This window comes from Adiantum capillus-veneris, chromosome 4, assembly GCF_014529385.1.
Source record: "Adiantum capillus-veneris isolate H3 chromosome 4, ASM1452938v2, whole genome shotgun sequence".
Taxonomy (NCBI): Eukaryota; Viridiplantae; Streptophyta; class Polypodiopsida; order Polypodiales; family Pteridaceae; genus Adiantum; species Adiantum capillus-veneris.
The window spans coordinates 89,815,172-89,887,260 of NC_140934.1; the positions used below are offsets into that span (position 1 = coordinate 89,815,172).

Genomic DNA, 72,089 nt, shown 5'->3' on the forward strand with positions numbered 1-72,089 from the left:
AGAGGAACAACTTTTGATAGATACTCTAAAACAGTATAGAGATGTGTTTGCATGATCATACAAAGATCTTAAGGAGGTGGATCCAAGTATCTGTCAACACACAATACCCCTTAAGAATGGCGCCAAAGCGAGCAGACAACGTCCTTATACTTACAATGAGACGTTTGCAAGGAAGATCAAGGAGGAGATAGATAAGCTAAAAGAGGTAGAGTTTATTTACGAAATTGAGCACACTGGCTGGGTTTCACCGATTGTGGTGGTCCCAAAGAAAAATGGAAAGTTGAGAGTGTGCGTCAATCTCAAGAAAGTAAACGCTGCTACAATTCGGGACAACTATCCACTCCCCATTATTGCTCATGTAATAGAAAGAGTGGCTCGAAAAGAAGCTTACAGTTTCTTAGATGGCTTTTCAGGCTACAACCAACTCGCAATAAAGCCAGAGGATCAGCACAAGACGACTTTTGCAACTGAATGGGGCATTTTTGCATTCAGGGTAATGGATTTTGGCTTAACGAATGCACCAGCCACATTGCAGAGGCTGATGGGTCATGATTTTAAAGAATATCTAAGACAATTCTTAGAAATTTACATGGATGACTTGTGCGTTCACTCTCTCGTAAGATTGGAGCACATAGAGCACTTGACCAAAGTGTTCAACAAGTGCAGACTGTATCGGATTTTCCTGAATCCGGAGAAATGTGTCTTCATGGTAAGACAAGGAAAAATATTGGACATATAGTGTCCAAAAATGGTATTTTGACGAACATAGAGAAGATCAGCATAATTTTTGATCTACCACGACCAGTAAAGGTAAAGGAGGTACGAGCATTTATGGGACATTGTGGATATTATCGCAGATTTATCTACTCATACGCTATAATTGCAAACCACTTTACGTGTTGATAACCAAATTTGAGTGGACAGATGAGTGCGAGAACGCTTTTCAAACTCTGAAGCAAAGATTGATATCCACTCCAATTTTGAAGGCTCCAGATTGGGAAAAGATATTCCACGTCCACGTAGATGCATCAGCCTATGCTATAGGATGCATACTTGCACAACCTGGAGAAAACAACATAGACTTTCCAATCAATTACTCTAGTAGACAACTAAACAATGCAGAGAAGAATTACACGACAACTGAAAGGGAGGGCTTGGGTATGATCTATGATGTGAAAAAGTTTAGAGATTACCTACTTTCCAATAAATTTGTATTCTTCGTTGATCACCAAGCACTGCTGTACTTGGTAAAAAAACCTTGCAGTACGGGGCGGATTGTACGATGGTTCATCATACTGCTTGAGTTTGACTTCACGGTTGTAGTCAAAAAAGGAACTACACACCAAAGAGCGGATCATTTATCTAGAATGATGCATGGAGAAAACCTTGTAGGAGTTGATGATGATTTGCCAGATGCATATCTCTTCAACATAGAAATGGTTCCAAGATGGAGCGAGGACGTAATTCCTTTGTTGACTATTGGGTCATTGAATTTGACAAGACAACCATCTACCATTGCGGCATCGAGGTCATTGGTAATGCTAGCTAGAAGGCTTTACAAACAGGGATCGAATCAAATCCTTAGGCTGTGTGTTGATTCAAGTGAACAGGACTTGTATCTCAACCAGGCTCATGTACAAACAACGGGGATTCACAATGGGCATGCACAGACGTATCAAAGATTAATGAGAATGGGTGTATATTGGCCGAAAATGAAACAAAGTGTTCATATGCATATCAAATCATGTGTTATCTGCACTTTTCAAAAGCCGATAGAACACCCGACTCTATTCAAATTATCTGTAGCACCCAGATGGAGTAACTACATTGTAGAATACCTCACCACCGGGATACTGCCTGAAAGGATGAGTAGATCACGTATCAAAATGATCGCGAAAGAGGCAGAAAACTATGTATTGATTGAGGACATCTTTACAAGAGAGGAAAAGACAATCAATTGAGAATGTGCGCGACGGGAGAGGAATACATTCCTATCTTAGAGCAAGCACATGGCGGACAAGCTGGGGGACACTTCTCAGCTGACAAAACGGCCAAAACAATTCTTCTTGCTGGCATATGGTGGCCCACACTATTCATGGACGTTGAAGAGTTTGTGAAACGATGTGACGATTGCTAGAGGACAAAGATTCCTAAAGCACGAGATGACATGCCCTTGAGGCCAATGATGGGGGAAAGAGCGTTTGCAAAATGGGGAATAGATTTTGTAGGACCAATTGCGCCTCCTGGATATAAAACGCATGCTCAATACATTATTGTAGCAACAGATTACCTAACAAAGTGGGTTGAAGCAAAAGAAACAACCAAAAATGATGCGAAAACGACAGCACAGTTTTTGTATGAGAACATATTCACCAGGTATGTCTTACCAATAGAGATAGTTAGCGATAGAGGGACTCATTTCGTCAATTAAGTGATTGAATTCCTATTGGATGAATTCATGGTAATTCACAGGAAGTCAGGTCCCTATCATCCACAAGCTAACAGCCAAGCAAAAAGTACAAAAAAGATTTTGGTGACAATTCTCACAAAAAATGTTAGTGAATCGGGAGCCTACTGGGATCAAAGGCTGCATTCAGCTTTATGGGCATATAGAGTAGCGTACAAAACATCAATCGGAACGACTCCGTTGAACATGGTTTATGGAATTCAAGCAATTTTTCAACTTGAATTTTTTATCCCCACACTTCGAGTAGCTAAAGAATTAGAATGGACGGGCCATGAATTATCCAATCAAATAGATAACCTAGAAAAATTGGATGAAACTAGATTGAGAGCGGTTGCATCAATCTACGTGCAAAAACGAAACATGAAATCATTCTTTGACCAACATGTTATCAGCAAGGAATTAGCTACGGGGGATTACGTCTTAATGTATACCCTAAAACAACATTCCTGGAAACTCAAAAAGCGAGGCAATGGACCCTATGTGATTCATGACATATCATCTAGCGGTGCCATTAAGCTTGTGACATTAGAGGGAGAGGAGATGCCTAATTGGATTAGTGGCTGCAGCTTAAAGAAGTACAACCTACCACTAACCTCAGAGATGCTTGCCAAAATCCACGTTGCGAAGGAGCGCAAGAACAAAACAATTGAGACAAAAGCTCAAGCATAGGAGGAGACCAAAATCAGGATTTAAAAGCGGAAATAGAAATTACAGAAACAAACACTCCCTCAACCAGTAGATACGACTCAAATTCCTCTTTCTATAATTCACACTGACTAGCAATGGGAAATAGGAATCGATGTTCACATCAATGTCAGACTTTCGAATGGCAGATATCAACAAGCATTGATAGACACAGGGGCAAGAGTCAATGTGGTCAACTTCTCCACTTACAAGATGATTACCGACAAACCCCTAGTGCAATCCACACGAGATTTACAAGCTGCAAATGGGGCAAAAATGCCAACATTGGGGATAGTAAACTTACCAATCAATATTGATGGAAATAGTTGTCCTCATCAATCTTTTGTAATGAAAGACGGAGAAATCAGAGAATCACTATGTTTGGGAGTTCCATGGATGAGAACGTACAATACAGTTACTAAATGGTCAGAACATGCGCTGATGTACAAACACAACTCCCACACGTATATGACTCGATTCGCCAAAACAGATCACTCGTGGCCGATTATCCCCATCGACAAAAAGTAATCAGCTCATCAGCCAGGAACACATAAAAAAACGGTTGTTTGGAAAGTATGGATAAAGAAAACCGGCGTGCAGAACAAACCAAGACAGATATGGTTGCCCAAGGCACAACTCAAGATGATAGCAACACCATATCAAAGACCTTCAGGAGCTAATCCCGAGTGGAAATGACAACCAAAGATGGAGACAACCAACAATTCGGCAACCAAGATCGAAGGGAGACAAAAAATTCAACATGGGAAGCCTAAACTAACAAAAGGGCAATGGAAACCTAAGAAAATTCAGGAACCTACATTGAAATCTACAACTATCAAAACCATTGAATACAAATGGGTTCCAAAAATAGTTTCCATCAAAAAGCCAACAATCAAGGAGAGAGTAATTGACCTACAAGCTCTTTTGTTCCATAAACAGCTAGCCTCGCCATCGAAAGCCACTGAAAATTACATTCAGTCCTCGCATATTGCACAACACTTTGTTTTGCAATGCATGGTCTCAAACATGAGGATAGGACCACATTACACGGCCGTGCATAGACATAGACTTCACAACCCATGCACATGCACACAACCTTCGTCCGGGACGACTCAGTTTAGGAAGGGGGGAGTAACTGCTGAATCTAGTAGCAGTCAGGACCATTGAGGGTTCCAATGTGTATATATGTACATAATGCGTGTGTTTGTTGTTTTTTTCATTTTTTAGAGTTCAAGTTCGAACAAATTTGATCAAAATCTGGTATTTTTTAGCGTTTTTATCATCCAACCAGCATAATAATGAGCTGTAATGACAAAATCCAGAGCATTGGGATGCTTCTAGTGAAAATATATGCTTAGGGGTGAGTATAATAATTTTTGGCTAATTTTTGCCAGTTAATAAGTATTTTGAATTTATTATGTTTGATTTTTGTTAATAATCTTCCAAAAATTAAAAAATATCGCCCACAGTGTCGGAATCAAGTTCTGGAAGCAAACACCGAAGTATCATGATAACGTTATCAAGCATGGAAGATATGAAGCTAATCTGAAGATGTCAAATTTCAGCCTTAATGATCATGACCACATTTCGCCAGAATCGCAACAAATGGTCATATGACGCCAGAATGAACAGATGGTATGCAGATTATCTCGAGATCAAAGGTAAGGAAAATCAGCCCTATGTCACGAAAACCTCGGGGAGATATAGGTCAGGTAGGCCAAAATTCTAGCTCATTGGACATTTTCACATTTTGAGAGAGAAGAAGAGAGCTTCTTGACATAAAGCGAGCTGCCACATTTCTACCCTGTACGGACGGTCCGAGCTAGCATTTCATACCAGATTTCACATGTATGTTCCTTATCAAGTAAAGATCAAGTCTATTACGCATGCAAGCGCGAATCATTGCACAAACGGGCGAATGGATCAAATCAAAGTCAGATTGAGTCAAATAGGTCAAGGGCCCTTAGAGGCATCAAAACAAAAAAAAATTCAAGCACAGAACACATCAATGTGCTCTCCACATTGTCAGGAACAAAGCCATGTGGTCAAATCTCAGTTTAGTGGTGGTACAACGATCGCGATCGGTGTACCCCACTGACCAAACTTGGCACAGAAATTGCAAGAGGCATCCTCTCAGCTTTGCCAACAAACTGCAGGTGTCAGAATTCATTTTGAGATCCAGGGTACAATCGCGATCGGTGCCCCCAAATACAGGTTTTGTAAATTTTGGCTTGGCCCAGGCTTAGAACTGAGTGAGGGATACACTCTCTTGAATTTTCATGGAAAATGCACAAATTTTTCTCATAGAATGGGCCAAATTTGTCAAGCACATCCGAATCGGGAAAATATGACCTACAACTACCAAAATTTGACTGAAAGCTATGACGGGCGGTTTGAAAGGCATACCTGTCCGACTAAGAGTCAACACGGCAGTAGAAAACCCCGAATGGATCTCAGAGCCCCCTACAACAACAGGGAGACCATTTCAGTCTTGAGTGATCACACAAGGGAAGAATTTGGCCGAACTAATTTCAAAGACCAAAAGGCGACTTAGAGATGCCCAATTATCACATTGGTATCCAAAGAATGCTTGAAAAATGCACAAGTCTGGAAAATCTCCCAAGACAGGGTAAAAAGTGTCGGATCAAGTCAGAATCACATAGCGGAGTAGACTGATGATAGCAACACATCATGGAAGCAGTAAAAACTCAAAAACTAACATCACCTAACTCCAGGCTCCAACCAGATATCATCAAGAAAACCAAATATGGTTAGACTTAGTAAAATAAGGTCAAAAATTGAAAAATTGCTCTAATTTGTTCATTTTAAGTCCAAACTTGAAAATAAATCATCAGTGGGTTAGGTAGGCATAGGGGACCAAGGCCATCCAGTTTTCATCCAAAAAAGCCCAGGTACTACGATCGCGATCGATGTACCTCAGCATCAAATTTTGACCAAAATTTAACAGATCTCTTGTACACATCCTGTGCAAGTCACACATCAAGTTTGAAGCCAATTGGACATAAAAAACCCATGAAAAATCAGAGTCTAGTCCAAAACTTCTTTGTAACCCAAAATTGGAACTTATAAACTCAAAAGTGCTTCAAATAAAACACAGAGTGGACCAAAATGACCCTCTAGCTTATCAGCAAACCACTCATGTGATCAGATCTCATTTTGGCCTTTGTACTACGATCCCGATCGATGTACCTCAGGCCAGATTTGGCTCAGATTTCAATCAGTCATAGCTCTAGTCTTCCTAGTCCCACTGGTGAAATATGGACAAGAATGGATGAGATTTGTTCAAGTTATGATCAATTTTAACTTTTGAAATGCATTTAACTAAAAGTCTAAATGCTACTAGTTGCAAAAGGAAAATCCTGACAGCTTGTGATTCTTATGACACAGAATGCCTCGCCAAAAGCAAGCAAGGCAGTGGACAGCAGCACCATATGAAGTGGATGAGCTCTCTACAAATGAAAAAGCTCACATCTCGGATGAAATACTAGATCAGATCTCGGCTCACATTTTCATTGCAAATGGTGATGAAAATGTTTAGGGATGCTGATGGTGACATGGTAAAGGCGGCTATCATGCCACGAGAAATATGGAATCTCCACCGAAGGCCAAAGTTCACAGAAGCCATGCGGGCTGTGCATTTGGAGCAGTTTTTCAAATTGGATCCATGGGGAACAGACTACATGAGGGCCCACGAGCTCATGAGCTCGATACAGTATGATGGGCAAGCAATGCTCACTGACAAGGATGGATCAAAGGTAAAAGTAAAGATCACAAAAGAAATCATCAACGAAGCTTTACATTTCCTTCTAGGAAAACAAGACTTGCTGGCAAAGACCAAGTCACTGGATAACGAGAAGACATTTATCAAAGAAAAGGAAACAAGTACAAATACAGTGACATGATATACAGTGAGCTGGAATTACCGATGAGATTGATCTCTCAGGATTTCAGAGTACAAAAGCCTCCTCGTTACACCGAGCCAATCCTGCATATCGCAATGGTCATGGCTCTAGCAACAGCTAAAAATAGAACCATCCGCTGCGCTATGGTTCTTACATCTTGGAGAACCTGGTCGAAGAAAATTTGAAAGGCTCGGCAAAGAACAAAAGCTACATGAGTGCAGGGCCAATGCTAACAAGAATAGCATACCAAGCTTTGGGAATGATTGAATATCTGGCGGCGGCCAGTTCTCACGGCCCTAATTCAGAAAACAAAGCTGGTTGCTCATTCAATTAGGACGACCACTAGCACAACATCATTGCGCTCAGACAAGGCATCCAACAAGAGCTCAAGCGATGAAGAAAAGAAGGAGATTGAAGACGAGGGAAACTCTCAAGGGTCAAAAGACAAAGGACCGTCTAAGTTTGAAGAAAGCGAGGAGGAAGACACCAGCACACCACTTGAAAAGAAAGAGGGAAAGAAGTACAGTGCCAGAGTCTGCTGACCTTCAAAAAGAATTTTGAGATGCCCAACAAAGAGTTGAGGAAAGAAGGACCAAGTTGCGGGCTGACAAAAAAGCGAGAGCTGCTGCAACACAACAAACAGAGAAACAAAGGTTTGAGAAGGAAAGACAAGAAATAATAGAAAATGCAGCTCACATATGGGCTGAGAAGCAAAGGTTAGAAGCGGAACAAAAGGTTGTAGAAGTGGAGATTTCTTCGTAGTCCACTGAAGGAAAAAAGAAGAAAGATGCGGCTGATGATACAAACCAAGTAGAGCAATTAAAGAAAACTCAAAGAGAGAGGAATGTGGAAGCACGAAGGGTGGTGGATTTGACTCGCCAAAGGATCATAGAGATTTTAAAGAAAAGAAAAGCGGAAGATTCTGCTTCACAGCCAAGGGAAGACGCATTGAAGAAGAGGTGTGTACAAGAAGCGGAGAAATAACCACCTCCTCCATCGCCTAAATCACCACCTCCTACCTCGCCAAAATCTCCTCCTCCTCCTCCTCCTCCTTCTCCATCAACCCAAAAACCACCACCTCCTCCTCCTTCATCCTCACAAAAAAAGTTTATGCCTACAGAAGCAGTAGGATACCAAGAAGCCTGTCAGGCTATTGTTGATTTTGACTATAGGAAAACCTTACAGGAATTAGAAAGACAATTCCAATGCCAGCATGTGGTACTGAGAGAAAAGGAAAAGCAGATACAGAAGGCTCAACAAAAGCAAGCATCTGAGCAAGAGGAGTTAGAGAGCTTGCGGGCACAACTGGAGCTCACAACGCAAGAAAGAGACACTGAGCGACAGTAGGCTCAGTCTCTGATCAAAGATCTAGTGGATGTCAGAACGAAGTTGACCACCAAGGAAAAAGAATGCCAAGAATTGACAGCAAAGGTATAGAAAGCAGCGGAGCAGCTTTCTTTTACGAAAGCGCAAGGTTTTAGCGAATTAATAGTTCATACATCAATGTGAAAAGTACTCTGACAACCTTGATGGCAAACCAGGAACCTGCTGGAGCATTGGTCTCCACATCGGACAATGCCACAACAGTGAACACCCTAGTGGCACTGAAAGGGGAGCTAGAGCAAGAAAGACTTTAGAAGCAGCTGCTCTTATCGGGAATGATGGCCCAGACGGCCGCCAACGAGCAAAGGGTAAAAGAGCTGGAGCGTCAACTCTCACAAGCAAGGGCCGGGTTAGAGACTCAGAAACAGATCAGCGAGACACTGTTGAAAGAAAAAGAAGACCTGATTTCTCAACAACAAATCAGAACAGATGCAGCCCAAGTGCAACCGCAAGTGCTTTCAAGAGAAGAAATGCCTGACTTGCCTGAAACATCACACCACGGAGAACAAGAGCAAGGATCAGTATAGGCAGATCTGGATATTAAAGATGAGCTAACTCAGACCATCAAGGACATTCCAGAGGGACCAGCAAAAGATTACATGATATATGAAAAGAAGATAATGGAGTCAGCGGCCCTAGCGTTCTTACAACCTAAAGAGCAGGTGGAGGGGTTTGGCCATGAGTACCTACCATTTCCCTTGATATGCCACAAAGCAATCCTATGGAAGGAGAAGATGCGGCCGACCCTACCACGAAACAAAGACAAGGGTTAGGAAGGTGTAGCAGTGACGGCGACTGAAGAAGCACAGGTACTCGTCGACGAGCACCCAAAGTGGAGGCAGAAGTGGTTGGACAAGCGGTTACAGGATCTAACCAACTACCACAACGCTCCTCAGCACATTCAGATAGATCCTACTTTCTGCCCAGTCCCTAGAAGAAGCACATGGAAGGACTTTTCCACATGGAAAGGCTCAAGGCAGCAAAAGTTGAACTACCCAGTCCTGACGGCACAGCATCCTCCTACAGTAGCCTATGTAGTCAACACCCTGAATTCGACAATCACCTTATTGCGGGATGTCCCCGATGTTTCCTGTCAGATGCTGGTAAAGATAGCCTGGATGATCGTCACCTGCATCCAGGTGTTCAAAGAAACTGAAGGCGACGATCATCCGTGGAATCTGTGAGTCTTGGAAGGGCATAAAAGGATCTGCTGGAATCTCCAAGATTCTCCACCACGACGTATTCTGATGGCAATGTACTCAAGGCTAATGTACCTACCTTCACATTACTTTGCAGACGTTTGAAGAGGCCTTCGTCACAGGTTTCTTCGAAATCAACTCAAGGATCTTCCATCCTATGGCGAAGGACCTCAAGGCACAGTATGTAGCATACCAGCACACTTTAAGTGAAAATCCTTTCAGACAGCATCAAGAAGCCCTGGAAGCTGTCCTTCGAGCACGGAGTTTCTCAGCAACACTTGCTTCCTTGGAGCCCCATCAACGACCAATGCTCTAAACATACACGAGGGCGTGCAAGGATAAGGAAGGGGGGAGTGTTTGGCGGACGAAGCGATGAAGCTGCAGTTTCCAAAGATAGAATCTACATTTTTTGGAAATCTTGACCTTTTGTAAAAGAGCTTCTCTGAGCCGAGAACTTGTAAAAGAATTTATGATTATTTTTCTGGGAGCAAATAAGACCATATTAGTGAATTTGGGAATTTCTCAATTCCCACTTTCAAAATGAGCTTAAAATTTGACCACATGCCCAAATCTTAGCCAAAGTTTTGAGAGCATGACTCGGAAGACCTTTTCAAGTACTACCTTGTGGAAGAAGTCTTTCGTTTTCAAAAATAATTTGAAATGTTTCCATGTGGCCAAATCTTTAAGACATTGGTGATTCCCAAATTGTCTCCCAAGGCCCAAACTCTCTAATATGGTGTTAAATGTATATAAGAGAGCGAATTAGAAGTTTAGGAGCTTTTGGCCGGACAAGCCATTTGTAAAGACCTAAACTATAAAGGTCAATTTTGTAAGTTTGAAAATTACCTTTTTTATGAGAAACTGAGAAGACGGCGTACGTTTGAGAGCTTCTTCTTGCTCCAGCTTGTAATCTTCGCTATTGTGGCTACGGTAATCCGAATTCAATTTTGTTTATTGCATTGTGTTCCTCTTACTTTGCTCTTCCATTCAAATGTAATCATTCAAGATTTGGTGTAGGTTTTCAAATACGAGTTTGAGACCTTAAATCGCTGTTTTGAATGCTTATATGTGTATTTTATGTTGTTTTGACCCTAGGAGAGGCTTTAGGGACCCTAAAACGACCCTTTAGGATCACCTATTCACTAATTTTGCAGACTTTGGGATGAACGATCGCGGTCTTTGTACCTATCCAGAATGCTGTGACATTGATAGGATATGTTCCTGATAGTCCCCTATAGCTTCCCTTCAAATTTCGTGCGATTCCGACATGATTTGTTTGGTAAACGGGCGTGATGATTGTAGAGCTGTGTAGAAGGACATAGGCAGATTGATTGGATTTTGTGCGTATGATTTGCTTTTAGAGTCAGTAGTTGCATCTCATCGAGTTCACTTCATTAGGATCGACACCCTAGTGAGTTTCCATGCCTCATTCTAGTCGCTTCCCCTGTATTGATATTTTATGTTGATGCATGAGAGCTATGCTATGCACGTCCGTTGTGGCGACCTGCAAACATTCTTTTTTTGGGTCTCTTAGACACCCCTATAAAAGGATGTAAACATTAATTTTTTGGGGCTTTTTTTTGCCAATGTTGCTTCTGGCTCTTCGAGCCTTTTGTCATTAGACTTTTGAGCCATTGTTTTTTTTCCGAGGGTTGTGTCATTATGGTGTTGATTGTACATGGTTGTATATGCAAGAAGACGATTCATTGTTGTCTCCTTGGTTTCATTCCCCCTTCTCTTCTCTGCTTGTGTGCGTGTGTTTGGGAAAGAAAGAGGAACCATTCACCTGCAGGATGGTTATCTTGTCCACGGAAATACGCTATGTGTTACCCATTCCCTTTGTGAGAAAGTTATGTATGAATCCCATGCTTCTCCCTATGCTGGGCATAGAGGCATTCAACCTACTCTCCGAGAAGTAGAGATGTATTTCTATCGGCCTACCATGAAAGTGGACATAGAAGAGTATGTTTCAAAATGTGTAGTATGCCAAAAGTCCAAATATGATAGAGGAAAGCAACCTGGATTACTCTAGCCATTGCCTATCCCAAATTCACCATGGGAGAGTATACCTATGGATTTCATCTTTGGATTACCCAAGTCTATCCATGGGAATATGGGAATATGGACAATAATCGACAGGTTTAGCAAGCAGGCACACTTTTTTATTGTCAGAAAGACTATTAAGGAACACCAAATGGAAACTCTCTTCATATCACAAATTTTCAAACACCATGGATTACCAACATCCATCATCTCTTTGAAAATGTAGGAACAAGATTGAATTTCTCTTTGGCCTATCACCCACAAACGGATGGCCAAAGTGAGATAACCAATCTTACAATACTCGATCTACTAAATATTTATGTTACAGAAGTAGATCAACGCTCACAATGGGAAAAGTACTTACCTCTTGTAGAGTATGCCTACAATAGTACTATACATACTTCTACTGGAAAAGCACCTTTTGAGATCATAGAGGGAAGACCTAAAAGTCCCTTTCTACTTAAAGTACATGGGAAGATCTTCGCTATATAGCCATAACCTACAAGAATCTTTTCAAAAGAGTAAGGGGGCCATATCCATCTCTCAACAAAGGCAAAAAGATGTTGCTGACAAGCACACAAAGGGCCTTACCATTCAAAGAAAATGATTGGGTCTTACTTAAGGTTCCTAAGGCTCGATTAAGGCAAACGACGGGCAAAAATCCTATGGGCCATCAAAAGTATTATGCTAAGCTAGCAAAAATATACTATGGTCCTTTCCAAATCTTGAAGCCTATTAACAATGAGACTGTTTATCAACTCAAGTTGCCCAACCATTGGCTCATACACAATGATTTTTATGTGAGTCTACTAAAGCTCTACAAAGGAGAGCCACCAAGTGAATCAATTATTGAAGACCCTCTCGAAGTTGAAGACCAAGAAGAGGTGCCACAACCCAAAGCTATCCTTTGGCAGCATGAAGACAAGGTACTATGACATGGTAAGATTATCCGACGATATCTTATTAAGTTCCAAAATTATCCTTTTAAAGATGCTAGATGGATGCAAGGAATACAACTTAAGGATAGTATGAACATTGTCAATGCTTACAATGCTATATTAGAGTAAGCAAATGTACAAATTTCTTTTAAATGACCCATGTTTTTGTCTTACAAGACTAGTTCTCTTTTTAATTGTGCACAAATTTAAATAGTATGCATGCTTAGAATCATGTTTGTGATGACGAAGTCTCTCAAACACCAAGTAGAATTTGTCACTCTACTTTGGGAGAATTAAATGGACTAAAGAGAAAACATGCTTGCGGCAGCTATGTCTCCCAAGCACCAAATGGATTGGTAATCCATCTTCGAAAGATGTTGTAGGGTAAAAAAGGGATCATCTACCCACTAAGTAAGATTGACTAAGGCTTTATCTCTTCTACCTCATAGTCGAGGACGACTATGATTTCAAGAGAGAGGTAATGCCATAAAATCTAATATCTAATCAGACCAAATGATTTTCTCATATTAAAATTATTATTTAATGTGGGAGAATAAATGGGAACAATGGTTAGGATATAAACATGTGCTTATAGATCTATCTCAACACGGGGCCAATGGTAATGGTGCCCAAATGAGAGATGGTCTATCAAAGAGCAAGGCTAACCAATGGAGCATAAAGACCTTAGGGTTAGCTTCATTGAAGACCTCCAATAATTATTGTAAAAGTCCTTTGACCTTAGGTAAGCTAGGATTGAGCTTGAGGTGAGAACCCGGCCCAAGCTTAAGGTGCTTGATGTGCTTGACATGCTTGATGACTAAGGTGCTTGAGGTGCTTGATGACTGAGATGCTTGAGGTGCTTGAGGTGCTTGAGGTGCTTGATGACTAAGATGCTTGAGATGCTTGTCATGCTTGAGATGCTAGGATTGTACTTGAGGTAGGAACCCAACCAAGCTTGAGGGGCTTAAGTGCCAAGCTTGTGTTGGCAATCGGGTCCATAGTTGAGTGGCTTGACATGTGCAAAAGTCAACACTAATACCTACAAGGAGGGGGTGAGCCCTACAAGAGAGGGGATGAGAGAGAACACCCACACACTAACTCAAGGCAATCTTGGTACAAAGAAAGCAAAAGGGACACTTGTCAAGTTCCTCCTCATGTTTCTCTCATGGTGTGTTTGAAGCCTATTGGTTGGCCACCCAAGGGGTCCAATGATAATTTAGAAGATTTAATTGATTGCTCTTACATTTATCAAGTCCTCTCTCTCAAAGGGAAAGGGGGACACTTGTCCCAAGGCTACCCTTGTTACTTGATTTACCTCCTGCTTGTGATTGGCTTGGCATGGAGGGGTCCAATGAGCTTCAAGCATGAGCTACAAGGGGGGGTCGACCAAGGAAGCTAGGGGGATGCTTGGGGGTATACTGTCCCACACACACACACACACACACACACACACACACACACACACACACACACACACACACATACACACACACTTGTTTTGTGAAGTGAAAAGTGCAAGAGCTCTCTCTCCTTCTCCGAGTGTTACCATGCACCGAGCGATTTTTTTCCGAGCAAGGACAAACCCAAGCAAGTGTTTGTACATGATATAGTAAATTTTATTGTCAAAAAATATTTATCATTTGTTATATATTCATGCACCACAACAAAAAGGGTTATCAATGGATGGACTACCTCTTAAAATCCAAAAGATCAAAGTTTACTGCTAAGAAAATAAACACAATATTTGAAAATATTATCTTCTCTCTTAGGCTCGCGTGGGCTTCACATGTTTGAGCATAAAGTAAGATTGATAGACTAATAAGATCTCTAGCCCTGTACTCGATGCTTAAGTCATCGTAAGTTTCTTTCGATAAGGTCATTTGTAGTGATCCTGTGTCTGGTACCTTGAATCTTGATTTTCATTTATACTCGAGAGCATGTGCATCCTTTCTTATCCTAGACTCATCAATTTGGTAGCAATTTATTGCACCTCATTAGTTCATTTATACACCAATCGTCTTTTCCATGTAGTCTTGCCAGTAAGTCCCAACAATTTTTGGGGGAAAAAAAGTACGGCATGAATCCCAAGAGATGCATGTTGCAAAGACAAAGGATGGGATTGACAAAAGTAATAGCTTGGATTCATCTACTATAGCACGTTGGCACGAGCAATAGCGTGGGGTCAATGACACACAGTCATTGACGACAGCGTGGCCAGGTAGGTTTTGGGGAGGCTTGGTTAATTTTTTTTTTTAATGTGTTGCACTATGTCGTGCAGCATATGAAGCCTCCTACGTGGTTAGCTCAGTTGACTTGAAGATGCATGTGTGGAGCAATGAGAGTTTGAGTCTAGCTTGCTAAGTTTTTGGCTGGACAACTTGCAAAGGGCTAATGCTACACCTGTTGGAATCTTGGAAAGATTGCAATAAATATAATAATGAACCTATCAGTATGTTGAACCGAATAGTAGGCCAGTTGAGGGTAAGGGAAAAAGGAGAAATTCCGCCCCAATATAGAGAAAAATAGTGTAAAGCCCCAAAAAATAAGCTTAATTTTCTTAAATTGTCTCCTCGCAAATTCAAGGAAAGGAATATGTATGTTTGGAAAAATGGTTTTTCTTGAAAAGTGGTCCCTACAAACGTTCTTGGTGAACACTGCCTCGCAAAATGTATTTTTTTGTCCAAAAAAGAACGATGGAGATTGTCTTAGATCTCTCCCTCTCTCTCTCTCTCTCTCTCTCTCTCTCTCTCTCTCTCTCTCTTCTCTCTCTCTCTCTCTCTCTCTCTCTCTCTCTCTCTCTCTCTCTCTCTCTCTCTCTCTCGTTAAAAAAAAGAAAAAAGTAGTCCATCACTCTAATTCAAGACAAACGTCACTGTTGGAATTAGGGTTGCAAAGAAACGCACACAGCTTGGAGAAGACGAAGGAAGCTCAAGGCACACAATAGAGAGAGTGTTACTTAGTATGCAATGGAAAGATAGATAGCCCTGGAGTGATGGGTGTATATCCAATGCTCGGGGGGAAAAAACCTCCTAAAGAGGGGAAAAAATGCCCCAGCGGTCCTAGTGTGTTCACACACATCAGTACCACATGTATATGGTAACAAATCCCCCATGGAGTGATGCGGTGAACGAGAGTTGGCACATGAGTAAAGGGAAGTGCCATGCCATGAGGACATGACCAGTCCACAAAGGGGAGTAAGCCCAAATCTTTGTGGAAAGCTACAAGCTTCTCATGAGACAATGCCTTTGTGAAAAGATCTGCACGGTTGTCCTGTGTTGGCACATAAGCCAAGCTGATCTCTCATGTTGAGAGCCTCTCCCTGACATAGTGGTAATGCACCTCAATGTGCTTTGTGCAAGCATGAAAAACTGGGTTCCTTGCAAAAACTGACAATGCACTCTGACTGTCAGTGTAGATAGTGTTGGCAGTGTCCTGTCCAACACCAATCAGCCATAAGGCGTCTGAGCCCTACACACTCAACCGTAGCTGTGAAGACTGCCTTGTACTCAGCCTCATAGCTCGAAGTGGCCACAGTAGGTTGCTTCTTACTCAACCATGATATACATGAACTGCTAAGCATGAAACAAAAACCACTTGTTTTGACACTCGCGTGTCAAAACAACCAGCCCAATCTAAGTCCAAAAAAACATGTTAGTCTGACGGCAATGATCCCCCTTGGGATAAAACAAACCAATATTTAAAGTGCCACTAAGGTAGTGGAAAATCCTCTTGACAGCTTGTCAATGCTTAGACCCTGGGCTATGCATAAATCTGCTGACCTGTGAGACTGCAAACTGAATATCTGGCCTCATGTTGCATACATAAATGAGGCAGCCAATAGTAGTTTGGTAAAGAGTCACATCAACAGGGTCGCCAACATCATGTAGATTGAACTTCAAACCTAATTCCATGGGAGTGGCAATAGGTTTGCAATCCTCAAGTCCAAACTTACAAAGAAATGTCTCTATGTAACTTTTCCGACACAAGGCAATACCACCATCACACTGCTTAAATTGTATACCCAAGTAATGATGCAACAGCCTCAAATCTTTCATCTTGAAAGTAGCATTCAAATCAGCCTTAAATTCAGAAATATGTCTCTCAGTTGGTCTAGTGATCAGCAAATCATCGACATAAAGAACCACAATGAGAAGTACATCACCCTCACGCTTTACATACAATGTGCTTTCTGTTGGACTGTTACGAAAGCCTCGTTTGACCAAATGAGTGTCAGCTTTCTCATACCAAGCATGAGGAGATTGCTTCAACCCATACAAAGCCTTCTTAAATCTGTACACTTTGTCCTCTTGTCCTTCTATGACAAAACCGCGAGGCTGCGTTACATAAACTTCCTCAAATATGTCACCATTCAAGAAAGAAGTAACAATGTCTGATTGATGTACATCCCAACCAAAATGATCTGCCAATGCACATAGAAAATGCACAGTAGTCATACGGAAAGTGGGAGCAAAAGTCTCTTCATAATCTATGCCTTTTTGTTGTGCCTAACCCTTTGCAACAAGTCGAGCCTTATGGCGATCGATCTCACCATCAGGCTTGCGTTTCAACTTGTAAACCCACTTCGTACCAATCACCTTTTTGCCAGGAGGAAAATCACATAAAGTCCATGTGTTATTTTCTATAAGTGCATTGTATTCTGATTGCATGGCAGCCATCCAATTTTTTGAATTCTGTGCTTCATCAAAAGACAGAGGCTCCTCAACATCATGTAAGCTAGACACAGCCAAATCATAACAATCTAATGCATAAGATGCATGGCGAGAGCCTGAACGAGTACGACTAGACAAAGGTGCATCCAATTTACTGTCACGCAAAGTGTGCACCAACCATTTTGGCATACCTCTAGCGTGCTCATTTTCAGCCCTTTCCTCATCAAGTACATCATGTACATCCGCATCAGTAATAGGCTGATCTGTAACATTTTCAAAAACCCCTATAGGCTATACATTTGCCTCATTGGAACGTACATTCGTATTTCCACCACTGAAAAGAGGCACAAAGTGTCATAAATGTCATGTGAGCTTACATTACTATCTCTAGTACATGACAGCAAGGGCTGTACAGAATATTCCACAAACACTACATCCCGTGAAACCAGAATACGCTTTGTTTGTGGATGATATAACCTGTAACCTTTGCTTTTAGCACTATAACCAACAAAAATACATTTGACAGTCTTATCATCCAATTTTCTGCGTTGTGTTTGTGGCACCAAAGCATATGCCAAACAACCAAAAACACGTATGTGCTCAATAGAAGGCTTTCTATCATGCCATGCTTCATATGGAGTAATAGACTGCAAAGCTTTTGTAGGACACCTGCTAAGTACATAAGTGGCACACATGATGGCCTCAAGCCAAAAGAAATGCGTCAAAGCTTGACTTTTTCCCATACATCGTGCCATTTCCGTCAGTGACCTGTTTTTCCTCTCAGCAACACCATTTTGTTGAGGTGTATAAGGCAGTGTACATTGGTGTTTTATCCCACGACTAGCCAGAAATGCATTAAATTCATGAGACATATACTCCCCCCCTCGATCGGAACGTAGGGTGTCCATAGTACATTTCGATACATTTTCAGCCATAGCCAAAAATTGCGGACTTCGCTTTAAGCGGAAATACCCATGCATTCCTGGATTAATCATCAATGAAAGTCACGAAGTAAAGGTAATTGCCCAAGGACGGAGTTTTCATGGGCCCACAAACATCAGTATGCACAAGCTACAACCTGCATGTGGCCCGAACTGAACCATCCTTTGGAAACTTAGAACGCTGCATCTTACCCAAAATATAGCCTTCACAAACATGTTTGACAGGTGCTTCAAGAGGCGGCAAAGAAGCAACCATATCAGATTTCTGCAAACGCAGCAAACTGGCAAAATTCAGATGACCAAAACGTGCATGCCAAAGTTTTGCATCTGAAATAGCGCTTGAATCTGCAACAAAATTTGCAAAATTTTGTCCACACTTGTCATACAAAGTGAGCTTATACAGCCCACGGCACAAACGGCCAGATGCAACCATTTCATCACCAAAACTGATATCATGAACTGTATATCTGTCATCCACAAATTTGACTACAAGTCCAAGTCTAGCAAGTGCGGATACATACAAGAGATTCTTCTTGATCCCAGGTACATAAAGTGCATCAACAAGTGTGAAGGAACTGCCATTTGCAGCAATAAGCACAATCTTTTCAACTCCCTAAACTGGATAAGAGGCATTGTTGGCACAAGTGACAGAATTCCCATGAGGGACAGACTCAAGAGAGGTGAACAATTCACAATGTGAGGTAATGTGCTTTGTAGCACCACTGTCAAAATACCACACATGTGAATCTATGGCAACTAACAAGCATGCATCATGGACAACAGGATTGTAAGTGCACTTTGCACTAAAAGCCCATTCTACATCAACATCAGCAACACAGTCTCCTTTCACAGAAGACTCAACAATGGCTGCATTTGTAGTGGAACCAGCCTCTTTCTTCTTAGCCTCTTTGGCCTTCAACTTAGGACACGACTTGATCAAGTGATCATTATCTTTACAATAATGGCAACACATCTTCTTTTTTCCCTTATCACCAAAATTTCCAAAAAAAATGCTCCCAGCAAAAGCATTAGGAATAGAAGTTTTGCCACTCGCAATAGAACCATAAGAAGTGGCGGCATTGCTGTTACCACCCTTTCTTTGAGAAGAAATAAAAGCCTGTTCAACTGCACGCTGCCTAGTCCTGTTTTTTTTGGAAAGTGACTCTTGCAACAGCAATGTGCATAATGCATCAAACTTGACAACTTCTGGATTTCCTTCGGTCATCAGTCTCCAAGTACTAGCAAAAGTCTGGTAGGAATCTGGTAAGGCATCAAGAACAGTCTGCACAAGGGAACTGTCTGAAATGACTTCACCTGCAGAAATAAGTTGCTCATTGATATACTTGACACTAGCAAGGAGAGTGTCCATATCATCTTCCTCATGCATAATCTTCCACTCCAGCTCTTTACGCAGCAAAGCAATTTTAGCCTCATTGCGACTTGCATAAAGACCAGCGAATATATCCCAAGCCTGTTTTGCAGATTTTGTTGAATGGATGTGAGGAACAATGGTGCGCTTCATAGACAATGCAATCAATGCATGAGCCTGCGCATCCTTAACATCCCAACGAGCTTGTTCTGCCGTAGGCAAAACAACTCTAACAGCAGCAATCCTTGCAACAAGCCCTGCAACATCCTCAACATCGCCTACATCCTCAGAACCAGGACGTACATCAATGCCCTGCACAATATTCCAAACACCCTTTGACACAAGAACGTGTTGCATCATATAAGCCCACATAGGGTAATTGTCCCCATCCAACCTGCCCTCAGCATCAAACATCTTGAACAATCTGTGTTGTTGTTGTCAGCCATGGTAAATGCTGCACCTGATGTGAAAACTGCCCAAAAATAGGAGAAACGCAACAGGAACAACATGTGCTATATAGCAGAAACCGTAGAATACTATAAGGCACCCGTTATGCAAAAAACGGCACTGACAAAACTTTTGCACAAAATGACAAAATAGCTTGTGCAGTACTGCCTGTACTGGAAACGGAGGCCGAAATGAACCCAAATCAAAAATCTGAGCAGACTAAGCTCTACAAGCTAACCCAAAATATATGTCGGCTTGCGAACGCTCTCCAAAGCTCACTGAAATCAAAGAAACTGAGCAGGCATGTGTTGGAGCAGCTGGGGACTGAGCCCGGGAGAAGGCAACCTACTCTGATACCAATTGTTGGAATTAGAGTTGCAGAGAAATGCACATAGCTTGGAGAAGATGAAGGAAGATCAAGGCACACAATAGAGAGTGTGATACTTAGTATGCAATGGAAAGATAGATAGCCCTAGAGTGATGGGCGTATATCCATGGGCGTATATCCAATGCTCGGGGGAAAAAAACCTCCTAAAGAGGGAAAAAATTCCCCGCCTGTCCTAGTGTGTTCACACACATCACTACCACATGTATATGGTAACAGTCACAGAATAAGATGTTCATGTCTTGATGGGTATTAAGTATTAATAGACTAGATACCAATCTTTGCTTACACAAAAGGCAAAAAGTAGTTCAACCTTGATAAATGGTGGTCCTCCAATCAAGAAACCCATAGCATACACACATGCTATCTTACATCTTCCTCTCAAATCACCGACCATGGTCGATGTTGCGGCGGCTTTGATAGAATCATGTTACGTGATGATTACATGCATTACATATTTGTTAAACCGGAAAAAAAATTTGTCAGCAAACAATCAATTTAGAAGTCAGCAGCAGCTTGTCAGTTCCAAAGGGCCATATACTGAAACCTCACCATTGCTCGCACAAAGACACCTCACAAAGTACCCGATCAACGCAATTATGACGAGGGCTAGCATACCTCAGAGATACGTTTCAGTAACAAGCCAACTACAAGCACAATGTTTGATAAAATACTGCGCAAAAGTATCCAAAAGCTACAAAACTAAACTCTGTATCCTCTGTTGTTACGTCGACCGACCACGAGCTCTCTCAAACTTGCGACCCTTGGACCGAACATAAGGCTTTGTGTGACTATGTGGCACACCTCGAGCTCTCCCAAAGTGCTTCACAGCTTCACGAGCGTTCTTTGGACCTCTCAGAAGTACAGTATTTGAGCCAGTTGGGACCTTCAAAGCAAGTTGGTCAAATGTGAAACATTCTCCACCACCTTTCAAGATCCGGGTTGGGGCAGTCTCTGTAAAGCGTAGCGTGGCAGCTTTCAATGCTGGAACTCCATACACCCTAACATCGTTCATCACAGTTTCCACAATTACACCTCTTCCTCCTTCCCCTTCATGTAACATATGAGACGAGATAAAGATAGAGGCGGCCTATTATAAGTTCTGCTCATAAACAATCGATTCAAAAACACAACATTAAACGGGCTACCTGTCCTTCAAACGAGAAACCTATAGATCTTGACAATAAGCTTCAAATAGACATTGTCACTCTTAGGAGCAGTGCACTTTGTCTTCTTATTGCGTCCCCCAGCAGGCAAGTCGATACCCATGGCTTCTTACTGCTACTGCTACCGTTGTCGAGGACCAGGTGCTCCGCCTGCCGCAACCCCTCTCAAAATCCTTCCTCCAACGGTATTCTCTCTCTCTCTCTCTCTCTCTCTCTCTCTCTCTCTCTCTCTCTCTCTCTCTCTCTCTCTCTCTCTCTCTCTCTCTCTCTCTCTCTCTCTCTCTCTCTCTCTCTCTCTCTCTCTCTCTCTCTCTCTCTCTCTCTCTCTCTCTCTCTCTCTCTCTCTCGTAAAAAAAAAAAACTCTCTGAAAGAGCGCGCCTCTCTCTCTCTCAGTTTTAAAAAAAAAACTATGTGAAAGAGCGCGCACTGGCGCCTCTTTCAAAAAGTTTTTTTTTTTTTAACTGAGAGAGAGAGAGAGAGAGAGAGAGAGAGAGAGAGAGAGAGAGAGAGAGAGAGAGAGAGAGAGAGAGAGAGAGAGAGAGAGAGAGAGAGGCCCACATGCTGTGAGAGAGAAGCGCTCTTGACAATGCAACGGGATCGGGTAGCAGTGACACCTGAGAAGGAGGTTATTCCTCAGTACACTATGGAAAAAATTGTGGTAGTCAATCCCTACAATCCAGACATCCTTCCGGACCTTGAGGCGTATGTGTTGAGCAGATTAACATGCAGACTTACAGTTTGGATGCAAACCTATGCCTATTGTGGCTTTATCAGTTTGAACTGTCTCAAATGAATATCCAAATTGTGACAAGAAGGCATTGATGGTGCTTCCTGCACTAGAATTCAATCTTTGCATGTTTATGATACTTGAAAAACTTCAAATGGAGGATCCCTTCCTGACAGCCATATTCATCTTGCTCATTTTTTGGAGACAGCCAGATTCAGGGAGTTTTAATGGGATGATGCTGCTAGAAATCGCCATAATTTGGAGGGTGTTCCAGGGTTCGCGCAAGCAATACAAGGATTTTCTTTGCATGTTCTCTCTCTTTCTTACTAGAGGCCATAAACATGGAAGCCTCAGATTGGAGCATCAGATTGCTAGTAATGGTTGTTTTGTATAAAAGCTTTTTGGTGGAGGACAACTTGTTGTCCTCCCTCCCAATGAGGATAACTATCCAGAGGTGAAGAAGAGCATTGTTCATTTTTGGAGCATCAGATTGCTAGTAATGGTTGGTCTGTATAAAAGCTTTTTAGTGGAGGAGAACTTGTTGTCCTCCCTCCCAATGAGGATAACTATCCAGAGTTGAAGAAGAGCATTGTGGAGAGCATTCCATTAGAACATGTATCCAAGATCTTTTCCATCCTGACTTAAGGCATTTTTTAAGACCTCAAAAGCAAGGTTGCACTGTGGTTTCTTCTAGAAGCATCACTTGGAGAAATGCTATTCTTGTCATTGGGTTGCATTGCGCTGCTAATTATATTGCCCTGCTCAATGTTTCCAGCCTCATTTCAAAACAATTGAAGGTAGTTTGTTGGCACTGCTTGCTTGCAGGGAGTGATATAGGCGTGGTGCCTATGAAATGTTGTGCACAACTTTTAGGCTTTTTGAAGCTATTATAAGATGTTTCTTTTCAATGTCCCTTTGAAGCCATGCTTTTAATAAAAATAGCAGTTTTGCAAGATAAAAGATAATTAATTTGTCGACAATAGCAACAGCGCGGAGAGCCTCAAGCAGAGACGACAAGGTATGCTGCTACAACTCCCCACCCACCCAGACAAACAGTGCCGTCGTTGCATGGGGAGAATTTGTCCTAAGAAAAGTGTTCATAACTTTATCCACCTTGCATACTCTTTTATCAAAGCACTCCTTATAATCCCCCACCATTACCACCTCCCTTGACAACTTTGTCACCACCATCTTTGGCAACACCACTAACTTTCCCACCCCTCAATGGTAGACTTCATATGATGGTTTGGCCCATTCTTTAACATATACCATGATGTTGAGTTCTCAAAAGAATGACCTCACTTCAGTAATAGAATTATTTTCAAGTTCCCACAATTTTCTCTAGAGTAACTTAAAAATGCATAATATGGTATCGTACATCAACCCATAATACCTTGAGGTAAAGTGAGAGAGAGGAGAAGAAGAAGAAGTGAAGAGCTCCCAAACTCTCCTTATTCATGATATTTGTTTCAGTGGCAATAACCTTACCTTTTTAGTGTAAATCTCGTGGTTGAACCCTTTGATTGGGGGGCTAAAATTGGGGAATAGTTTTTCATCACCCTTTTTATGGAAGCAATGGAACTATGACATATTGCAATGATGGTATACACACACCAATGTGTCATATGTGATGCTTAATGTATAATAAAAACCCAAATTGTTAACAAGATCTATGAGGTCCTGCGTGTAAGGAGGTAGGAATATGAGATTTATATCCAGCAAGGATCAATGGCCGTAGCAAATTGCAATGAGCTTCCAATATTTTGAGGACAACGATTTCCAAGGAGAGGAATATCAACATGCCATTGTAATGGTTCCAAGTGTTCTAACCCATCAAAGGAAACACTCTACCCAAACCTTATTCAAAGGGTTTTGTCGGTCAAAACTTTGTGGTTGATTTACTATTAAAATTTGTGGTTGATTTACCATTAAAAATAGGTACAATCTTGAATTAATTTTTTGTTGTTGTGCTTAAAGTCACCAAAGAAATCATGTTTGGTTTTTGTTTTGTATATGTGTCTTGCCCTATCTCGCTCGTTTTAGGGATTGCTCGGAAAATCTTGCTTGAGCTTTGAGATTCCTCTCCTTCTCCAAGCAAGTAGAGAGGTTGAGAGCCTACACCAAAACTCTTGGCTATGGAATGCAAATCCAACCAAAAGCCATGCTTCAATGCTTAAGCTTGCCATCTTCTCCATTCTTATTGGTATGCTATTATGTATGCTAGCAAGAAGAGTGATGATAAGTGAGGAACTAGTTCTTTCTCCTATGAAATGTTTCTTCTTCCTCTTCCCTACCCTCATTCCCTTGTTTGAGGTCTTGGGACTGAGGCTTGGGATAGTTAATGCTTTCCACAAAGTTTATTTTATGCTCGTGATGCATGAATCTTTCCATATTCATTGCATCACGTAGGTCACAAGAAACACAAAGATTGTATTGTAACAAGTCTCTCTTGATGGGAGAAACTATAATAAAAATGCCTATTGGAGGGGGGACCGGGCTCCACATAAATCCGGTCCTCAACTGTTGTCATGTTCTCTAAACTCTCTCTCTGGCAAAAGTATTGTTCATGCCAAGATAACTAAATGCTATGTTTATGTTATTACCATCAATTATGTTCACCCGCTATGCTCACAAAGTAATTTCACAAAAGTACTCTCTCTAATTTCCACTACTCTCAAGTTAATAGCCAATTCCATTACACTTTGCCACAAAACACCATCGATTTGATGGGGGGACACTTTCACACACCTGCCGAAACCGCGGACACAAGCACAACAGCAGCAGAACAAAGGGGGGAAAAGGAAAAAAGACACTAGAAAGCGGGCAATGATTTCTTCATTGTGTTCAAGATAGCCAAGTACAAATGACCTTGTCGGTACGACCTCGATGGGCACAAAAATTTGGATCTCGGGAGCCCTCATTGGTGCCGTCACGATGATGGAGCTTTCCTTCCTCCTACGTGTGTCATAGAGTCACGCACAATTGAGCTCTTGTCCCTCGAGATTTTGTTGTATGAAAGAAAAGAAACCCTTGCTTGGGCTCACCCCTTCCTCCGAAAAACCAGCCGAAGAAGCAGATCTAAAACCTTTCACCTTCACTCCTCGCTCCTCGCTATAAAAAAAACCCTCCTCCCTTCTTTTTCTTTTTTTCTTCCATATGCCCTTTGCTTCCATCTTTTTTTTCTCCAAGGGGGCAACGAAGATGCCATTGTTGCTCTCCTTCTTCTCCCTTTTTTTTTCAAACTTCCTGAAAAGAGACCCTCTTGGAGTATTAGCACTCTTTGGGTGCACACGGCACCTCTCGCAATTGGCGAGCAAGCTAGAATCCACAGTGCAGCAGGCACCTGGAAGTCACACACCTCCCGTCAATTGCACAGGGAAAAAACTTTCTTTTTTTTCGTTCGCTTGCGCATGCACCTGGAATTCTCTCTCTCTCTCTCTCTCTCTCTCTCTCTCTCTCCACGTGACCACTCCCCACTTTTTCACATAAGATACTACCTTTCCCAATCGTGCTTCGTGTGACACGTGTCCTCCATCACCCCCTTTCTACTTGCGTGCCAGTTGGCAAAGCATACCTTTTCTTGTTTGCCTCAAAACGAATCTACTGAGATTCTTGCTAAAGAAATGAAAAAAACTCGTTTTTGGGACATATATTAGCACCCTTTTGGGTCTCCATCCCCCAACTTATTTTTCCCTTTCTCTCTTAGCTTTAAAAATCACCTCTAGTCTTTTTTTCTCAAAGTTCATCCACCATTTCCTTTTGGATTCATAAAATTAAGGACTGGAATATATCATTCCCATGCGGTTGGTGCTCACATGTACGTGGACTTGTTGAACTCTTATTCGACCGGTCCACATTGGAGCCCCACTCTACTATCATCGAACCCCAAGAAATCTGCTACATCTTGACTACTTCATGGCGTTGAACGGCACTTTCAAAAAATGGCTTTTTTGTTGTGATTGCCCACCAACTTGAACTGAGCGTATCTCGGTGCCCATGACTCTGATGAGCGAGCCACAAATTTTAGATGATCTCCCACATCACATGCAATTTTTTTAAGAACCCTGGCAAGCTCAAAAGAAATCCTATCGGTGCACCTACCAACGTGGCCCAGTGAGCACACAACTGCCCCCCTTAAAGACTTTGTCGGCCCATAACTTGCCCGTCCGAGCTCCAAATGGCGATCCAAAAAGATCGGCATACTCCATAACTTGGGATCTCGAATCCTACCCACTGACCTAGCCCTAGCCATTTGTCCCCATCTACCCTACTTGTCGAGGATCTGCAAAACCTTCCAGCTTTGAACCTTTATTTCTTTCACACAGGGGCTCCATTTGACAAGCCATTTGGACGGGCTCCTAGAGCTTTTTGAACACCACATTCTCGGGCATTAGAGCGTCCCTTCATACACTTGGGCCTATTTTTCCAATTAGCGATTCTCGAGACTTCTTGGCCTAAAATACCACACTATGCATACATGTCCACCAACCTTTGCCGGCCTAGGCCTCGTATATTTCCTTAAACACTCGATCCCACACCTAGAGGCACCCTTTGTGCTGCTTGGCTCCACTTTTAGATTGGACCAACTTTGCTTGCACCATCATGTGTTGACAAATGCTTGGCTCTACTCCCTTAGTGTCTTTGTATGGCCATCCAAACACATCTCTATATTCCTTAAGTGTAGCTATCAATAGCTACTCTTCCTCCTCCATGAGGTCAGTGCAATGTATGCCAGGATTAGCCCCTCACTTGGTTCAGCTAAATCTATGTGTTTGGCCTTTTCAAGTCCATCATAGGATGTTCCAAGTCCTTTAATTTCTCTCATCAATTGTTGAATCACAATCTTTTGATCCTATATCATGTATCTTTTGCAGTGGGAGGTGTGCCAAATTTTTTGTGTCTGAGGCCTCTCCATTTTGATATTCCTATTTGTGCTTAGTTTTATTCATCCTAGATGACATTTCAATTGTGTCCTTGGTTCTCATCTTGATTCCTTTCTTAGAATTGGTATTCATTGAAACAAATTTCGTGTACCCTCGTGTCACTTTGTCTATGGCACAATCAATCGCTCTTACGAACGTCAAATACTGCATTCTATTTTTCAAAAGAGGCATATGTTTCCTTGTGTGTGCTCTTTTGTTTCCTTTCTCATTTTGCACGATACCTTTCTTTGTGTCCTAGATTTTTAGTTAGGGAAATTATAGAAGGTTGCCTCTTTATTTTCTACTTTCATCTCTTTTTTAGAGCTACTTGATAGCTCATCTTTGGCATCTATCTCAAGAACATCATCTCATGAATCTTGGAAATCCTCATTGTTTTTGTCGCTCAAATCCTGAATGGAAACCTCATAAACAATACTTTTGCATTTAACTATTTTCAGCGTATTCAGGTCCTCTATCTTTGATTTTGTTTCCAAGATAACACTCACCATATGAAAGGGTGCCAGATCAAAGCCCTCTTTATCACCACAGAATCTTGTTGGGTTGTTTTCTTCACACATACATTTAGAGTAGCTAGTATCTAATTCCATCCAAAAGGTTCAAAGAAAATTGCTAGAAATGGCTCTGGAATATAATTTTTGTCCTCCACTAGTCTCTCTAGGATGTAGTCTTCTCTAGTCAGGCTCTCATATTTGGATGCTCCACATATCCAAAAATGTGCTTTGGCTTGTTGTCCTGATGGTATTTTTCTTTTTTACCATTGTTGAGTCAAATTCCTCTATGAGAGTTTGACTTAACATTTTGTAGTTATGGTCCTTTACGCTAATCCTCATTGTAACCTCCTTGTGCCCCAAGGAAGAATCCCAAACCGTGAGCGAGATTTTTTGAGTGAGCCCTAAATCTAGCAAACAAGGTAGGGTACATTATCAAAAAGGCCAAACTAGTTAAGGTTTAGGCTTGGAAGAATGTTCCCATGGTGTAATAGTTGAAACTATTTAGAGTTTTGGCATCTCAGTGAACTTCCCAATGTGATCCCTTTACTTACTTTGGCTTTTAAGTATTGATTTTACTTATTTGTCAAAGTTTGGGTAGGGCAATTTACTGAGGTTGCTGTATAAGCAACCCCTTACCTCCATTGTATGCACATTTAGTTATTCAATGCCAAGGTTGATTAGTTCAAGAGACTCTCTCTCTCTCTCTCTCTCTCTCTCTCTCTCTCTCTCTCTCTCTCTCTCTCTCTCTCTCTCTCTCTACGCTTCTGCATTATCGACTTTGACATGGTGAGATTCTTGGTGTAGCGCGTGCTTGAAGAGCCTTGGCGTGAAGGAGTAGTATCGTGAAGAGTAGAGAACTTCATTGTCAATGTTTCTCTCCCCAGTTCCCTCTATTGATGCCCATAGTTGCTGCTTGCATTTTCAAATGTTGTTGTGTTGAGAAGCTGGTCACACCCCTCCTGCTTGTGTTTTGAAATGTATTTGTGCAGCGGCACCAAATCCACCCTTCCTACTTGCACTTTGAAATGCTCATGTCCACAGGCAGGCACCCTTGGCGACGCCTCCAAGCTATGTTGTCCAGAGTGTTCTAAAACGTTGCCTTGATTGGTGGCCCCCTCCTTACCTCCATCTTCTCTACTATGTTTTGAAATGCACTATTAACAGTGGTCCCCCTTTTTTTCTAGCATCGATCCCATGTTTTAAAACATTGTGGGTTGTGGGATGTGGAGGGCACTGTTGGAGATCTAGAGAGGGAGAAGGTAGCAATTGATTTGGTGGCTTGTGAGAGGTGGATTGTGGAGCGGTTTGGGAGATGACAAGGCGAGCAACTTTGTAGTTGAAGAGAGGGATAGCAGAGGGTGCAGAGCAGCTTGGGAGGAGTAGACGAGTGGAGTAGCTTGGATATCTTGTGGCTTGGTGCTAGTGCGTCCATCCTTGGAGTGCAAGAATCTTTAATGGAGTTCTAGATCTTGCAGCTTCATCATGGCCCCCTTGCTCGAGCACCAACAACAAATTGAACAAAAATAAATACACTCATTGGAATTTGATTATGTGACTGTGGCTCTTATGGAAAGGCTTATGGGATGTCATCCCACGAGGGATTCCCACAATAGGTACATCCACCTTCAAGATGCAAAATATCTCAACTATGTGCCGATTGGGATGTGGCTAATGCAAAGACAATGTCAGCCATTGTATAATCTCTTACATAGGACCTTTCTCCAACCATTCAGACTTTGAAGAGTGCAACCAAAATGTGGCTCAAGCTCGTAGGAATGTTTGATCGGGACTCTAGGATGTGAGAAGTCACCCTTCTTGGATAGTTATTTGACATCCACTTTCCACAAGGAAGTTCCATGCAATCATTTCTTATGAAGGCTAAAGTTATTCATGATCAACTATCATCTATGAGGAGTGCACTGATGAGTACCCAAATTAGCTACTTTGGTTCTCACAAAGTTGCCTAAAGAGTATGAAACAGTGGCTAGAACACTTTGACTACAAGTCACAAAGCAAAAGATGGAATTTGATGATCTCGGCCCTTTTCTCATTGAGGAGGATGACGTGCTGGTAACTCAAGGCAAAACTCAGATTTTTGAGACTGAGGAAGCACATGATGAAGCACTTGCTGCTTTGGATTCCATAAAGAGGACGAAGTACCATTGTTACAGATGTCGACGGCGTGGTAATTTGGACAAGGATTGCAAAATCAAAAGGAAAAGATAGAGATTCTACAAAGGACAAAGATAAAAGCAATCAAGAGGAGGAAAGCAGTGATAATGACAGAAGGAAGGACAACGAAGAGGCTACTGGTGTGGTGGTGACTACACTGGCATGGACTCTCGCCTTCTAATCACTTGGAGATTAGTGTCACCATTAGCTTCAGTTAGAGAGAGACTTGTGAGTGGTACAGAGAGGCAAGGGGTGCTCCCTATAATTAATTTGGACCCTTGTGTTGGAGTTGAAGTTATTGATGTTTGGACCCGTAGGTTGGAGTTCAATGCATATGCATTTGGGAGGGAACCAATCAGATTTCTAAAACATTATGGATGGGCATGTCAATTCATTGTTGTTGGTCAGATGATGGACAAGAGGTGTCCCACAGTTCATTATCTTAGAGTTTTATATTTTGTGCGTGATGTGCTCACAGTTCATTATGGGGTTTATTGGATGTAGTGTGGTCTCGTGGAGATTCACCGTTTAGTAACCCCCTATATAATGTGCATTCGCGGGGTATTAAAAAACCCCTCTTTCAACATGTCTGAACAAATAAAATGACCCCTTATTTTAGGATTTTTCTTCCCAAAATTGAATATAAAAACCCCTTATTTTGATGTATCTCTGTTAAATTGCTTACATTTTTGAATTTTAAAACCCCTCATATCAAACTCATGTTACATAGTGCACCACCTGAGAGTGTGGTCTATAGTTTAAATTTTCTACAAAGGCAACCAATGCTCACGATGGCATTATTTTCAGGTACAAAGTTAAGGGTAAAAAAATCGAGGTGTATCTTGTAAAGAGGGTGTTACAGTTTTGGCATGTTAAGTGAACTGCCCAATGTGATTTCATTATTTAGTTTGTCTTTTTGTACTTATTTGTCAAATTCTGGGTAGGGAAATTTATTGAGGTTGCTATAGGAAACCACTTGCCTCTATTTTATACAAATTTAATTACTCATTGCCAAGTTGATTGGTTCAAGTCTCTCTCTCTCTCTCTCTCTCTCTCTCTCTCTCTCTCTCTCTCTCTCTCTCTCTCTTGCTCACTCCCCTTGGTCTCTACGCTTCTCCATCATCAACTTCGACAAACCACTATAAACACATCACATAAATAATGGTATAGCAGATGATGGATATACCTCACCTTAGGGACCTCGTTAACCATGGCTATTGCTACACCGACATTAAGGATTATTGGGCATAGTGGTACGATGACATGGCTATAATATGAGCCAATTCCATTATTTCTATAAAAGTGGATTGTTGAAATATTGGGAATCCCCCAACTTGCCACCCACATACAAACAATGATTATCTAGTGGACTGAACAGAGAGCCTTATGTTGAAAAAGTAAGGTTACTACCACTTGAATAGATTTAATTACTTGAAACTTTATTTCATCAAAATTGTTTTTAAAGAGCTATAGTCTTTTTACCAACAGTTGAACTGATTTTCCTTGATTGTGGTCCTTATAAATACATCATAAAAGAAATTTTGTATGCAATATTGGCCAGACAAAGTGTGACAATGCCAAAATTTAAATGTGATTATTGCGACTTTAAATTCTAAACCTTTAGACAACCAAAATTTAGATGTTGTTATTTCTATTCATTATCCTAACTTTTTGATTTGTCAAAAAATAAGTGCTTTGGGAGCATTGAACATAAGTTTAGAGTGATGAGGAATCCCTCTATTCGCATCAATTTCAATGTGAATGGCTAGAGAGAGAGAGAGAGAGAGAGAGAGAGAGAGAGAGAGAGAATGGGGGAGATCCACAATATTGCCATTCCTCACCATCCTAGATTGCAATGTCAAATTTTTGCTTAAACCTAAAAGCCACCTAGTTGACACCTTGGATTTTGTCATAAATCTTGGTTGTCTCATAAGAATGCCAATAAAATGGTCTATTGAGAGTAGTGCTCAAAATTTTCAGCTTTGACTATAGTTGAAGGTTTTTGCACCGAATTGCTCTAAATTTTTTAGTTATTTTCAGTCTTTTTTGTTTAAAGCACTGGTTTGGAAGAGCGGAGCACTTAATTCACGAAACATGAATCTCTCTCTAGCCATACGCTTTGGCATGGATGGCTAGAGAGAAGAAGAGATTACCAGAGCATATGTGAATTAAAAAATTTGTCTCTAGCCATCTTTGCAAGCAAGGATCCTCGCCACCAGTGTGGATGGTAAGAGGAGTGCCAGGAAAAAGAAAATTGTATGTAGTTATCCTCGCCAGCACGCTTCTAGAGAGCTAAGAATTTGCTTTGCATTTAGGTAGGTTTTAGGTTTCATGGATGATTAGAGAGAGGAAAAAGAGGGAGAGATTCTTAATGGAAAAAAACTTAGAAGAGTGCCAGAGGAAAAAACCCAAGAATTTGCGTTGCATTTTGGTGAGTTTTTGGTTGCGTAAATGGTTAGAGAGAGAAAAAGAAGGGGGAAATTTTCACACCATAGAAGAGTGTTGGAGAAAAAAATCTAGTTGTAGCCATCCACGCCTACCTGAATGGCTAGAGAGAGAGAGAGAGTGAGAATTTGTGTTGCAATTCCAGGTTGCATGGATGGTTAGAGAGAGGAAAAGGTTCACACCATAGAAGAGCTCCAGAAAGAAAAAAATATGTGGATGGCTAGAGGGCAAAAGAGAGTGAGAATTTGTGTTGCATTTAAATGATTTTCAAGTTGCAAGAGAGCTTTAAGCAGCACAGGATGTTGACTCTGCAAGGTGGTGAAATATCAAGCCCTTGAAGTCTCCCAATAATACAATGCGAACAACGAGAGGATTCTATAGAAAACATAGGAGGCCACAAATTGGCTAAACACCAAATTAGATGTCAGTGAACAATTGAAGAAAGGTCAATGGTGGAAAGTACATGTATTACACTAGAAAGAGGGCATATTACTCATCTCTTCCTCCCATTTTGCCATTCTTGAATGCGTTATGGACTTCCCAAATACTCTATAGAGTTTGGATAGCTCGTTACCACGTCAAATCTTTGTCTCCTCCTGTGGATTTCTTTGTAGAGTTCCACCTCTCTGGATGCCTTCATGCTTCATCTATCAATATCATGTTTGTGATCCTGCCCTCCACAACCTTGGACGTGAAACTTTCTCTTCTCCCTAATCATGGTATCTCGTCACCCTCCTCATAGCTCGGGTCGAAAGTATGGGGATGGTTGGAGGGGTTCCCCTAGTAGAGAGAGAGAGAGAGAGAGAGAGAGAGAGAGAGAGAGAGAGAGAGAGAGAGAGAGAGAGAGATAGTGTAGAACTCTCTTCAACTCTGAACAGCAATTATGAGATAGAGGGACCTATATATGAAAATGGCCTTCATTTCATCATCAAAATTGAGACCTTTTGAAGTAACCTATGAAAACACGTTGTTGAAATCTTTCAAATGAGACTAACATTATTATCTTCTTACATGCTCATGCGCATCAATTTCTTCATCAAGAAAACATTGTTCGAGGTCATTGTTGCCATCCCAAGCCTGACATAGAACACCCCACAAATCTTTGGCATTGGTCTTATCCCTTATGGTAAAGTAAATGGATTCACCAAGGTGTAGGCAAATGGTCACCATAGCATGCTCATTCATGTCATCCCACTCATTATTAGTGTATGTATTCTCTCTTCTTGCATGCAAGGGTGCTATCAAGCTTTTGTTGATCAAAAAATCTTGCATACGCTGCTTTCAAATGACAAAGTTCGAGACATCAAACTTTTTGATGCAGTACTCTTCTCTTTTGGAAGCACTAATCATAGCCATGATCAAGAGAATGTAGCAAAAAATTTTATGGCGAATTGCCTAGGATAATTTTGGCAGAGTTTCCCCTAGAATAGGAGCAAAAAGCTCAAACCAAAATGTAGTACAAACACTATGTAAGAATAGCTAGAAGTGCCAAGAACGCATAAAACGGACTCGTGGGGGAAATTCAACAGAGTCTCCTTTGTATGAGGAGTCAAAACTCAACTCAAAAAATGCATAAGCTACTCAAAAGAATCATTAGGCATCAACTGCACAAACCCACTAATGTGTGACCGCCAGCTTTGCATCAAAAGCACAAAAAATCATCCAGATACATGTCGTATGGCGAGGGTACTATAATGGGGAACTCTAGCTACCTGTATCACCAAAGGTATCTCAACATTTATGAAACACTATTGACCCTCCAAAGGATAATGCAGACACAAAAGGACTAGCCACGGTCTTAGAAAGGGCTCTTTCCGTCCGAGTCTCAAAAATGGCAAAGAAAACTACCAAAATGTCTAGAAAATTGCTCCACACGAAGTACAATGGGTAATGTTCGCGACTCAACGTACATGAGTGACTGCGTTCAAATAGGTGCCAAGAACTATTGTATGCAGTAAAAGTGATCCCTACGGGGATATCTGCTCTCAAAAGATCTCAATAGCACATGGTGTGCTAAAGTAAACATGCATCTACCAGTGCATCTGTTCGCAGAGAAACTGTTGTCGAAGTGACTACCAAAATTGCCTGAAAGGTGTTGTTTGTAAGTGTCTAGAGACCTGGAGAAACTACATGTGCACGGGCTCAAAAGCCCTCTGTAACCTACATGTCAGTGTCAATATGAGCCAATTTCCATCATCGAGTAGAAATGTGCTAGTCAAATAGCTGCCAAAGGTGCTCGAGTCGAAACGATGTCGTAGAGCACAATCGCCCTTGATGCTGATGCCGATGTCATTCCTCTGTGGTACAGGCACCTAACATGTGCATCTGGCAAGCACGAACGTCCACGAGAAATAACTCATTTGTGGCAATGCTCAATGTCGGGGTCAGATGTCAAAAATCCTCCACAATGAGAGGTGATGTAAAGGCAATGCTGAATCGCAAGAATCGGTCTCAAAATCGATGTGCCGGTAAAGAGCGGCAAGTCACCGATGTTGAGCCAGCTCTCACCAATGTCAAAGATGTGGTGTCAGTGTTGGAGCTGCATCTCTCTCTCTCTCTCTCTCTCTCTCTCTCTCTCTCTCTCTCTCTCTCTCTCTCTCTCTCTCTCTCTCTCTCTCTCTCTCTCTCTCTCTCTCTCTCTCAATGCCTCAATGTAAGCATCCAAATTTGAGATGAATGCCATGGGATATGTTGCAAAAACCTGCTCTCTCTCTCCCTCATCCACTTGCTCGCTCACTCTCATAGCTCTCTATCTCTCAAGATCAGGGTGTGTGAGAGCAAGGTCAGAGAGTCGGGGGGGATTTGTTGATGGATTTGGTGGGATCAAGGTCTTGCAGGCAAAAGAGTAATCAAATTTTTTTATTTTTTCAATTCAAAGTTATGCTCTTTCTGGTGGGGATCTGATGAGTGACAATGTTGGGTGTGTGTGTGTGTGTGTGTGTGTGTGTGTGTGTGTGTGTGTGTGTGTGTGTGTGTGTGTGTGTGTGTGTGTGTGTGTGTGTGTGTGTGTGTGTGGATGTTGAGGAGCGTCGAGGAGAGGGTGTGTGGGGGTGTGTTAGGCCCTACAACATCTGATCTCGCGACCACTACCTCTCAACTAGCACTACAATTTTTCACGGCATTCCTGTCAACCTGCTCGCTTCTTCACAATTTGAAAGCTTTTCCTTTAAAAATACCTTGTGACTGCTCTCAATTGTTTGAGACTCCCATCTCTCTTTCTCCCAAAACCTCGTTGTCTGTTCGTTCTTCTTTGCTACCCAGTTCTACTCCTAGTTAAGCCTGGTTCACCTTGCTCCACTGAGATTTGCTTGCTTTTGATTTTTACTGATGCTTGACCCTTTTGCAAAGGGTTGAATTCACCTAAAAGAATCTCCTGCTCTACTACAAAGCTTGCCAAATCTCTCCAAGATTCCCAGCTCTGGGTCGAACCACATGCGAGTAGGGAGCGGGAATGTACCGGTGCTTCTCGGGCTCTGATACCACTTGATGGGTCCTAAGATGGAGTGCAAGGCAAGGGATGGAGAGAATGGAAAGGGGATGCAGGAGGTAGACACTATTTTGGTGGAGCTAGTGAGTCTAAACTCTCATTCCTCATTATAACCAAAGAATGAAGTAAGTTGGACACAACCCGGCCACGAGGCCTAAAATCCAACAAATAACCCTTGCATCACATGTGTCCTGGTCAAAGATTTATCCACAAGCACTTTCATGCCTTCATTCATGGAATCCTTGCCATCATCAAATCCCCAATCAGCTCCATTCTCATTGCATATCTAATCAAAAAGACCTGTATCCATCGCATCATCCTTGCAAGCCATAGGGACCTCCAGCTACTCCTCTCTCTGGTCAGCATCCAACACATCACAAGCATTAGCAAAATGCCTAGACCCTGTGGTTTTTGCTTTATCATCACCCTCTTGTCAACTTTGTAGGCCAGCTTGGCTATCCATAAGTGCAATCTTGAACTTTATTGCATAGCTTCGAGCCATGTGCACTGCAATAGTACTTGCCATTGCAACTCCCATCACCATGGTCACCAGCATAGCATTGCATGCCTTCTTTGACAACATATCCCCCTCTATTTGCTTTGGCACTTCAACCTGCTATTCTTTCACATTCCCGACCATCATGTTATCAGATACACAATAAGGTAGTTTTACCCCTACCAGCACAAAATTATCAGACTTGGTCTTCTCGCTAGAGGATGTGGACTTCCACTCTATCCTCCTCCCTCGTTTCCCAAAATCTCCAGCTTGTATCTTCATCATTGTTAGAATCAAACGCTGACTTCATATTCGCATCCTCATCCGCGTGATGTTCCACAAAATCTTGACCATCTTCTTGGCTCTTCACACTTTCTTCGTCCCCTTCCAAGCTCTTGGTATCTGCCACTTGATTGCACTCTACTACCTTTTCATGCATAACCTCTATGAGAATAGGCTTCTTTACCTCTTCATGCTACTCTTGAGACTTGACATCACCTAGATCTTTTGCACACTAGTTCTCTTCGACAAGTGGCTTATCCTCGTTGACATTGTCCGTGCATGCTTGGATGGTCTAGGAGATGAGTATGTACATTTTACGTCTTCCATGAATACAAGAGACGACATCCTCGTGTTCCAAGATTTGATTTCTATGCTTATTCTTGAGGAGAAGAACCTTGACACATCTTCTTCTCATGGCAGAAATAATTCTGAACAGGCCTTCTATTCTAAATCCAACAGAGGTAGAGGTAGAGGTCGTGGTCGAGGCCCAAGGGGTTGCAAGGGCCAATTTCTGGAAGGTCAATCAAATCAAAACAATACAAGTGGCAGGGGAAACCAGTCTCAAGGCAAGGGGAGTAAAAGAGGTCGTGGTGCAGGATCAAGCAGGCAGCAACATACTCCAGATAGCAGAGAATGTTGGACTTGTGGTGAAAGAGGTCACATGTCACGTGACTGTCCAAAGGGAAAAGCAAGTGGAAAGAGAGAACATGGCAACTATGCATCTACTAGCAGAGATGCAGATGACAGCAAAAACAAGCGCATGTTTGTTATGCAGCATGTAATGAATACAATGACTGCAGAGAATTCCACCCAAGATGATGTTTGGTATGTGGATTCAGGTGCCTCTAATCACATGACGTCTCGTGGAGAGTGGTTTAGAGATATGCGCAAACCAGATGTGTCAGGCTATGTGAAGACAGGAGATGACACAGCTCACCCCATTGCTCATGTAGGGGACATACCTCTAAATACGAAGAGTGGGAAATCAAAGTACTTAGCAGATGTACTTCATGTCCCAAACATTACAAAGAATCTTGTTTCTGTTGGACAAATGGTTGAGCAGGGTTTGCAGGTTCACTTCAATCCAAATGGCTGTTATGTAGAAGATTTCCAGAATGGCTGTAAGCTGATCACAGAGGGCAAATGTGTGGGCAGAATGTTTACGCTGAATGTAGACATGCCTGAGGTAAAAGCTGCATTATTTGCACAAGGCACAGGTGTTGTGGCTGATGTTGACATTTGGCACAAACGCATTGGCCATGTCAATGAGCAGAGATTGCGCAGCATGCAATCAAAACAGATTGTAAAAGGTTTGCCCAAATTCAAGGTGGATGGTATGCATAAAGTGTGTGCAGCATGCCAGTTTGGAAAACAGTCAAAGGGCTCATTTCCACATGAGCACAATGTATGTAAAAAGCCACTTGAGGTGGTGCACACAGATGTTTGGGGTCCAACCGATATTGCAAGTATACATGGTTGCAGGTATTATGTCTCTTTCATTGATGACCATACAAGGAAAGTATGGGTCTACTTCATGCGTAACAAAAGTGAAGTGTTTGGTCACTTTCAAGACTTCAAAGTCATGATTGAGAAGGAGACAGATATGCAAATCAAGACATTGAGGTCAGATGGAGGGGAAGATTACTTCTCCAATGATTTTTCAGATTTTCTGCGAATGCATGGTATACGCAGGCAGTTTACATGCAGATATACTCCACAACAGAATGGGGTCGCAGAAAGGAAAAACAGGCACATTGCAGAGGTTACATGTGCATTGATGAATGAGAAGAACATGCCTCATCATTTCTGGGCTGAAGCCGTAAATACAGCTGTGTACATTATGAACAGGACACCTACAGCTGCGGTGCATGATGTAACACCTGAGGAAAAGTTTATAGGTACGAAGCCTGATTTGGCACACTTGAAAGTGTTTGGCTGCATAGCTTATGTGCATGTACGAGATGAGTTGCGTAGGAAATTGGATCCTAAAGCAAAGAAATGTATTCTTGTGGGATATTCCCTTGAACAAAAGGGGTACAGGTGCTACAATCCTACTACACGAGAATTACGAGTGAGCAGAGATGTAGTCTTTGATGAGATGAGCAGCTGGTAAAGTAATGCACATGGCACTATTGGGGCTGATGTAAAAGATGATGTGGTTGTACAAAATGTGAGGCCACAGTCACAGGTTTTGAGTGGACCACAAGAGTCCTCTTCTCGTGGCTCTGTTGAAAAACCATGGAATGGTAGACTACGTACGCAGGTTACTCCACCAACAGGTACAGGGAATGTATCACAAAAAGGAAAGGAAAAGGTTGATGAACCTCCCTTTATGGTTGATGCATCATCAGGTTTTTCACATGTAGACATGGATTCAGATGGTTCTGAACAAAGTCTTGATGAGGAATTTGGAATTACGGCTGTCAGGACACCTGGTGTAAGGAAAGTACAAGAAGATGCTAGAGGGCAAAGGAGTGACCCAGGACTGCGCAGATCTAATAGAGTCAGAAATCCAGTTCAGAAATTGACTTATGATGGGTATCTAGCCCATCACCAAGCCTACATGGCTAAGGTAATAAAGGATGTGGAGCCCACATGTTTTGAGGATGCAATTGGAAATGTGCATTGGGATGATGCAATGAATGAAGAGATGGCTGCATTGGAAGCAAACGACACATGGGAGTTGGTGCCATTGCCAAGTGGCAAGAAAGCTATTGGTTGTAAATGGGTGTATAAAACCAAGCATAAGGCTGATGGTAACATTGAGCGTCACAAGGCAAGGCTGGTCGCAAAGGGTTATGCACAGACGTATGGCATAGACTATGAGAAGACCTTTGCTCCAGTGGCAAAGATGACGACTGTGAGAGCTGTCATAGCAGTGGTTGCATCTAGAGGATGGATTATGCATCAAATGGATGTAAAGAATGCCTTCTTGAATGGTGAGTTGCAAGAGGAAGTGTATATGGATCAGTCACCTGGTTATGTCAATCCAGGTTACCCAAATTATGTATGCAGACTTCTCAAAGCTCTGTATGGTTTGAAGCAGGGCTCTAGAGCATGGTATGACAGGATTGCCAAGTATCTTGTCAGTATTGGTTTTAGGAGAGCTCATGCTGATCATTCACTCTATGTACGTGAGAGTGATGTGGGGATTGTGGTCGTTACCATATATGTAGATGACCTTATTATTGTTGGTGACAATGCTATGGAGATTGACCATGTGAAGGGTCTTCTCAAACAGGAGTTTGAAATGAAAGATTTAGGCGAGTTGCGCTACTTTCTTGGCATTGAGGTGATCAAGACTCCAGAGGGTGTATGGCTATCACAGAGACAGTATGATTTGGACATGTTGTCAAAGTATGGTATGGCTGATTGTAAGCCAATTTCTATTCCCTTGGATGTGAATGCAAAGCTGAGTGCAAAGAAGGGTGATGTTGTTGAGGATGTCAACATGTACAGGAAGATTGTGGGTAGTCTAATCTACTTGACTATCACGAGGCCAGACTTGAGCTACACAGTAGGCTTGGAGAGTCAGTTCATGCAGCTTCCGAGGAAGCCACATTTGGATGGAGTACGACGCACACTTAGGTATGTGCAAGGTACTCTTGACTACGCATTGTTCTATGCAGCAGATGCACCATTAGCATTGTATGGGTATACAGATGCAGATTGGGCAGGTAGCATTGTTGATAGGAGATCTACGAGTGGCTTCATGTTCTCTTTTGGGAGTGCTGCTGTTACTTGGAGCAGCAAAAAGCAGCCTACGGTTGCTTTATCGAGCACAGAGGCCGAGTACAGAGGTGCAGCAGTTGCGGCGTGCGAGGTAGATTGGCTACGCACATTACTTGAGGACTTGGGAGTGCAGGTGGACCAGCAGATTTTCATCCATTGTGACAACCTCAGCAGCATGCAGTTGGCTAGGAACCCAGTGTTCCATGCCAGGACCAAACACATAGAGGTCCATTACCACTACGTTCGAGAGCGAGTGTTGGCGGGCGACATCGACTTGGTCTACGTCAGCACAAAGGAGCAGATAGCGGATATCTTTACCAAGGCCCTCGGAGCTGAGAAGCTTCGACGTTTCCGGACTATGCTTGGACTCTGCAACATGCAGATCTCGAGGGGGAGTGTTGAGATGTCGAGCTCTACACCTTGAGCTGGCATCCACTACGGGTCTTGGCCGCTTATGGCAATTACTCACTGGCGCGTTAGGTGACCGACACGAAGGATCTCTGCCAGTGATTCTACAGCTGGACTATACTTATAGTGCCAGCCTAGTACGCTTCTAGTGAGTTCACACTTAGTGACCGCATGTACATATGTGCTACTTTTCAGCTTTAGCACTTAGTCATTTTGTACTCTCTTTTCTGTGAAGAAAAAGAAGAAGCTTTCCATCTCTGTGTGCTTTGTGCTTGTCTTGTGTAGCTCTCTTGCATCCTCATTCTTTACACTGTACCCTAAGAACTAGGCTAGGCAAGGACTATGGCCAAGGGCCGGGCTAGGCAGTGTGGACAGGGGATCCATCTAGGGCAAGGGGCTAGGAGGCCACCTATAAAGGGAGGTTGGGAGGAGGATCCAGTAGAGCCTAGTTGCCTAGTTTCTTACAGCTTCCCCCAATGTCTTGATGACCCTCACAATCGTGGGAATTTGGCTCTCCCAAGCTCAATGGCCCTATCAGTTAGTGTACCTTTGGTACGGGTGGACTCTAAAGTCTGCTGTGATGCTTTCTCATCTGAATGTCACACATAGTCTGAAAAAATTAGTGATCTCCCTTTGTGAGTGTCTCCTACTGTCTGATCTCCTCAAGAGCCTCTCCATATGTCTACACGGCTCCAATAAAAATATCCCAAGGCATCTTTGATCTTGATATCTCATAACTTTGGCCAGTGGTCCAAAACCCTCTCTAAATAGGTAGTGGAAAAGGCCTCGTATCTCATAATAGACTGAGCAATGAAAGATGTGATGTAACTTTTTCTCTGGCTCTATATGGAATAGCTAACAAATCCTGGCCTCTGCTAGTACTCCTTTAAATCTACTAATCTCAATCTCTAACTAATGTGACAATGTGCACATCTATCCAATAGCACACCGTAATCCATGGGATATATGAGTGTCCATGTAGGCGGGTCTGATCACAAAACCATCCTCTGTAATCTCAAGGAGATGCTCTCTGTAGAAATTCATCTTAATGCCAAGCACACCCATATGCTCTATCCATGTCCTCCTAGTGTCTAACTGAATCAAGTCTTGTTTGATGAGTTGAGTGACATTGGTCCATGTGAGAGACAAGGAGGGTGCATCCAATGAATACTAGAAAGCATTAGGGAAAATTTGGACTCTCAAAGGGGCCCTATAAGAACTTTGACTTTCTCTCCCTTGTCCAAAACGGGCGCACGATCAAAATTTTACAAATGAAATCAAGACTTGTCAGACCTTTTGTAATTGGAATGTACTCATTGAGCATTGATATATAGCATGCCATTAGATTTCTTATATTCTAGAAGATTCCATTTTTTTATCTGATAACTTTGTCTTATAAATGGAATCTCTCCCCATATTTCAACTTTAGTAGGGAGGCCATAAATTTTACAAATCAACTCCAAATTTTTCGGAGTTTGTGGATTTGGAACCTAGTTTCTAAGGTCTTTCCAATGACATGTTGGTCAAAGGGATTTTGACAAAGCATTCATGGACTTCATCGGGTTGCCCACTTTAGAGAAGAGAGACAAAGTCAAACATCCTTATAGGGCCCCTTTGAGAGTCCAAATTTTCCCTAATGGGGGTAGTCTATCCATATCAAAACCATGCATCTTGAACCAAGCTGTCATGTATGCATACCAACAAGAGGTGTCTCCCTATGAGACAAGCTGTCAGAAGACTCCAAAGCTAGATGGGCATATCTATATGTGGGGAGATCCCAGATACTGTGCATGAAAGAGACAGATTTGGTGAGTGCCTCAATGACCAGCGGTGGAGGAGCGATCTTTGCACAAATAATCTTATGTGGTACAGAGGGCTTGGCCCTAATCATTTAAGAAATCATATAGACTAGAGGCCTCTACATGCACTTCCATCCATCCGTACTGCCAGCTTGACTATGGAGGTCCACTGATGGTCCCCAAATCTACATCTCATAAAGCATAGTTGATGTGACCAAAGTGTCAAGAAGCCATAGTTTTGTTTGAGGTTCTTGAAACTAAACCTGGTCTCCATCTTCCCTAAAGCTGCCTATGCTCTCGTTAGCCTAGTCTCTACTGTTATCCTTAGAGAAAACACTGGGCCACTAAAGACCACACCAAGGTAAGTGTATGCATCTGTATACTCCACCACCTCCTGACCATATGCAAAGGTAGGTGCAGATTTCCCGACCCACTGTGTTGTGGTGTTGAACACCATAACCTTGGTCTTGCCAAGCTTCATCAATAAGCCGCTATCACTAACAAATGTGTGCAATGTATCCAAATGTTGCTTCATTCCCTTTGGTGAATTTGAGATCAACACAATATCATTTGTGTATACTAGCAATGAGAACCAGGTCCCTGCTAATTGTGCTCATATGTCACCTCTCCTCTCAATGTATTCTGAAACGTCATCCACATATATACCAAATAAAATAGGGGATAGTGGAAAATTCTGTTTCACCCCAATAGTGGAGTGAAAGAGCTCAGACACACCCTTGAGAGTGCACACCTGACCCACAATTGTCCTCTATAGATCCATGATCCCCCAAATCAGCTATGTGGGTGCACCCATGTCCTGTAACCTACACATCAATTGAGCTCTAGGGGCTGTGTCAAATGCTTTGTGGAATTCTATATAAGTACAGTAAATCCTCCTACCATTTGATCTGCCCTCCTTTAATAGCTTTGAGTGTCAATATGTGATAAGTGTGGAAAAACCTCTCTTAAAACCTGCATGTCTTGATGCTCGTGTGCCTGCCCTCTTTGCCCATCTACTCAATTACTACTCAAGAATAGAAGCATATAACTTGGCTAGTGTGTGCCCAATCATAATGGTATGATAGTTCCTAGACATCATTAGATCTCCTGCCTTGAAAGTAGGCACAATAGTTGGCATACTCCAAGTATCAGGAAAACTATTGTGGGAGAAAATCACACTCCTATAAAATGCATGCAACACTACCTAGATCAACAAAATGTCAATCAAGGACAAAAATGACACGATAGGTGCAAGAAGGCAATCTCTTTGGCTTGTCAAGTTGAGACCGTCCCACACATACAACACTATGGAAGGCCAACTAAACCAAAATTAGGAATCTCACTACTCTCTACTACACCACCTAACCCACATACACACAAACAGAAGGAGACTCACTAAATCATTCCAAAATCATATGAAACTTAAGGAACATCGTCCTCTCACTAGGACACACTCTACACTCAAAACCCTCACTTTAGACTATTAGGAAATAGGACACAACTAAGTAGATAATTGAGTGGTTTACTTAATGGAGAGAGATAATTTCACACATGAGAGATTATAGAGTAGAGAGAGAGAGAGAGAGCACACATGATATATGTGGTTCACCCAATGTGGGCTATGTCCACAGTAAAGCAGCCACTCAATGGCTTTAGCACTTCAAAACAAGAAGTAGATTACAAAGGGATTATTCCCTTTTGGAGCTCCCACCTTGCTTCACTCTCACCACCTCACATCAACTTCACAATCCACCACAATTCTTCATAGTCCATTTTTGTGTGTAGAAGAGGCCTCCTTTTATAGTCCAAAAGGGCTTCCCTCTCTCATGAGAGGCAGCCGTGTGTACCCGCCCTTGTGTAGACAAGTCCAAATTGGACTCTCCAATACACCCAGGTGTGGCCGCCCTTGAGAAGGCAAGTCCGCCTTTGAATTCGGCCACAGGCCACCGGCCATTGACTCTCGACCACCGAACACCGGCCATTGACTACCGGCCATCATTCAACCGACCAAATGACTGGTCAATTTCCGACCACTTTTTGGCTGCCATCATCTGGCCATAATACTCCGGCTGTGAAATTTTTTGGTTTTCGGTGAGTGATTTTTCTTCACGCACGATGACTTCTCCTCATAATAGGGGCCTTACAAATGTGTGTTTTTAATACAAAAAATTACAAGAGGTAAATCAGGCTCCATACTTAACAATCTTCCACTTGGAGACTAACCTCCACTTGACCACCTTCGTAAACATGTCTGCATGATTTTCACTTGTATGCACCTTTCCTAGCTTTAGTTGTCCCTCTTCCAAAAGAGAGCGTATCAAGTGATATCACAGCTTAATGTGCTTTGTCCTTGAATGAAAGACTAAGTTCTTTGCAAGATGGATAGTGCTTTAGCACTACTCTTCTAAGAATTTGTGAAGCCACAAATTTCTTTGCTTGCCTCTATCATTGCTCTACATACTCTGCTTTTGTGGTAGAAAGTGAGACCACTTTCTGCAGCTTTGAAGCCCAGCTTATTGTTGTGACTCCAATCATGAAGACATAGCCAGTAGTTCTCCTTCGAGTATCTTTGTCACTTGCCATATCTGCATCAGATATCAATTTCTCCAAAATACAAAGCATTTTTTGTTGTCCCTTCCAGATACCTAAGTATCCACTTCACAGCTTTCCAGTGCTCTTTACTTGGGTTGTCCAAACTACTTACAACTCCCAATGTATGTGCAATATTTGGCCTTGTCTAGACCATAGCATACATAAGAGAACCTACCACTTTAGCATATGGAGCTTTAGACATATAGGCTATCTCTTCTTGTGTATTTGGACACAAATCCTTGGTTAGTTTTAAAGTGACCAGCCAAAGGCGTAGAAACTATTTTTGCATTTTGCATTGCAAACCTTTCTAGTGCCTTCTTGATGTAACCTTCTGAGATACCTTTATTGTCTTCTTCATCCTGTCCCTTGATATCTTCATACCAAGTATCTTCTTTATAGCACCTAAATATCTCATTGGAAAAGATTTAAACAGCTCCTCTTTTAGGTCTTTGATATCATGCATGTTAGCACTTGCAATCAACATGTCATCAACATACAACATCTGGATGATGAACTTCTCTCACCTTGCTTCACTCTCACCACCTCACATCAACTTCACAATGCACCACAATGCTTCACAATCCATTTTTGTGTGTAGAAGAGGCCTCCTTTTATAATCCAAAAGGGCTTCCCCCTCTCATGAGAGGCAGTCGTGTGTAGCCGCCCTTGTGTAGACAAGTCCAAATTGGACTCTCCAATCCTCCCATGTGTGGTTGCCCTCCTTGATAAGACAAGTTCAACTTTGAAATCGGCCACCGACCATTGACTTTTGATCACCGGCCCATCGGCCATTGACTACCGGCCACCGGCCAACCAGCTAGACGATCGACCGTTTTTCGATCACTTTCCGGCCATAATATTTTGACCGCGTGAAAATTTTGGTTTTTTTATAGTGATTTTTCTTCATGCACAATGGCTTCTCCTCATAGCAAGGGCCTTACAAATGTGTGTTTTTAATACAAAAATTTACAAGGGGTAAATCAAGCTCCATACTTAACACAAACCCACCTGTAGAAAGCGCGTATGAATACAAAGCAAAATTTTGAAAATGATCAAAACTAAAATCTATGAGTACCTTATGTCACACGATTCTAAGGACTACTTGCAAGCAAAAAACAGACATTGTTTGATGCACTTACGATCACAAATAGCTCGTAGATGCGTTAGCACGTGAGATCTGTTTTGTGTGGAATGCTTGGCGTTGTTGCGTAGCTCTCTTTGAGTCTATCACAATGGTGCATTCATATCTCCAATGCGATGAGTGAGCAGGGAGTGGCATCAGGATGAAGCTCACGCTCTCTCTCTTTCTCTTTTACACATAGTCAACCGTAGCTCAAAACTTTGATTAAGGTTTTTCTCTTTACAAAATGACCTAGGTACCTTATATACTAAGTCTACCATAGGTTAAACCAAAATGAGAGTTCAATGGGTCAAATGGCTTTGTATTTACTATTTGGAAGTGCCATTGCACCCCGGATTCTGCAACTAGACTAGCTACTAATTACAAATGATGTTTTTAACCATAATCCGCATCATTTCATAACTCTCAAAAAAGAAGACTTTGGTACAAAAATTGAGTTATGTAGTACTATTGACCCGTGAGTCAACACTCCCCCCCCCCCCCCCTCCAAATTCATGTCATCCCTAACATGACCCGATTGTCAATGTTGGTGTGGTCTTTGTTGTTGTTTTTTCTTTTTTTTGCTTGACTACTTTTACATTGTCTTTTGGATGCCTCTGTAAAGTCCTTGTTAGAATATCTTTGACGTCCACTGCTTGTCAGCCTGACTATAACTTCAGGAATGAATTAAGGCTTTGAGTCTTCAATTGTCTAACCGTCTATTTGCTCTTCTTCATTGGGGACTTCTTTGTTCCTGCATCCAAGTGATCAAAGTCGCATTTTCCATTGTTAGATTTTTTGTGTTGTGTAAATCATTATACTGCTTCTACTTGATACATGACTTAATTAAAGCATGAGAAACCCCAGTTAATTCCCCAAGTTAGTAACTTTATTCAAAAGGGACTTATCCAACATCATTTGTGATAGATGACCATGTATGAGCTATCATTGTACATTTGTCCCCAAAGCTCATATACATGATGCACAGGGTATGTAGATGGCTATCATGGTTTGAAAAAATTGCATCTCTGGCTAGGGGTAAGACTTTTTTCCCTTTTTTTTTAAAGCCCTTAGCTTGTATTCTCTGTTCATAACCTATTGACAAAGTTTGGCTTGATTGGGACTTGTATTTGGCTTTGCAAGCTAACTTTTTGGATTTCAATCTCGAAAATGATTGATGGGCATCTCTGGCACCTTTTGGTTGCCAATCACATGTAGGAGCAATGATGATGACAAAAATTTGGTTTGACCCCTGGTTGCTCCTACAGACATTTATCATGATAGATGACTAAAATGTCATTCTTGCCCCTTTTGTTCTTGTCAGTATTGTTAGTCCCTTTTGTTTGTTAAGATTCATTAACGGTCACATACAAGATAGAAGATTTACAATATAAAGATCTACTTCCTATACACGGCCTTGTAGTTGCATGAAGTGTTTGATAGGCAACTTAACACTTGATGGGTATGTTCTTCTAGTCGCATCACCAACTTTATTTTTTCTTGTAGGCCACCCCGTAGTTTGATGACCGTTCGCAGTCATTGTTGTTGAAGACTGATCAACACTCTTTTCTTACTTTTGACATTATAGCCCTCTGCACATGGCTTTTGAGACATACCTCATGAAGTTTCATCATTTTCCTATACCTTCTCTTTGTAATGCTCAAGCATCTCTTGAGTCTTTCCTTTGTCTGGATTACAAATTTTTTCCTCTTTTTTATAAAAAAAGGAAAATCTCAAAAAATAACTAAATAAAACCAAAAATCAACTCAATAAAAAGTAAATTCATTTGAATAGAATTCTAAACACTATGTACATTGTACTCATGTCCCTAGGGACTCATATATGGATTTTGTCCTTGTACTCCTCTTGTAACACTATTATGAGGGCATATACTCTGAATTTTGTCAAAAAATCATCATCACAATCAAACACAAAAATTCAATACAACTCATAAAACATTGCCCTCTAATATTCATAATATTAGGTTCGCATTTAGAATGCCTCCCCCCCTCCTATTTGGAGTCCTCCTTGATGAGAGGGTTTTGTCAAGGGTATGTGTTGTGGCTGGGCAATTAAGAATTGTGCCAATGTAGGCCTTGTAATGTAGCCCTATTATACATATGCAATCAATACATGGAAAACCTTTATGATGTGCAAGATGTTGGGTATAAGCAATTTTTTTATTGGCATTTGCTCGCGAGGCTTCCTATTTCAAGCAATGCTATGCTCTTTGAAGCTTTTATACGCTCTAGAGCACTGCCTTGGCGGCGATGTGACAACTTTGGTGGCACATTGTGGTGTTAGTGGCAGTGTCATCATCGCTACTATACTATGTTGATGTTGGATCTTGTTGCTTCCCCCTTTTTTGAAGGCAAATGGGCGCCACCCTCCAAAAATAGGAGGCTGTACCTGTGTGTGGTTAAAAAAAATGGCCATGCGCTAAAAAAGGGAGAGTTCACAAGTGACAGGTAGAGAGCTTGGCGGGTGATAGCATGAAAAGGTGGTCAATTTTTAGGACATATCTAGGTGGTTTTGAGGTGCTTCTAAGGCTTATTTGTTTCCTTATCTATATTTATTGGAGATGTGAAAAATCTCAAAGAAATGCAAAAGGGTACATCAAGAAGGTAGCATGTTTGAACCTCTCTTGTCCATGATGCAATAGATTCTCACTCATGGGCTGGCTCCTCACATTGTTGCATGCAATGCTACAGAGCAAGAAGTTTTCCGCACGCTACTTCAGTTTCCTGCACCTGACGTAGATAGATTTAAAAAGAAGTGTGTGCGCTTGCTACCTCTCTATGACAACAATCTTCACCTTGTATGTTACACCATGTGCTCTCTCTCTCTCTCTCTCTCTCTCTCTCTCTCTCTCTCTCTCTCTCTCTCTCTCTCTCTCTCTACGTCACTTCTACTTATTTTGTTGAGCAGTGTGTTTGTTTGTATAGGGGAATGAGGACTCCTCTGCGAATGTGCACCAAGACAAAGAAGGCAGCAGCTAATGTGGGTTCAACTAGTGCCTAGGGACACAACATTGGACAAAAATTCTGAAACTCTTGGTGACAAAGCATTGGTAGGTATCAACTCTCTCTCTTCAATTACAGGTAGAAATGTTCATTTCAACTACTATTTACACTGTCAAAAATTTTTTGTAGCATTAACTTCATGGAACGTTCAATACCCCAAGCAAAAATGATTTTTCTATACACGAGAGGAGTTGCATGAGGAGCATGTCTTAAGCTTGGAAGGAAATCTCTACTAGCACTTCAGTGAGGCCGATGTCATAGATGAGGATTGGTTGTCAATATTCAAGGAGAGGCGGGAGAAGCGGTTCTAAACTCTTTCTGCATATGATGCAGCCCAAGTATGTAGAAGAGTGCAGGTTACTATTTCACAAAGTTTACTAAGTTGTGCTAGCCAACAAAGAGATCACACACAAGTTTGTAGCTTTGTTTGTGTATGAGCGATGCCCAGCTACTCGACAGGATCCTCCAGGACAAAAGGTTGCATGGGCCATATTTGGTGAGCAAGTATTGGACCATTGCAAGAAGCTTCCAGGTGGCATTGACAAGAAAGTAAAGAACTAGCTAGAGAGCAATGAGGAGCCATCACTTCAGCCCTGTCGTGTTGACAGTGTTGGGGTAAGAGGTACAGGTGGGAAAAAGATTCTCTTTTTTGGTAGCACTTCTCTAATTAGTGCCCTCTCGATAAGCCAGCAAGTAAAGGCATAGGTGGAGCAGATTGTGGATGCAAAACGGGATGCATTGAAGGTTGTGAACACAACATTGGATACAGTGAGAGTAGAGCTACAAGAGAAGAACGAAGATATGTGGAAGATACAGGGAGAATCTGTAGCCGCGTTAGTGCTTCAGGGGCAATTGCTGGAGCTCTAGATATTGAAAGCCAACATGGAGGGAGCCGTTGATGCTACTCGCCCTTATTTTTTGGTGATTGAAGGCAAAGTGGCTGCTCTCAGTAGTGCACTCATAGCTCTTGGGATTGATGCAAGCAGCTCCAACATAAGAGATGAGGTGGATCATCTCAAGGTATCCCTAAATCCATTCTTAGGTAAATTAACATGCAAACATGAGAATAACTATGCATTAGGGAGATAGGCCCAAGGCATTGTATTGGTATATTTATAGGTGGATAGATTCACAGCAAATGAAAAAGTGAAGAGATACATGTGGTCAGGTAGGTCAACTTTGTTCTTGGTACTTTATTCTGTATGTCATGGCAATTTGTTTTCCTATATGGTAGTGCCCAAAGTACTTGACATATGATGACATGGTAGTTTTTTCTTGGCATGGTAGTTATTTCTACTATGGTGTAAGTGCTCTAGGTATTTGACATTGTAGTTTGTTTTTTGCTTTGGGTTCTTTTGTGACATGACTATTTTGTTTTGTTATGGTGGTTGTTCCCAAGGCACTTAGCATGGTTGTTTCTTATGTTATGGTGGTTTGTCTCTTTGTTATGGGAGCTAGTTATCTTATGGTGGTAGTGCCCAAGGTACTTGGCATGGTATTTTTATTTGTTATGGTATTGCGTCAATGCCCAAGATTTTTTTAAAAAATTATTTCTTTTTCTATGGTGGTTTCTTTTTTTATTGAAGTTTGTATATTATAGTAATTGTGCACAAGGTACTTGTCATGGTAAATTGTTCCACTATATAAGGAACTCTTCATTTTTGTTTTTTCTTCTATGGTGGTTTCTTTTTTATTGAAGTTTGTATATTATGGTAATTGTGCACAATGTACTTGTCATGGTAGTTTGTTCCTTCATAGAAGGTACTTTTCATTTTTTTCCTCTCTGATGGTGGTTTCTTTTTTATTAAAGTTTGTATCTTATGATAATTGTGCGCAGGATAATTTTCATGGTAGTTTGTTCCACCATAGAAGGTACTTTTTATTTATTTATTTTCTATGGTGGTTTCTTTTTCTATTGAAGTTTGTATATTATGGTTATTGTGCACAAGGTACTTGTCATGGTAGTTTTTTCCACCATAGAATGTACTTTTCAATTTATTTTTTCTTCTATAGTGGTTTCTTTTTTATTGAAGTTTGTATATAGTAATTGTGCACAAGGTACTTGTCATGGAAGTTTGTTCTCGTATGGTGGTTGGTTTTTTTTTCAAAGTTTGTATGTAATGGTGGTTATGTCCAAGGTACTTTATATGGAAGTTTGTTGTCTTATGGTGTTTTTCTTTTGTGAGTTTATATGTTATGGTGGTTGTGCCCAAGATAATTTATATGGTATTTTGTTCTCTTATGGTGTTTTTTTTTTGGATTTTGTATGTTATGGTGGTTGTGTCCAAGGTACTTGTCATGATAGTGTTTTCTACCATGGTGGTTTTATGGGTCATGGTTGTTTCTCCAAGTTATCAAGTAGTGTGTAACGTACTATTATGGTACTTTTCTTGGTCATGGTGGTTTTTTTGTCATGGTGGTAGTGGTTTGTTTACAAGCCATGATACATTTCTTTTCCTTGGTGATTTTTTTGGAAAGGTAGCTTTTTGGTACGGTGGTAATGCCCAAGGTACTTATCATGGTACTTTTTTGTCATGGTGCTTCTCAAATCTACACCCCATAGGATAAACTTTGTTTTTAATTTTTCATGCAAAAAGAAGTGATTTGGAAGCATCAGCAAGTTAGTGTTTGCAACAAATCAACTTTTGTGAGAGCTTGTTGAAGCAAGTGAAGCAAGGTAACACAATGTTATTGCTTCTGATAATTGGCCAACATGTGAGCCACTTGTAGGCTATAGTGTCTGTTCCAGGAATATGTGCCACATGTGGGCTTGCATTAGGTCTTTCCATGTGGTTTGCATGTACACTCTAGCATGCGGTCATGCATAACATGCTCTATGTTTTGCTGGTTGGGCTAGATTTGAGATGGTATGTGTTGACACCTCAAGAATTAGTTAGTTTAATGCTTTTGCATACAGGTTGGTTGCATTTTTTTTAGATATCATTTAACTTTTTAGGTTTCCTTCAACTATCTATTGATTGCGCAAGCTACAACTCTAATAATCTGCTTACAGGTTTTGCTCATATTCCTTGTGTGGCGTCAATACAAGATGAGTTGCCAAAGGAGGATAGTGGTATTCATTGCATTGACTAGAAAACTCTAGCTGGCAACAAGGAAGAGTCACATGTGGCTACTAAGGGAACTCCAACTGTGGAGGCAGAATCCTCTGTGAAGAAAGCAGATGAGTCACAACCAGGTGACAGTAGTTCAAAGGAAGATGTAGGCATTGACCTTGCAGAGGTAGTAGTGCAAGAAAGAGTGGATGCAGTGCATCGCATGGTAGCCAGCAGTGATGAGAATCTAGATTCTCCCATCTTTTGAATGACATGATGAAGGCATCAAAGAAGTGCAAGAAAAAAGACAATGGTAAGTGGTAATGGTATTGGACCTATCAACGTATAGGCAATGACTACTTGTGACTGATGTGTGGGTTTATGACATAGCTAAACCTTCCGAGAAGAGTAGATCTTCTCAAGACATGCGCTCAAAGCATCATGATCAGGAGGCCCCAACTAAGAGTGATGGTGAGTCTTGCTTTAGACTTTGTCTTGTTCATGTTGTTACCTTTACAATCTAAGAGTCTGAGGGAGTCCAAATGAGTATGTTTAGTATCCATGTCTCTACTTCAATGCCTGCTCATCAAGATATTTAGTCTATTGGTTTTTGGTTTCAGATGCACATGCCATTGCCGCGCAAGAAAGCAAAGTGCCTAGATCTCCTCTTGCCATGAAGAAGACCCCCAAGAAGAATACTCCCCTCTGCAATCCTTCTATTATTTCCAATTCCTCAAACCCTTCTACTATTTCCAACCTCCCAAAGCCTTGAGTTTGCAAGAAATTGTGACATTGTTAGTCTTCTCCAATTGTAATGACAAGAATTTGTGATTCTTGAATTTTGAATGTAAAAGTAAATTTTTTGTCGGCCTCTATTTTTTTGTCTCTATTATGTTCTGTAAGCGCGGTGTGTTTTGGTCAAATAGTGCCTCATCCTTATTTTCCAATGTTGAATGCTATCTATTACAAAGATTCCAAAGGAAAAGGGGACCCTCAAGTTTCCTGTAGAGGAAACTATAATCATCAAAGACCCTCCAAAGTATATTCCCCTAGCTATCTCCTCATTGCCTTTTGATGATTCGACTCGACCATCCCTTATACTAGATCTGAACGGTGTACTCTGTCTTTTGTGTACACCTAACAAAGACGACCCTAAATTTGTCGCGGACATTGATGCCTGCTCATTTGACAAACATAAGGAGGAATTTGGCAGGTTAACTGATCAGTTTTGTTTTGAGTCTAGAAAAGTATGTACTGTACATTCCACTTGAGTGTAAAGTAATGCATTTTGCACATACTTGTTTGTTCCAAAAGATGCACAAGATTTTATTGCACGGGCTGTGACATGGGAAAATGTATACATTTGGAGCAGTGCAGTTCCTGAAAAAGTTAAGTCAAGGATTCAAATATGTTATTATTGAGTTCACAAGTATATTAGTGGTTGGGCTGGACAACAATTATACGATGTGGGAAATTATTATTTTGAAAGTGGAAGATCAGCTTTTTTTTGCAAATTCTTTTGGTAGAAGTATAGCAGCTTGATGAGCGCAGCGTTCTTTTGATTGACAACACCTTTTATAAATGGCATTACAATCTTCTTGGTACATACATCGTAGTACCTAATATCGTGCATCACCATGCCCAATATCAAGGGATTTAAAGGATTGGCTGGTAAAGTGGCCGCATGCTACGGATTGACAGTGCGTGACTGAGTCTGTCAACACCTTAAAGCCTACAGAGGATGAAATATATGTCAATGAAGCATTCCGTAAAGGTTTCAAGAAGACATCTTATGAGTAATATAGACGTGTCCGTAGCTCAAACCCACTCTCTTCCATTGGGTTTAGGGTGAAACCACCCATTGAGGCCTATATAGGCACTTTGAAGCTTCAAACTATGAGTTTCCAAGATTGAGTCAAAAAAGATGTATATTTATTGGGCTACAAAAGTGTTTTGTCTACAAGAACATGTTGGGCTAAACTGCATGTAATGTGATATAAAAATGTTAATTTCCAAGGATTTAGTCAAAAAAGATGTATAGTGGGTTGGTCGATATTTTTTCTACAAGAACATGCTGGAATGAACTGCACGTAATGGGCTGTAAAACTGCATATGTTCCAACAAAAACCACCTATGCACTATCTTTGTAGGTGACACTATGTAACTTACATTGATATTGGCATGCTATTGTACATGTTTTTGTATACCTCTGTAGCTAGTTTGAACTTTTATGGCTCTCCTTCTAAGGTTTCCAAGGGTATCTTAATTGATCTAACCAAGTGTGATGCTAGAAGCACTTTTGGTTTACTAACAGGTATGTAATAAGCATCCTCATCACCCTCAACTAGCTCATAGTAGTACCCCTCAACCAAATAGGAATTTGTTGAAATTATGTTTACCTAGGAATCCCTCAAGGCTCTTGCTGTTTTGTATTTCTCCTTTGAGCATCTCAAAAGGTAGAAGTCAGCTCCATCTTCATTGGCATTGGTGGCAAAGTTATCACCAATGCATAGTGCGTCACTAATTGTGTCATGGTTCCCACCATACATAGGCAAATTTGATTCTTCATCATCGTTGAAATTTTCACCTTCTGCATCATCATCGTCCAAGGCATCAAGAGTGAGATACTCCCAGTTGTCTACATGTGTGTTGTTCAAGCATCGTCTCCAACGCTCGGACATACAAAATTCACAAAAACAACAGAGAAGTCTACAATGGAGTGCACATTTGTCATTCATTGAGTATCCATTGACACAGTGTAGTGATCATGAGCCTTCAACTAGCGTGAAATTCCACATCTTCTCCCCAAGCACCTCATGTGCTTGGACCTCCCAAAAGATCTGCTTCACCCTTGTATAGCTACATTCATCGTGAAATTTATGCTTGAAGAAACCAACAACATCCTTGGCACACTTCATGTGCCATGCATCAGAAACTGCTCATGTGTTAAATACCTCTTAACAAATATCCCTGCCCCATCATGCTCCCATTTTCCATGGCCCAAGACAAAGAAACTCCACAACATTTCAATGTCAGTCAAAACATAGTACCTAAACACCTTCAAAATGCTGGGTAGAAACAAATCTCTTGAAACCATTAATCAGAGGTGGAAGAAAACATATCATACCTTGACACAAAGATGAATGGTCTAGATGACTTGAATTGAGCAGGACATCCATCCAACCACACCCAATGCCACTTCACAAAGCTGAAACCTTCCTCTTGTAGCCAAGCATTGTGCAGCTGCAAGCAATGCTACACAAATAGCATGTCATGATCTTTATCATCTGAAATATAGCAATGTGTGTATTTTAACACCTTGTCTTCCTAGCCTTGAATGTATGTGATGTGCACCAAGATAGTGACTTGTGAAGAGTACCAATGCATTGACTGGATTTCATTTTGCTCCTTAAAAGACAATTTTTTTGCAAAGCCTATAACAAAGACTATTGCATCACTAGGAAACCTTTGAATGCAATCTTTAAACTGTTGAGATGCCAGGGAGCAATGAAATTGTGCCAAGTGTAGCTGGTCAGATGCTTTTGAAGGAAAGATGTAAAATCCTTGCATCCCATTTGCTTCACCAAAAGATCTTTGTGCTTCTTGCCTTCAGAATGGATTGAGGAAACATCTTCAAACAGGTTAACTAAAATTTGCACTGCATTTTCAATTTTTTTTTTTGGACGGAGCATTAACCTCTCCGACCCTCATTCAAGACATTCTCCCTTCAAGCAAGGTAGCTTATGAAATGTAGATTCACTTGGTTTTGCACATAAACCATCTCAATTAGTGTGTTCATGCTAGTGTATGTGTACGTTGCAGCTTGAACTTACTTGGATCCTCTTGTGGCAAGCATATAGCACACGTGTAGCCACACCCATTGATCTGCATTCCTCTTTTGCTTTATCTCATGTGGTTGAATGCTTCCTTGAGATATATCATCTAAATATGATCAATACAGTAGCACATGTAATGGTCCTTCAACTTACAAGCAAACCAAGGTTTCAATTCCTCAAAACATCTGAGAGAGATCTTGATGTGTGGGTATTGCATTTGGAACCTCTTGTAAAGCTCCTTGTTAGGAAATAAGACGTAGCTAAATAGATAATTGAGTAGATTACTTAATGGAGAGAGACAGATTTATATACACGAGATTATAGAGTAGAGAGAGAGAGAGAGAGAGAGAGAGAGTACACACGATATACGTGGTTCACCCAATGTGGGCTACGTCCATGGGAAAGCAGCCACTCAATGGCTTTAGTACTTCAAAACAAGAAGTAGTTTACAAAGGGATTATACCCTTAATGGAGCTCCCGCCTTGCTTCACTCTCACCACCTCACACTCACCTTGTTGCATCAACTTCACACTATGAAATGTGTGTAGAAATGGCCTCCTTTTATAGGCCAAAAGGGCTGCCCTCTCTTATGAGAGACAGCCATGTGTAGCCGCCCTTGTGTGAATAAGTCCAAATCGGACCCTCCAATCCGCCCATGTGTGGCCGCCCTTGAGAAGACAAGTCCGCTTTTGAATTCGGCCACCGGCCATTGAATTCGGCCACCAGCCACCGGCCATTGACTTCCAACCACCGGCCACCGGCCATTGACTTCCGACCACCGGCCATCGGCCATTGACTACCGGCCACCGGCCAACCGACCAGTTGTTTTCCGACCACTTTCCGGCCGCTGTCCGGCCATAATATTCTGGCGAAAAAAAAAGTCTCGGGGGCCTGCGCCCCTGAGGCCTTTAAAGTTGCCCCTGATTCTTGTCCGTGAAAATTTTGGTTTCCGGTGAGTGATTTTCCTTCACGCACGATGGCTTCTCCTCATAATGGGGGCCTTACAAATGTGCACTTTTACCAAAGAAAATTACAAGGGTAAATCAGGCTCCATACTTAACAATCTCCCACTTGGAGACTGATCTCCAAACCAAACCTGTGACTGCTTTCCATTCTGGCTTCTTATCCTTGAATGTCGATTGAAGATGAGCAAAAGCTCAACTTCTCCTTGTTGACCACCTTTGTAAACATGTCTGCAGGATTTTCACTTGTATGCACCTTTCCTAGCTTTAGTTGTCCCTCTTCCAAAAGAGTGCGTATGAAGTTATATCTCACCTCAATGTGCTTTGTCCTTGAATGAAAGGCTGAGTTCTTCGCAAGATGGATAGCGCTTTGGCTATCACTGTACAAGACACAATTGTCTTGTTTGAATCCAAGCTCTTCTAAGAATCTGTGAAGCCACAAAATTTCTTTGCTTGCCTCCGTCATTGCTACATACTATGCTTTCGTGGTAGAAAGTGAAACCACTTTCTGCAGCTTTGAAGCCCAGCTTACTGCTGTGCCTCCAACCGTGAACACATAGCCAGTAGTGCTCCTTCGAGTATCTTTGTCACCTGCCATATCTGCATCAGCATACCCTTCTAGAAAAATATCAGTTCCTCCAAAATACAAAGCATTTGTTGTTGTCCCTTTTAGATACCTAAGTATCCACTTCACAACTTGCCAATGCTCTTTACCTGGGTTGTCCATGAACCTACTCACAACTCCCACTGCATGTGCAATGTCTGGCCTTGTCCAGACCATAGCATACATTAGAGAACCTACCGCTGCAGCATATGGAACTTTAGCAATATAGCTATCTCCTCTTGTGTCTTTGGACACATATCCTTCGTTAGTTTAAAATGACCAGCCAAAGGTGTAGAAACTGGTTTTTCATTTTGCATTGCAAACCTTTCTAGTACCTTCTTGATGTAATCTTCTTGAGATAGCTTTATTGTCTTCTTTGTCCTGTCCCTTGATATTTTCATACCAAGTATCCTCTTTGCAGCACCTAAATCCTTCATTGAAAAAGATTTGGACAGATCCTCTATTAGGTCTTTGATGTCCTGCATGTTAGCACTTGCAATCAACATGTCATCAACATACAACATTAGGATGATGAATTTCCCATCTCCCCAATTCTCCATGTAGACGCAGTGATCCGAGTTGCATCTTGTGAATCCATGATCCAACATCCATCGATCAAACTTCAAGTACCATTGTCTTGATGCTTGTTTTAAACCATACAAGCTCTTCTTTAATCTGCAAACCATTTTCTCCTTACCTTTTACTTCATACCCCTTTGGTTGAAGCATGTAGATTTCCTCCTCTAAGTCACCGTGAGGGAATGCCGTATTTACATCCATTTGCTCGAGATTTAGATCATGAGCAGCCACAAGGCTTAAGACAAGCCTAATTGAGTTCATTTTTACAACAGGAGAAAATATTTCATTGAAGTCAATACCTTTCTTTTGAGAAAAACCTTTTACCACAAGCCTAGACTTGTACCTTTTCTTCCCACCTTCTTCTTCCTTTAGCTTGTACACCCATTTGTTTTGAAGTGCCCGCTTACCTTTAGGCGATGTAGTGAGTCCATCTCCACTTGCATGCTCTTCGTCCATTCTTCTTTGGATTCATGTTGCATAGCTTCTTCATATGATTCCGGCTCTCCAGAATCTGAGATCAAGAGATGGTTGAAGGAAGGAACAAACCTTTCTGGAGGTCTACTTGCTCTTGTAGATCTTCGGGGAATAGGTTGAGGCTCCTCATTTTGTTGACGTTGTTGCACATTGTCACCGTTTGCAGTCCTTGAGTCTTCACCGTCCTCAAGCTCCATGTACTCATCACCTGTTTCTTTTGTTTGTTTTCTTTCAAAGTAATCTTTGTACATATTTTGTTCGTTAAAAATTACATCCCTACTCCTTAAGATTTTACTATCTTTAGGATTCCATAGGCGATACCCAAAGTCTCCTTCTCCATAGCCTTTTAGACTTTGCATCTAACTTTGATCTTAGGCTTCTATCTATGTGCATGAAAGCCTCACACCCAAACACTTTGAGAAATGCATAATTCACCGGTTTACCTCTCCATGCCTCTTCTGGAACTCCCCCATCCAATGCTGTTGAGGGTGACAGATTGATTAAGTACACAGACGTACTTACAGTTTCCGCCCAAAGCTCAAGCGGTAGGCCTGCATGTAGCCGCATGCTTCATGCTCGTTCCATGATTGTCCTGTTCATCCTTTTCAAAATCCCATTTTGTTGAGGTGTCCTTGGGGTTGTCCTTTGCCTCCGAATGCCATTGCTAGCACAAAAGCTTTCAAAAGCTTGGCTGCAATATTCGCCTCCATTGTCGGATCTAAGGCATTTAACCTTGGTACCTGTTTCATTCTCCACAAAGCCTTTCCACCTTTGAAATATGGAAAATACATCGGATTTATTCTTCATGACATAAACCCATGTTTTTCTAGTCGCATCGTCTATGAATGTTACATAGTACAATGAGCCACCAAGTGATGGTGTACTTGCAGGACCCCAAACATCAGAATGAACCAACTCAAGTTTTTTATTTTTTCTTTCATTTCTTGATTTTTGAAATTTTACCCTCTTTTGTTTACCATAAACACAATCTTCACAGAACTCTAAGTCCACTTCTTTCAAACTTGGTAGAAGCTTCTTTGTTTGAAGGATTTGAATTCCTTTGGCACTCATATGCCCAAGTCGGTAGTGCCACACCGCACTGTCAACTTCTGTAGTTGCTGCACAAGCTGAAGGTTGCGTGCTAACAGTACACAAGTAAAGTGTACCAACTTTTTCACCCTTGGCAACCACCAAAGATCCCTTTGAGATATTCCACCGTTTGTTTCCGAATGCAATGTTGTGACCTTCATCGTCCAATTGTCCTGTAGAGATCAAATTTTTGCGAAGAGAAGGAACATGCCTAACATCTTTAAGCTTCCATTCATTTCCGTTAGCAGTTTTGACAGAAATTGTACCTTTGCCGACAATCTCACAAGCTTCATCATCTCCCAAGTATACATACCCAAAATTACCTTTGGTGTAGTCTTGGAAATGTTGCTTGTGTGGTGTCGCATGGAATGAAGCCCCGGAATCTACTATCCAGGAATTAGACACATTGTCTAATGAGAGAATTAGAGCATCTTGCTCTACTTTACCTGCCACATTGGCCTCCGATGTTGGCTTGTTGTCTTGAGACTCTGTCTCCTTCTTCTTCTTGGACCAGCAATCCTTCTTGACGTGGCCCTTCTTGCCACAGTTCCAACATTCAAGAACTGACTTTGTGTGTGACTTGCTCCGCCTTGAGCGATCACGACCCTTTTGGTTTTTGAACCTCTCCTTAAGCCTTCCTCTTGTTTCCACTGATAGTGCAACACTTGATGATTCTCCTGTGCTTCTCCTTCGCATTTCCTCGCTTAGGAGAACACCCACAACATCATCAAACTTAAGAGTATTTGTGCCAGAGATAGAATTACTTACAGCCATCACAAGGCTGTCCCAACTATCCGGTAGAGATGATAGTATAAGGAGAGCTCGCAGTTCGTCATCGAAATTGATTTTCACTGATCGAAGTTGACTTATGTTTGTGTTAAAGTCATTTAGGTGTTCTTCAACTGAACCATTCTCTGCCATCTTTAGATTGAACAAGCGCTTCATAAGAAATACCTTATTGGATGCCGATGGTTTCTCGTAGAAGTCGTCAAGTGACTTCATCAAGTCCTCCGTGGTCTTCATCTCCGAAACATTGAAGGCCACCGTTGACGCCAAGCTTAACCAGATTGTTCCTAGTGCCTTTCGATCAAGGACAATCCATGCTTCATCTGCCATTGTTGCGGGCTTCTTCGCAAGACCGCCTAGTGGAAAATAGAGGTCCTTCTCGTAGAGATAGTCTTCAATCTGCATCTTCCAATGTTGGTAGTTTTTGCCGTTGAGCTTCTCAATCTTGAGCTTCCCTTCCTCCGCCATAACTCCCACTCAATTCAAGGAATCCTTTCCTTGAGATGATTTAGCTACGAGCAAACCTTGCTCTGATACCAGTTGTTAGGAAATAAGACGTAGCTAAATAGATAATTGAGTAGATTACTTAATGGAGAGAGACAGATTTATATACACGAGATTATAGAGTAGAGAGAGAGAGAGAGTACACACGATATACGTGGTTCACCCAATGTGGGCTACGTCCACGGGAAAGCAGCCACTCAATGGCTTTAGTACTTCAAAACAAGAAGTAGTTTACAAAGGGATTATACCCTTAATGGAGCTCCCGCCTTGCTTCACTCTCACCACCTCACACTCACCTTGTTGCATCAACTTCACACTATGAAATGTGTGTAGAAATGGCCTCCTTTTATAGGCCAAAAGGGTTGCCCTCTCCTATGAGAGACAGCCATGTGTAGCCGCGCTTGTGCGAATAAGTCCAAATCGGACCCTCCAATCCGCCCATGTGTGGCCGCCCTTGAGAAGACAAGTCCGCTTTTGAATTCGGCCACCGGCCACCATCCATTGACTTCCGACCACCGGCCACCGGCCATTGACTTCCGACCACCGGCCATCGGCCATTGACTACCGGCCACCGGCCAACCGACCGGTTGTTTTCCTACCACTTTCCGGCCGCCGTTCGGCCATAATATTCGAGCGAAAAAGAATATTCCGGTGAAAAAAAAGTCTCCGAGGCCTTTAAAGTTGCCCCTGATTCTTGTCCGTGAAAATTTTGGTTTCCGGTGAGTGATTTTCCTTCACGCACGATGGCTTCTCCTCATAATGGGGGCCTTACAAATGTGCGCTTTTACCACAGAAAATTACAAGGGTAAATCAGGCTCCATACTTAACACTCCTCTGGTGCAAGAAAAAGTGAAACCCATCAAAGGCTTACAATGAAATCAATGGAGCTAGGGATAAAAACAAAGGACAAAATAAAATTTAGATGGTTCAAGTTCTAAAGATGTATGACGCTTATACCTATAGGATAACTATGTGCATATGCAATTGGTAAATACAAAGAACATATCAAATTAATGATTCACTCAAAGATCTTGGTGCTTTATGACTACCTTTCAGAGGTTCTATGGATGTTTTATCTCCAGAGTACCTAGAGAGCCCCTCTACTATCATGTTACTTTGATGACTACCTTTGAAAGGAACTCTATACTTTTTTTTACCCCCAAAGTACCTAGAGAACCCATTTAAACTGTCATGGTACTTGACTACCTTTGAAAAGTACTCTATGGCTTTTCTATCTCTAGAGTACCTAGAGAGCCCCTTACTGTCATGGTACCTCTGTGAGTACCTTTGAGAACATGTGAGACAAATGGTTGATTCAATGATCATGAAACTCCATGATTACCATTGAGAGAGTACTCTATGACTTCTATCTTGAGAGTACCTAGAGAGCCCCTTTTTTTTCAGGTACTTCCATGAGTACCTTTGAGAACATGTAAGACTAATCGTTTATTCAAAGATCACAAAACTCCATGACTACCTTTCAGAGGGTACTCTATGACTACCTTTGAGAGGGTACTCTATGACTTTTCTATCTCCAGAGTACCTAGTGAGTCCCTTTACTATCATGGTACTTCCATGAGAACCTTTGAAGGAACTCTATGATCCTTTTCTACCTACAAAGTACCTAGAGAACCCATTTAGACTCTCATGGTACTTCCATAAGTGCCTTTGCAAGGTATTCTAAGACTTTTTCTACCTACAAAGCACATAAGAAACCTTTTCACTCTCATGGTGCTTCCATTACTACCTTTGTTAGATACTTTGAAGGCTATTCTCCATCTCCAAAGTACCTATAGCTTTAGGATTGGTGCCATGAGGTTCCTGAGTACTTATCACTAAGGTACTTTTAGGTGTATTGAACTTGTTTGTTCTCATGCTATCTGCTACGTAAGAGTACACGTTGGTGGTTTTTAAGTGCATGTATATAGTACCTATGAGCTTACAATGGTGGTTTTGAAGCACCAATTTAGCATGATAGTTTGGTACCTATCTATAGTTTCTTTAGGAGATCCTCAAGTTTGAATCTACCATCAACGTTCTCTTAGCTAGAAGAGCTTTGTACCTATCTATAGTTTCTTTATAGGATATCCTCAAGTTTAAATTTACCATCAACGTTCTCTTAGCTAGAAGAGTGCTAGAACATTGATAGTGTAAGAGTACTTGTTTTTTCTCATGCTACCTTCTATCCCAAAGTAAAAAAACTTTTGATCCTGGCACCTACCTAAAGAGTAGCTTTGTCTGGTCCTTGCACCTACCTAAAGAGTAGCTTTGACTGGACATTGGGGTCTGTCAGGTAGCAATTTACTAATGTAATGTAGAACCTCCATTATTGCATGTAAGATAATAAAATGATTGTAGCACTTTAGGAGCATACTGGTGATTCATCAAGCAAATGTATCGGATGCTTTATGTAAGCTCTTCTACCCAATCATTTTTTACTCACATCTTTTTTTTTTTGTGACACTCTTGTCTCTACTTGCCAAGATAAAAAAACAAGAACCTTTAAATCTTCTGTGATGGTACGGCTTTGAGATTGTTAATGACTACATAATTGCAAAGAAAATGTGCCAATCTCAATCTATTTTAACTGCTGCAAATTGGCTACTACAAAGTTTTACCAATGCAATCCAACAAATCTTGCCATCTGGGTGATGCTAATAGACCTTGATGGATCTCCTTCACTATTCACCAACATCATGCAGACAACTCTTTTAAGCTTCAACTCCTCTTTGGAAATGTTCATAGGGATATCATTGATGAAAACATCTTGGAATCCATTTAAAAAAGTAGACAAGTCTAACTCTTCTTGATTCTTACCATTTTCATTTGATAAATCATTAGCTTCATTAGTAAATACTTTGACAACCCCTTGGTTAGACTCGGCAGGTTAATTGCTCAGCTAGTAGCCAACGGTGACTAACATAATCTATCATCTCCAATATTAATTGAAATCCACTTTGGAAGTTGAAGTTGTCCACCATCCCTTGGTATATTACAGATGTCTTTCCTTGAAAGAACAACTATGGTAAGATCAAACTCTACTTGCAACAAGGATGAAGCGATTGTATATTAGCTGGGTCATACCCCTGAAAATATCAATGCTAGAAGTAAGCAACATCTCTTCTCAACTTGGAATCTTATTCACAACCGAAGCTCAAAATAATCATCTCTCTCCAACATCCCAAAGAAAGTAGCTAAACTATATTTTCTTGGTGGGTTTGCAACAAGAAATTGTCTCCTGGGAGACTCTGTTAATCAATTCATGTCATCATGGCCATGAATTATGTGCATGATAGCGAGGCCATGACCACTTGTTACCCACAAAAAATAACATATGTGTTGCTAGCACCTTGTGCACAAAAAGTTCTTGTTGTTGTTGTAATTATATACAACGATCACAAGCAATGATACTAGCCTCAACTCTTTCTAAACAAAGTAGTTGATGTTATAGCGGAAGCGCAAACCATGATTTAGTGGAATGATTCCACAATATTGGTATGCCATGCATGCATAGCAAAACAATAATGTGATAAGCCCTCGGCTTCAATGACAGTCTCCACAATTTGAGCAGATACCATATGTGCCTTGCACAACGTGTACTGGCATGAATACATCACAATTGGTCATTGCAAACCATAACTGTGAGCTTATATCCTCTTATTTCCAAACTTGTGTGCCATTAACCTTGATTGTAAATCAATGGATAGTACTATGGCATGAAATAGAAGCCTTGCTATGCAATAAGTCTATCAAAGAAATTTGCTTTGCACAACAAATAAATATTTTTCAAATAAAATATTAAAGACAAAAATACAAGTAGAACTTGAAATTTTCTCATTTTGTCACCCCTCTGAGATAATGTCTTCACTTGAGTCTGGCTCATAGCCATGCATACTTATAAATTTACAGATGTCATTCATACCATGTATTCCCTTGTGGCTTGGTTCATACCGACCACCAGGAAAAAAACCAAGTAGACATGTTGCAAATTTTTCCCTAGTTCGTATGCTAATAGCATATTCCAAACTTTTGAAACTGACATGCAATATGTTGTGAAGTAAAGCCGTGCTTTGCATAAAATTCATTGAAAAGGTGAGATAGAACACAACCCGAGTGCTCATAGCTCACTAGTATTCCTATTGACACACAAATATCAAAACAAAAGAGAGTTGACCTTGTCGAGCTTATAGAAAATTGGCCTTGTCAAAGTGTACTTCTTATGGAATCCTAAGATTGCCCAATTTGGAAATAAATAGCTCATAAAGTGTAGCTATTAAATTTTATCATTTTCCCAATCTCTACTTGACCGGAGCAACATGCGTGTGTCAAGTTGGCATGGTAGTTTGAAAAATGTAAATTATAACTTGATTACTAATTTTTTACCTTGTCGAAGCATAAAATAATGGAAGCATAAAATTATTGAAAGGAATTGCATAAACAAAGTATACATGATTTTCTTAATGCTATTTTGTATGTACCTACTACTAATTGCCTTTCAAACCTAGCCTACTTATAGGGTTGATGATAATCAATTATGTCTGTCCACTTCTTGGAATTAGAATTATTATCAGCCTTGCTGATTGCCTTTGTTGTACAAGTCTTCAGCCATGTCTAAACCACTTTTATTGCTAGGCAACCTTGCCTTGTTTAAGGTTGAAGAGTGTCATTGAAACCCTTCTATGGGTTATTCATGTTGAAGCCTTTCTCTTTAACCAAAACATAATCACATGCCTTGCATGTATCCAAACCAAATGAAAGGGACATAACTAGGCTTTGAAAATATCAAAGACTACTTGTAGAGATAGCCATTCTATCTTCCTCAAGTTTGTATATTGTTTTTGGTATTAGAACATAAATAAATCAAACAAACCCTCACCTTGTGGATCTGTAAAATTTCTCCACAGTTCTAATGAGAGAGGCATCTGTCGTTGTCCTTGCAAGCCCATTGGATCATCCTGAGTGTCGGTAATGGGTCCATCATGACCATTTTTTATTGCATCGGTTGTCTTATAGGCCACAGACCTGGCTTGTACCCGCATGTCATTAATGCTAGGCAATCTTGCCTTTGCATCAAAATTTTAACATTAGAAGATATCTCCATAGAATCTTGTAAAATTAGTTCATATATGGATTAAGAACCCACATAAATAAAATGGCATACCTGATGATTATGGTGCTAGTTGAACGTTCATGAAAATGCCCTGCACGTCTTGTAGTTTTTCCAACTCAAGAAATAATTCTTCGAATATTTCGGATGTTTGCTATATTTGACTTGCTGTACTGCTAAGTAACCTGGCTTGCCATCTAATTTTGATGTGTACTTGTATCTGCCACCATAGAGAAATCAAAAGATGTGGCCCCCAAGATTGTATCAAAATTGGGTCGAATGAGCCTTGCTCCAAGGTTGATGAGATACCAACCATTAATGGAATACCATTGGTTGTATCCTAATTCAATTATGTAGCCAAAGCCCTGGCATGCCTTGCATGCGTTGCCTTGATTTTTCTTGCGAAGTCAGCCATGCTGAAGCATTGGAGTTCGGGTTAACGATATGATTCTTGCTTAGATTGTGATAGATCTTGAGTTAAATTCTCTAAATGCCTCCATATTCGGTGTCTGCACCCCTCAGACAGTTGAGCTACCTGCATTAGTGTCGTGCCAATTTCTTGTCGATTGCTTTTCAGTCTCGTAGCCGAGAATAGGAGGGAAGCAGAGGGTGGGGGGTGGAGAGGGTATGGCTCGTGGGAATTGTCCCTATTGTATTAGGTTCAATTAAACCCCTAAGGGAACCCATGTGTGCAAACTCTGCAAGCATCCATGGTGAGATGCAACACTGTTGTCAAGAGAGAGAGAGAGAGAGAGAGAGAGAGAGAGAGAGTTGGGCAGGGTACCGCAAGGTCCCAAAGTCCAAGAGCTTGCAATTTGGTGTTGCTCTACTTTTCCCCTTTCCTCCATGCTAGCGGGCCTGCACGTCGGCTCCTCATGCCCTCCTCCTTCCCCAATTACATGCACATGCAAAAAACATGCAAGAACTAAAAGGACCATTCCCTCTTCTCCTAAAAACCTAAAGCTTTGATACTAGTGTGAGGACTGGGGAGGATCATGCCTCTTTTCACCCAATTGTGCCCTATATAGGCCCTGCCTTGCTAATAATAGGGACCCCATGTATCGCATGTCCATCATGGCCCTTCGCTTGCCCAGCCTTACCCTAGGCATGACAATGAGCATTCCATTTATGATTGGTTAGAACCGCAAGTCCAAGGTACTTGAAGCTCTCCACCACATCAAGGGACTCTTTATTATGCACAATGTATGAGTTATCTTTGTTGAGAGTTTTTACAAGCATAACCTCTATTTTTTATCCATTCACTCCCAATGTTTCCCAACTCTGCTGCTGCAACCTACACCCCGATAGGCTATTGCAACATCTCCACCCTGATCTATTTCTCCATAATTTCTACACCTCAATGGGAAACTCCAATGCGTCCCTCTGCAACTTTAAGTTTAAATTAATGTGCAAGAGTGCAGAATAGGGAACTACACACACACACACACACACACACACATACAAAGCTAGACCTTCAGTCCATTATGTGCAAAATCACAAAGAGGGAACAGTTGAGAGGCAGAGAGAGAGAGAGAGAGAGAGAGAGAGTTTGGCAAAAGGGTAGGCAGATAGTCTTGCCTTGATACTAAATCAAGAATCTTTATATTAATTGACATATTTTTTACGTCTTTTAAAAAAACTTAATATATCTTTTGGCTTTGGAAAATTGCCCACAAAACACCAACCACAAGTGCCTCACAAGAAGTGTCAACGACACTACTTTTTGTACTAGCAACCCATGCTTCCACCATGACACATGTTCGAAGGAGAAGGAGAGGGCTAAAAGAGGAAAGTTTTGAGGCCTATAAAGGGGCACCCTTTTTTTGTTTTGGATAGCAACTGAGAAGAGAAATAGCTTTGTATACCTTCTTTCTATGAAGGAATCCATCACTGATTGCCCCCTATTGTCAATCTACCCATCCCCCTTTCTCTTGTTCATCATTTTTGTGCTTTGTGTTGGTGTTGGTGCATGTGTGTGGTTTCCATACAGTGTGTGGTGGTGCAAAGAGGGAGAGAAGTGTGTTGTGTGGTGGTCGTGTGTCTGATTGAGGTATTATGGGTATTGTACAAGCATGGATCTTACAAGGTGTGTGCATGCTCGTCTGTGTGAAACATAGACCATGTGTTGTAAAAACCGTGTTGTTTATGAAGTGATATTGAGTGTATTGGGTGGTGTGATCATCCTTGACTATAAAGAGGCATTATGTGAGTGTATATTGTTTATGAAGTGATATTGAGTGTATTTGGTGGTGTGATCATCCTTGACTATAAAGAGGCATTATGTGAGTGTCACCTAGGTGTGTATGCATTCCCCCTTTCCAACGAGACTGCATAGGACCACCTATAGAAACCCTGCTTCCTCCTTCACGTAGATAGGTAAAATTACTCATATCCCAATTTCCACACTCTCCCTGAGCCTAGATACTCATGGAACCATGAGTGACGCGGAAAAAAAATCCCTCTTTCACACCATTTTTTACCTTTTAGGGGCCAATTTTGGCCAATTTTGACCATCGATGAGAAAAATACCAAACGGATTCCAAAATACACCACATTTTATAAGCTTGATCCTTCATACCCAAAATGTATGACCACATACCAAAATTATATTTTTGACCACTTCTAAGGAGGTTCATGTATCGTTGCATATTGAGCATTTTTTATAGACAGTTACCGCACATGTCAAACTTCTAGGGAAGATGAGAGCACCCACACTTCCCACTTGCATTGTTTACATTCTAGAAAGCTCAAACACATTTTTTAGAGCCAAAATAATCCACTTGGCACCATATCTAAGGCTTCAACACCTTGTATAGGCATGTACATCCCGGGGGATTCACTCTATATACAAAATGGGACGCCACCTGCAAGCGGACAACTTTCATAAAACCCCTATATACGACTCATGTTAGGGAATATGAACCCCCTTCTATGCTTATACAACAATCCATGAAGAAAACTATCATATCCCTATCTTACATATAAAATTTAGGTCTCACATGATCTAATTCAGTAAAACTAGTCAAAGAGTGTGTAACATAGTGACTGGCAATGTACTAAGGAACCACTTCTGTTCATAACCAAATGTATACTCACTGTGTCTTAGTTTGACTTTCAAACTATGTGCCCGATCAGCCTGCATTTTGGCTACTCGTTCAATTCTGACCCATCTAAATTACTCAAGAAACATGGTTATAAAGTAGTGTTAGGTTCTCCATGTAAATTTTCATCTATGTGAACTCTTTATAGCTTTCATCCTCAACAAATGAACTATAATCACAAAACAATCAATTGATACAAAGTAGTGTTTGTTCTTGCATGTATCTTTGTAGCTATTGACTCACAAGTTTGAGGGCAAACTCTTTTGGGAAGCCATGATTTTGAAACACAAAAACGTCGTCTCATTTTCCCTTTTCTCACTCCCCCCACTCCCCCAAACATGATACCCCCCCTCCCTTGTTTTCAAGCTTGGGAGACAAATTATTGGGGGCCTGCCCCTAACTAATATGCTTATGTAACTTGTAGAAAAACCCCACTCCCTTGCACTTACGTGGTGCGGTAAGTTTTCCATGGTGAATCTCCCGAGATGTACATATACCCGACTGTCAATACATAAGGAGCACGTAAGCACGACTATTTAAAATGCATACATTGTCCACATATTTGAAACCCAATATTACATTTGGAAAGCTTACATATGTATGTATTCACATTTTATAGACACGTGTCCATCCAAATTCACATACTATGTATTGACCAAAAGATGTTTATCGACATCTTGCTTACAAAATGTTGTCTACTCACAGACACTACGTAGTGAGTCGAGTTGATCAAGGCTTGAAATCACACTTGATGGTACCAAAAGTCACAAGAAATATCATCAAAAACACAAAAACTCCAGCCACAAAATGCCTTTATCAAACCATTGCAAAAGCTTCACCAAACTCTACTTTTTTGGATTCTTTGGTGTAGCCTAGACCCTAATGGGACCCATATAGGTGTAGCCTCAACCCTAATGGCACCCATATAGGTGTAGCTTCAACCCTAATGGAATCGATATAGGTTCAGAGTCTTGCAAAAAGCCACACCTTCCTCCCTAAATTCCTCACACACATACACATCCATGGAAAATTCTATAGACTCTCCCAAGTGCAAAATTGATGAGAAGAAACCCTTATATACTCTCTAGGCACTTGCAAATGCGATGCAAACAAGTGGAGATTGCATAGAACCTCGTACAAAAACCCTACTTCCTCTTCAACACAAAGAGGTGAAAGTGCTCTTCTTTGATATCACACATATTCCTTAGCTTGAACCACCACATTCACCATTGTTGATGTGGAAAAAATAGCTTTTTCACACCCTTCTGGCCCATTTTACCCTTTTTGGACCATCTTTGAACAATTTTTGGTCAATTTTTACCCCGATCCGAGTTTTTTGGCGGGAAAACCCCCAAACGGACTTTGATTTCTTCCAAATTCTGTAGGATTAATTCTTGATACTCAACTTGCATGGCCACATACAAAAAAAGTCATTTTTTACCGCTTTTAAGTCACCACATGCATCACTACATATTTAGTGCTGCAAATAGACATTTATTGCACATATCAAAACTTTGGGGCGGGATAGGGATATCCACACTTTCCACTTACATTATTTAAATTTGAAAAGGCTTGAAATCACACCTTAGAGGAGCAAGAAAATCCCACTTAGTACCACATCCCAAGCTCTAATATCATGGCCAAGTATGTACTTGTGTGTGACTGTGCCGACATACAAACCTGACAATCTACAATGTGAAAATTGTCCACCATGCTTGAACCCAATATCACATTATTAAATCTTCAAGATACATGTATTTACATTATTTGTACACATGTCAATGCACATAGACACTACTCTGTACACAACAACAAAAGTTGTTGATCAGCATTGCCCACCCTCTCGGTTAAACATTTATGCTCAACCAAGAGACTATTTGCATATGGAACCACATCCCTTGCAAAATATTTATTCAATCTATAGCCATTTATTGTGTAGTGCAAAGGTTCACTAGAAAGTTATTCCAACCCATATGTGCCATTTGAGAAAAATTATTTTGTTGTGTATAGCCCCAACCATTTTTTTTGTCAACTTCTCAGTTAAAAGGTGAGATCCAAGTGAGAATAATATTTCATTACAAGATCTCCCTCTTTAATCTCTTTCTTAGGCATCATCTTATCCATTTTCTCAATCCTTGTCTCCACTTGTTGAATAAAATAATCATTGGCTTTCTCTCTGTTCATTTGCAACAACTCTAGAACAAGACTTTTTTCCTAAAACTTGTTTTCATGCTCACATTGCTTTCTGCACAACAACTTCAATGCATTCAGTTGCACATGTATAAGCATGAGAGCTTTGTTTCCCTACACAAGCTCATATGGTATAAACTATGTAGACACTCTAGAGATATGCAGTTCTATAAGCCCACAAACACTTTCCAAAGTCTAGGTCCCACTCTTTGGGATGTTTTCTAGCATACTTTAACAACATCTTCACCATTTGACCATTGCAATTTTCAATGAACCCATTGTATTGTGGTTAAGTAAGGAGAAGAATGCATGTGCTGAATTTTGAATTTCTCCATGAGAGCACTCACAAGTTTTATTCTATATCTTTGTCCACAATAAAAAATGATAACCATATGCACTCCAAACTTACAACACACTTTTTCATATAGAAAAGAGGCCATTCTTCTTACTATTACATCTTTTACAGCCCTCG

General features: G+C 41.2%; 1 protein-coding gene and 1 pseudogene across 1 annotated transcript; one reads left to right on the forward strand and one right to left on the reverse strand.

Moving 5' to 3' along the window:
• Window positions 1-21,173: 21,173 nt before the first annotated feature.
• LOC147459575 (large ribosomal subunit protein eL18y-like) lies at window positions 21,174-21,718 on the reverse strand. The gene is made up of 2 exons (XM_086509855.1): window positions 21,611-21,718; window positions 21,174-21,539 (listed from the first exon to the last, which is right to left on the reverse strand). Exons 1-2 carry the CDS (start codon window positions 21,716-21,718, stop codon window positions 21,174-21,176), a joined length of 474 nt encoding a protein of 157 aa, XP_086365981.1.
• A 484-nt stretch (window positions 21,719-22,202) lies between these two features.
• LOC147459576 (eukaryotic translation initiation factor 3 subunit K pseudogene) lies at window positions 22,203-22,988 on the forward strand (annotated as a pseudogene).
• Window positions 22,989-72,089: the final 49,101 nt, after the last annotated feature.

Coding starts and splice junctions, on each gene's coding strand:
- LOC147459575 (XM_086509855.1), bottom strand. CDS start 21,718: ATGGGTATCGACTTGCCTGCTGGGGGACGCAATAAGAAGACAAAGTGC. Junction 21,540..21,610: donor TCAAGATCTATAGGTTTCTC/GTTTGAAGGACA, acceptor AACTTATAATAG/GCCGCCTCTATCTTTATCTC.